The following is a 72089-nucleotide window of genomic DNA, read 5'->3' as shown; positions in this document are numbered from 1 at the left end:
ATTCTCTGTCTCTGTATGATTTTTTTTTTACTTGTTTGCCATTTCCCGCATTAGCAAAGTAGCATTAGGAACAGACGAAGAAATGGCCTCATTCTCTTATATCCACTCCCTGGCTACCCTGTGTGATACACCAAAGTCACATCCCTCATCCTCACTCATGCCTCACAGACCTTTTGTAGTTTACCTCTGTCCACTTCATATACCTTGGTTCAGTCCATATACAGCAGATCACCCTCTATATACCACATAGCTCCAATGCTCTTTATCCCATACACTCATTACACTCTCCTGCATGGTCAGGCCCTGAGTATTCAGAACCTTCTTTTTACTCCATCCTTCCATCTCCAGGTCTGTCATCTCCCCTTCTCTGTGTCCATAGTTTTCCGTGGCCATTTTATATACCATTGTTCAGTCATTAAAAGCTCGTTGGCCCTTCTATACCACATTGATGCAGTGCAATCTATCCTAGGCACACCTCTCACCCCTCTGCATGTTCAAGTCCCCCTCAAAACCTTTTTTACCGTATCCTGCCATCTCCAATTCAGTTTCCCTCTTCTTGTCTTATACACTTCTGAGACATGTATCTCTCTCTTTCTCTCTCTCTCTCTCTCTCTCTCTCTCTCTCTCTCTCTCTCTCTCTCTCTCTCTCTCTCTCAAAACCTTTTCACCTTATCCTGCCATCTCCAATTCAGTTTCCCTCTTCTTGTCTCATACACTTCTGAGACATTTATCTCTCTCTCTCTCTCTCTCTCTCTCTCTCTCAAAACCTTTTCACGGTATCCTGCCATCTCCAATTTAGTTTCCCTCTTCTTGTCTCATACACTTCTGAGACATGTATCATTCTCTCTCTCTCTCTCTCTCTCTCTCTCTCTCTCTCTCTCTCTCTCTCTCTCTCTCTCTCTCTCTCTCTCTCTTTTGGAGGATATTGTGAATGTGAATTTTTTTTTTTTTTATCTTCACTTTTGCATACCTGATCACCATTTCCCACATTAGTGAGGTGGTGCCAGGAAGAGATAAAGAAAGGCTACATCTACTCACATCCATTCTCTAGTAGTCATGTTTAATGCAGTGAAACCATAGCTTCCTATCCAAAACCAGTCCCCACACACCTTTCCATGGTTTACCTTGGACACTTCACTTGTCCTGTTTCTGTCCATTGACAGCACGTCGATCCCAGTATACCACATCCTTCCAGTACACTCTATCCTGTGTATCCCTTTTACTCTCCTGCATGTTCAGGCCCCATTTGCTCAAAATCTTTTTCACTCCATCCATCCAGCTCCAGTTTGGTCTCCCTGCTTTCCTTGTTCCCTCCACTTCTGACATGTGTATCTTCTTTGTCAATCTTTCCTCACTCTTTCTCTCCATGTGTCCAAACCATTTCAGCACACCTTCTGCTTTTTCAGATACACTTTTTTTTTATTAGCACACACATCTCTTACCCTTTCATTACTTACTAAATCATACCACCTCACACCACATATTGTCCTCAGACTTTTCATTTTCAACACATCCACCATCTTCTGTACAGCCTTATCTCTAGTCCATGCCTTTCACCCATCTATTATTGTTGGGACTACTATTTCTTTAAAACTTATCTTTTAACCTATTTCCTTCAATTGTATGTAAGAAACATTTTTTTATTAAAATTCCTTAGAAAGATATGGTTTTTGGTTAAAGTTTCACAGCAGAAAAGACAAAAAGCTAAGAGCTGTTTTAGATTTACAGCAATGTAGTCTGTGTGGTGATACAAGCTATCTGTTCTATCTGTCTACATCTCTGAAGCCTGTTCCCACTTGGAACTCTCTCAAGGGGGTGGCCATGGCAAAAGAGTCTTCATAACTAGTGAACTCCTTTGCTACTTCTTATCCTTTAGTGCCTCACCCTTAACAGGCCACTGGTAGAGGACAACACTAGCACATTGTTTGTAGAGACTCCTACCTTATGTTCTTACTTTCTACTTCTTCCTAATGCTCCTGCCTAATGTTCATACCTACTACTTCTAACTAATGTTTTTAGCTAATGCTCCTACCTGAATGTTTCTACTGAATGCACCTACCTAAACATTTCTACTTACTGCTTCTGTCTGTTGCTCCTACCATTTTACTAAAAGGCAGGGCAAGTGCATATTGCTCTCCACAGGAAACTCTATTGTTAAGATAAAGTAAGCCATGTGAGTTAAGTGTTGTCAGGTATTATGTACGACAAAGAGAGATTGTATGTCTGTGGACATAATGTCAGTAGTCCATGTTCAGGTGAGGCAAAGAAAAAGGACAGCTGTCTGGATCAGAGGAGTGCAACATGACAACCACTAAAGTGTTGGCTCACTGTGTGGGTAGTTCTGTTAGTGTACCTCCCTGGTCGTTGGCTACCTACAAACTACTACTAGGTGAAACAAGCAGCATACAATAAGCTTCAGAATTCTGTGTGTGAGGACTTGTGTATTTATATCATCCTTAACCTTTCACCAGAGTCCCACATTAGGAACATAGTGACAAATTGTTGGATTTGCACCTAAAAAAGGCACAGAAGAGGGCAACAGAGATAGTACCAGAGTTAAGAGAGGGGAGTTACAAGGAAAGGCTAGAGGCATTAAATTTGCCCTCATTTAAAGAGAGAAGCTAAGGGGTGCCTGATTTTAACCCGTGAGTTTTCAAAATCAATAGCATGTACTGTGAAAAGTTTTTTGGGAGATGTAGGGATAGGGCAATGAAAGGACTGATATTAAGCAAGATACTTGTTGAAAAAGGATGAAAAAAAAAAAAATTTGGTATAAGAATGTTGTGGATGAATTGAGTAAAATAACTGGTGACACAGTTGATGCAGATAACATATATAAGTTTAAGAATTTGTATGATAGTAAAGAATGTTCAAGAAATGCGGTTTCACAAGTGTAAGATCTCTTCTTCATACACTACCAGTTGTCATATACAAATAGTTATTTTCAAACTGCTATGTATTCACCCTGCCAGGTGGTACGCTCACATTTTAGTTGCTTGTAGGTTGGTTGGTACTCTGCTTCTCTCACTTCCTCTTGTAGGTAGTAGGCACCCACTGACCCAGGGAGCACTAAAGTCTGGGCATCAGGGTGGATGTGATGGCAGTGCAGTAAACCAAGATGTCATAGCTGTCAGTTTCCCATATGTTGCCCAGGTTGCTGTCTTTTCTTTGCCCATTTTTCCACATATGGGTTCGTGACGTTCATTCTACAAACAGACACTCTCTTCTGCCGAATAACTTTTGACAACTCATAACTCACTCATATGTTTATTCTTATCCATAAATTTTCCCTCAGTGAGTGCTGTGTGTTAGCCCTGCTTTTTGGCAAAATCTCATTATAAGTCCATTTAAGTACTTTTTCATGTTCTTGGTCAGATATCTTCACTGTATGTCTTGACTCGTCAATAGCTTAGCCTGCACAAATTCCATTAATTCTTTGTTCTTAGCTTGCAATGTGGTTCTTGAAAAAGGTTTTAGATTTGGTGATTTATTTCAGGAGAGAGATCAAAGTGGCCGGGAGGCTGCAGAGAAGATTGCCAGTGATCTGAGTGGTCGATTGCAAGATGCTAAAGCAGAATACCAGACCTTGGCTCTCACTAACCTTCGCTTGGTCAAGAAAATTAAGAAGCTTCGCCAGTCCATGAATTTACAAGAGGGTAGTACTGTACGTATGATAACTAGTGTAATTTGGAGTACATATCTTCATTTGGATGTATGTTTAGTGTGTTCACTGGAAGTTTCACATCTTCACACACTATTCAGACTACAGATACATAAGGTGTTTTTAATGCTGTTCAGTCACTAATCATGCCAAATGTCCAACTGGGAAAAAAATGCTTAAAGTGGCATTTTAAGTTATTGGCACCACTTTTATACATTTCCCATCAGAACATCTTACGTGGCATTCAAACTAATGATTAGGAAAATGATTATGACATGAAATGCATGGTCATTGCCCACTTTTACTCCGATTTTAATACTTGTGGTACTGATGTTTTTTCTAGTTACATAGATTTTTTTTCATTTAATTTTGTATACTTCTTTTCAGAAATGTCGTACCTAACTCATAAGTTAATAATGTAGGGAATAATCACAGTATGTGTAGGAAGAGAGGAAAGTGATTGGTTCTCAGTGAATGTAGGTTTGCAGCAGGGGTGTGTGATGTCTCCATGGTTGTTTAATTTGTTTATGGATGGGGTTGTTAGGGAGGTAAATGCAAGAGTTTTGGAAAGAGGGGCAAGTATGAAGTCTGTTGGGGATGAGAGAGCTTGGGAAGTGAGTCAGTTGTTGTTCGCTGATGATACAGTGCTGGTGGCTGATTCATGTGAGAAACTGCAGAAGCTGGTGACTGAGTTTGGTAAAGTGTGTGGAAGAAGAAAGTTAAGAGTAAATGTGAATAAGAGCAAGGTTATTAGGTACAGTAGGGTTGAGGGTCAAGTCAATTGGGAGGTGAGTTTGAATGGAGAAAAACTGGAGGAAGTGAAGTGTTTTAGATATCTGGGAGTGGATCTGGCAGCGGATGGAACCATGGAAGCGGAAGTGGATCATAGGGTGGGGGAGGGGGCAAAAATTCTGGGGGCCTTGAAGAATGTGTGGAAGTCGAGAACATTATCTCGGAAAGCAAAAATGGGTATGTATGAAGGAATAGTGGTTCCAACAATGTTGTATGGTTGCGAGGCGTGGGCTATGGATAGAGTTGTGCGCAGGAGGATGGATGTGCTGGAAATGAGATGTTTGAGGACAATGTGTGGTGTGAGGTGGTTTGATCGAGTGAGTAACGTAAGGGTAAGAGAGATGTGTGGAAATAAAAAGAGCGTGGTTGAGAGAGCAGAAGAGGGTGTTTTGAAGTGGTTTGGGCACATGGAGAGGATGAGTGAGGAAAGATTGACCAAGAGGATATATGTGTCGGAGGTGGAGGGAACAAGGAGAAGAGGGAGACCAAATTGGAGGTGGAAAGATGGAGTGAAAAAGATTTTGTGTGATCGGGGCCTGAACATGCAGGAGGGTGAAAGGAGGGCAAGGAATAGAGTGAATTGGAGCGATTTGGTATACCGGGGTTGACGTGCTGTCAGTGGATTGAATCAAGGCATGTGAAGCGTCTGGGGTAAGCCATGGAAAGCTGTGTAGGTATGTATATTTGCGTGTGTGGACGTATGTATATACATGTGTATGGGGGGGGTTGGGCCATTTCTTTCGTCTGTTTCCTTGCGCTACCTCGCAAACGCGGGAGACAGCGACAAAGTATAATAAAATAAATAAAAAATGTATGATTATTGTTTATGATTATACTGCCTATGTATATTTAATTGGCATACTTACCATTTATTATCTTTTCATCAAAATATGTAGTACAGTAATGTTGTGATATATCACAAGATAGGTACCGAAAAAATTGTGCAGCATTGAATTGTCCTATATCATCCACTTCTCTATATATAAGGGATCAGGGACTGTGGGGAGAAAAAATCAAAGTATACTTTAATATACTATATGATTTTTTTTTTTTTTTTTATACTTGATCTCCATTTTCCACATCAGTAGCACCAGGTACAGATGAAGAAAGACCATATCTGTTCACATCCATTCTCCATCTGTCATATGTAGTGAACCAAAACTGCAGCTCCTCATCCACATCCAGGCTGCTCAGACCTTTCCATGGTTTACCCTGATTGCTTCTCATGCCATTGCTCAATCCATTGACCCCTTTATACCACATCATTCCCGTTCCCTCTATTCCATGCACACCTTTCATTCTCCTGCATGTTCAGGCTCCAGTCACTCAGAATATTTTTCCTTTCTCCTTCAGTCTCCAATTTGGTCTTCTCATTCTCCTTGTTCTCTCAATTTCTGACACATATCAACCTTTCCTCACTTGTTTTCTCCATAAGCAGACTATTTCTGCACATCCTCTTCTGCTTTCTCAACCACACTTTTTTGTTACTGCACATCTTTCTTACCCTTACATTACTTACTCAGTCCAACCACTTCACACCATATATTGTCCTCAAACATTTCATTTCCAACACATTCACCCTCCCTTGCACAGTCTTATCTATAGCCCATGCCTTGCTTCCATATAATATCGATGGGACCACTATTCCTTCATGCATACCCATGTTTGCCCTCTCTGATGACGTTCTTTCTTTCATAGAACCTTTGCTCCCTCCCCCACCCTATGACTCACTCCTGCTTCTATGGTTCCATTCGCTTCCATGTTCACTCCCAGGCATCTAAAACACTCACTTCCTCCAGTTTCTCTTCAGTCAAACTAACCTAATAATTTTGCTTTTATTCACATTTACTCTCAACTTTTTCCTTTCACACTTTTCCATACTCAGTCTTTAGCTTCTTTAGTTTCTCACAAGTCTGGTAACACCTGTGGAAAATATATATACAGTAAAATATACCGATATACTTGAACAGCACTCAAATTTTGAACTATGTACTCCTATGTTTTCTCAGTCTTTTGTGTGGGACTCTACTCTGTTACAGCAGAATGAGCATGATTTATTTTGATAATTTGCACTCTAAATAATGTGCACTATCAAAGTTACATTTTACTTTTATATTATTTAGTAAAACGCTAAATATTTTATTAACTGAGTAATGCACCTGACTGTATAGGACCTGGCTCCATTTGATCTGGATAACTGGAACTTTACTTAGGTAGATAGACACAGATGAGTAAATATATATAAATGAAACTTTTTTCCCATTTCAGAAAACATCGGTTATGACATCTTCAGTATCATCACAAGCTAGCATGTGGCTTCATGTTGATAATTTGGAAGAGGATGGTACTGATGATTTGGAGGTGACAGCAGATGGGGATGAAATGGAGGAAGTTTCTAAAGCCATGATACAGTCCTGTACCTCAGCCCTGACTCAAGCAACATGCTCCACTTGTTCTCACACTACCCAACAGTTAAGTGAGGTTGTTCACCAGAAGATGGAAGATATAGTGCGGGAACTTTCCCTTCAGATTGACTCCCTCAAGATGCAGTTACAGGCACGTCAGGTGGAAGCAGAGCCTCATGCTGAGACTGATAGTGATGACAGCAGACGGTCACAAGAGCTAGGGAAACAGCCAGTGGTGCAACAACTACAACAGTGTCAGCAGCAACAGGAAGAACTTCCACAGCAAAAGGAACCAGAACAAGAGCAGGAGCAGAATGGTAGGAATAAAGTAGTTCTTGAGGAAAGAACAGCAGCAGCAGAATCTGTGGGGAATGACGATGACCAGCAGGTTTTGTACAGCAATAGTTTTTTACGAGCTGCACGCACTGCTCCAGTCTTTTTGCCTGAAGGTGAAACAGAGACTTCCAGCACATTCCAGGAAGCTAGCAGTTCTGCTCCTCAGCCATCAGCACCCCCTTCAGTTCCTCCCCCATATATTTACATGCCTTGTAGCCAGGTGAGAGGCAGTGTTACTCCTTCATTGATAATGAACAACACTGTCAGTGGTGCCACACTGTCTGCACCTAAAGCACATATTCCCACCACACAGCCAATATCTGGCACCAGTCTCCCTCCACCACTGCAGCCAGAAACAACACCAACAGCAATTCAGGCAGCTGTGATGAGCCAGTTCACAAGTCAACCTCTTCCTGGTAGTCAGGGTCATGATTCTGATGATGATGACTTCCACAGCACAAGTGACAATGATGATTCAGAGACCCTTACCACCCCACAGAACCACAGGTGAAGTGTTCTTGAACTAATTTAGTATTCATTTACCAGATTGATAAGTCAACCTCTGCATTTTGCTCTTGAATTAATGGTATATATAGTAACATGATTTCATGAAAATTACATAATACTACATTATTATTATTTTTTAACAACGAAAAGAAAATTACTTTGTCAGTATGAAGCATTTGATATTAAGATGTGATATTTCATCCTAACTTTATCCATGTTTTTTCTTACAACAGTATGATTCAGTGCCCAATGTGCAGCCTTTCATTTCAACCTGGGGCTCTTCGCCTTGTGCAGGAACACATGAATAGTCACCTCGAGCATGTGTGTCCAGTATGCTCAATGGCTTTCCAGAAGAATGAAGAAAAACGGTCAGTTTGATGATAATGATTATCATTATTTTTCTTCGTACTTGTTCTCACATACATTACCTTATTTGTGCAATTTTGTTAAACAAAAGGCTCACTTAGCATGATTTCTGGTGGAAAGACATTTCTTTTAAACTTGATTTTTCTTAGGGTCAAGGGTGTTAAGAGCAACAAATGAGTGAAGATCAACCCCTTAATTATTTGTAGGTGGGTTTGAATCATTAGCCTGTGTAGTCTGGTAGTTCAGCAGTTCAACCATTGCATTGCCATGAGACAATGGGGGATTAGGGCTACCCCAACAACAGGAATCCAGGTCACCCCTTGAAGGGCTGAGCTTCTTACGAAAAGAAAAACCAGTGATTTACAAAGAAGAGCTTGTTTTTTAAGGAATCTTTGGTTCAGTTTTATATGTATCTCTATGCTGTTGTGTTATTAAAAATTTTCTCATTTCCATGTAGACTGATTATGGGTTTTGGAGATATTAATCATCTCATTTCTCTCAGAATTAACCTCTTTCCAAAACACTTTCGTGTTCTCCCTGAAGTTTGCTGATTCTATAGCGCTCTTTTTCAGCCCTTCTACCTTCATCTTGACCTCCTGCTGCTTTCATGTACATCTGTTCACTTCTCTCTAAGTAATGTCCATACACCAATCTTTTCTCTTTTACTAGCAATTTAACTTTATCCCTACCCAATCTTTTCTCTTTCACTAGCAATTTAACTTTATCCTGCCACTCATTACCCTTTTTCATATGCCCACCTCCCCCTTTTTTGTACCACAAACTTCTTTTGCACATGACAGCACTGCATCCCTAAATACCTCCCATTTTTTCCTTTCCCCTAGCTTCATTTACTCACACCCTTTGCCATTCTCCATGCAATCCCTCTGCGTACTCTTCACATAAGCCTCTTTTCCAAGCTTATATACCCTCACCACCCTCTTCTAACCCATGTCTGTCTATCTTTCTATATCTCTGATGTTCGTTGCCTCCAGTAATATCCTTTGGGGGGGGCACAGCAAGTCTCTACAACTGGTGGACTCGGCTCTGCTTCTCAGCCTTTAGTGCCTCACCCTTAACAGGCCACTGGCTGAGGGCAACTCTATCACAGTGTTTCCAGAAGCTCCTACCTAATATCCCTACTTACTGATACTACCTAAGTTCCTGTTTGTCTATTGCTCTTACCATTTTGCCAAAAGGCAAGGCTAGTGCATGGCTCTCACTGAAGGAAAATCTGGTGGCTGATTCATGTGAGAAACTGCAGAAGCTGGTGACTGAGTTTTGTAGAGTGTGTGGAAGAAGAAAGTTAAGAGTAAATGTGAATAAGAGCAAGGTTATTAGGTACAGTAGGGTTGAGGGTCAAGTCAATTGGGAGGTGAGTTTGAATGGAGAAAAACTGGAGGAAGTGAAGTGTTTTAGATATCTGGGAGTGGATCTGGCAGCGGATGGAACCATGGAAGCGGAAGTGGATCATAGGGTGGGGGAGGGGGCGAAAATTCTGGGGGCCTTGAAGAATGTGTGGAAGTCGAAAACATTATCTCGGAAAGCAAAAATGGGTATGTTTGAAGGAATAGTGGTTCCAACAATGTTGTATGGTTGCGAGGCGTGGGCTATGGATAGAGTTGTGCGCAGGAGGATGGATGTGCTGGAAATGAGATGTTTGAGGACAATGTGTGGTGTGAGGTGGTTTGATCGAGTGAGTAACGTAAGGGTAAGAGAGATGTGTGGAAATAAAAAGAGCGTGGTTGAGAGAGCAGAAGAGGGTGTTTTGAAGTGGTTTGGGCACATGGAGAGAATGAGTGAGGAAAGATTGACCAAGAGGATATAGGTGTCGGAGGTGGAGGGAGCAAGGAGAAGAGGGAGACCAAATTGGAGGTGGAAAGATGGAGTGAAAAAGATTTTGTGTGATCGGGGCCTGAACATGCAGGAGGGTGAAAGGAGGGCAAGGAATAGAGTGAATTGGAGCGATATGGTATACCGGGGTTGACGTGCTGTCAGTGGATTGAATCAAGGCATGTGAAGCGTCTGGGGTAAACCATGGAAAGCTGTGTAGGTATGTATATTTGCGTGTGTGGACGTATGTATATACATGTGTATGGGGGGGGGTTGGGCCATTTCTTTCGTCTGTTTCCTTGCGCTACCTCGCAAACGCGGGAGACAGCGACAAAGTATAAAAAAAAAAAAAAAAAATAAAGAATGAGTTGTGTGAGTTAAGTGTTGTCAAGTGTATGTGTAACAAGGAGAAATTGTATGTTTGTGGACAGAATGCCAGCAGTCCACATGTGGTTGAGGTAGAAAGACAAAAGAGCTACCTGGGTTAGAGGGGTGAGACATGACAACCACTGGAGTGCTGGTTCATTTTGCAGCTGTCACTAACCCTCCTAATACCCAAGCGGATAGTAACAGTAATGTAATTTCCTGGTCAGTGGCGGCCTACAAACTGCTACCAACTCTCACCCATGTCATTTCCTCTTTTCCCAAAGCCTTTACAAATTTACACCTGTGCCTTCACGAAGTAATGCCCCTTTCAGCAGAGTCACATCCAGGGATCCTGTTTTGCATGTCTGTCAGTTAATACTAAATCCATTAATGCCTGCTCTGTACCATCTCTACTTATCCATGTATTCTTACTTCTTGTGTGTCCATTTTCTTAGACCAGCTATTCCTAGTCACCACAACTTTTTCAGCATGCAACCCCACAAGCTGTCCACCATTTCTTTCCACTTTACTGTATACCACATACCCAAATAGGTTCTAGGGCTAAAGAAGATAACAAAAGAGAGTTAGGTGAACAATTATCAGCACACTTCTTGGAGAATTAGAAGTTGTTTTAGAATGGAATTAATTGTATGAGAAAAAATGAGAACAAAATGGGAATGTCTTTGAAGGGGACTAAAGGGGAAGTGGTAATAGGCAGATGAAGAAGTAAGATTATTAGTCAAAGAGAAGAGAGGCATTTGGACGATTTTTACAGGGAAACAGTGCAAATGACTGGGAGATGTGTAAAAGAAAGAGGCAAGAGGTCAAGAGGAAGGTGCAAGAGCTGAAAAAGAGGGCAGATGAGAGTTGGAGTGAGAGAGTATCATTAGATTTTAGGGAGAATAAAAAATGTTTTGGAAGGAGGTAAATAAAGTGCATAAGACGAGAACAAATGGGAACATCAGTGAAGGGGGCAAATGGGGAGGTAATAACAAGTAGTGGTGATGTGAGAAGGAGATGGAATGAGTATTTTGCAGGTTTGTTGAATGTGTTAGATGATAAGAGTGGCAGATATAGGGCGTTTTGGTCGAGGTGGTGTGCAAAGTGAGAGGGTTAGGGAGAATGGTTTGGTAAACAGGGAAGAGTTAGTGAAAGCTTTGTGGAAGATGAAAGCCGGCAAGACAGTGGGGTTGGATGGTATTGCAGTGGAATTTATGATAAAAGGGGGTGACTGTGTAGTTGACTGGTTGGTGAGGATATTCAGTGTATGTATGGCTCATGGTGAAGTGCCTGAGGATTGGTGGATTGCATGCATAGTGCCATTTTACAAAGGTGAAGGGGATAAAGGTGAGTGTTCAAATTACAGAAGTATAAGATTGTTGAGTACTTCTTGGAAATTATGTGGGAGGATATTGATTTGAGAGGGTGAACGCATGTACAGAGCATCAGATTGGGGAAGAGCAATGTGATTTCAGAAGTGGTAGAGGATGTGTGGATCAGGTGTTTGCTGTGAAGGATGTATGTTAGAAATACTTAGAAAAACAAATGGATTTGTATATAGCATTTATGGGTCTGGAGAAGGCATATGATGAGTTGATAGAGATGCTATGTGGAAGGTATTAAGAATATATGGTGTGGGAGGCAAGTTGCTAGAAGCAGTGAAAAGTTTTTATTGAGGATGTAAGGCATGTGTACGAGTAGGAAGAGAGGAATGTGATTGGTTCCCAAAGAATGTCGTTTGCTGCAGGGGTGATGTCTCCATGGTTGTTTAAGTTGTTTATGGATGGGGTTGTTAGGGAGGTGAATGCAAGAGTTGTGGAGAGTGGGGCTAGTATGCAGTCTGTTGTGGATGGGAGGGCTTGGGAAGTGAGTCAGTTGTTGTTCGCTGATGATACAGTGCTGGTGGCTGATTCGGATAAGAGACTGCAGAAGCTGGTGACTGAGTTTGGCAAAGTGTGTGAAAGAAGAAAAATGAGAGTAAATGTGAATAAGAGCAAGGTTATTAGGTTCAGTAGGGTTGGGGGACAAGTCAATTGGGAGGTAAGTATGAATGGAGAAAAACTGGAGGAAGTGAAGTGTTTGAGATATCTGGGAGTGGATTTGGCAGCAGATGGAACCCTAGAAGTGGAAGTGAGTTACAGGGTAGGGGAGGGGGCGAATGTTCTGGGAGCGATTAAGAATGTGTGGAAGGCGAGAACATTATCTCAGAAAGCAAAAATGGGCATGTTTGATGGAATAGTGGTTCCAACAGTGTTATATGGTTGCGAGGCGTGGGCTGTAGATAGGGTTGTGCGGAGAAGGGTGGATGTGTTGGAAATGAGATGTTTAAGGACAATATGTGGTATGAGGTGGTTTGATCGAGTAAGTAATAATAGGGTAAGAGAGATGTGTGGTAATAAAAAATGTGTGGTTGAGAGAGCAGAAGAGGGTGTATGGAAATGGTTTGGTCACATGGAGAGAATGAGTAAGGAAAGAGTGACAAAGAGGATATATGTGTCAGAGATGGAGGGAACGAGGAGAAGTGGGAGACCAAATTGGAGGTGGAAGGATGGTGTGAAAAAGATTTTGAGCAATCAAAGCCTGAACATGCAGGAAGGTGAAAGGTGTGCAACAAATAGAGTGAATTGGAACGATGTGGTATACTGGGGTCGACAAGCTGTCATTGGATTGAACCAGGGCATGTGAAGTGTCTGGGGTAAACCATAGAAAGTTTTGTGGGGCCTGGATGTGGAAAGGGAGCTGTGGTTTCTGTGCAGTATACATGACAGCTAGAGATTGTGTGTGAACAAATGTGGCCTTTGTTGTCTTTTCCTAGTGCTACCTCGCGTGAATGCGGTGGGAGAGTGGGTGTCATTTCATGTGCGGCAGGATGGCAACGGGAATGAATAAAGGCAGCAAGTATGAATTATGTACACGTGTATATATGTGATGTCTGTGTATGTGTATATATATGTATACGTTGAATTGTATAGGTAGGTATATACAAGTGTATGTGGGTGGGTTGGGCTATTCTTTCGTCTGTTTCCTTGCTCTACCTTGCAAATGCAGGAGACAGTGACATAGTATAATAAAAAAAATGTGTATGAGTGGATTTGTCTTTGGCTGTTTCCCGGCACCACCTCGCTAACAAGGGAAATGGCGATCAAGTACAATGAATGAATATGTAAACAATAGAATTGATTTAGCTTTATGAATATCTTGGTACTTTTTCCAGGTTTCAAGATCACGTCCATGACCACTTTAAAGAAGAGGATGAAGATGACCAAAATTCATTGGATGATCCTTCAGGTCCCTGGGGTCCAGCATTCAGTGCTTTTCCCCGTTTGGAGTTTGATTAAAGAACTGGCTGGTCATTAAGCACTTTTAATTGTGACCTTTGAAATGTGGGTCAAAGACTGAGACAGCATTTTATTATTATACTGTATTGTTCATGCCAGTCTCCTGAGGTTAGTTGGGCTAAACATTAGAGTAGTATCTCCAGTTATTTTAACAAAATTAAGATTTGGCATGTGCCAAGACTTTTGTTTTATAATATGTACTTGTTGCTTATCTCTGGATATACAAGTATGAAAGTATACTTACAATTGAAAGTCATTGTAGGCTGTTATGTTGTCCATAAAGAAGGGTTGTATATGATTCAGCTAAATATAGTGGAGAAAAAGTAGCCAAAATGATCAAAGGAGACATTGATAAGCTTGATTTTTTTAGAATTTTGATTTATGTTATTAGACCAAAACTTAGGTATGCAGTCATACTTTCATCATGCAGAAGATATTTATGTAATTTTTCCTGTTAAGTATATTTTGGAATATATGCCATTGATGAATAATGTCATTCAGTGAGAGAGAGAGTGACATTACAAAATAGTTATTACTTCTTTTTTAGAAATTACCTTTTACCCACCAAAACTCATTGTCATTGCCTGTTTTTTGTGTGTATATACATACATACATATATATTGATGTACACTCATCTTGAGTATTCCAATTTGACACATACATTTTGAACAATATTTTGAATACATTTACTTCGGTGTCTTTGGAAATTATTTATTTTTTTTATATATTTATTATACTTAACTGCTGTCTCCCGCATTAGCGAGGTAGCACAAGGAAACAGATGAGGAATGTCCCAGCCCACCCACATGTACATATGTAAACGCCCACACACGCACATATACATACATATACATTTCAATGTATACATACATATACATACACAGACATATACATATATACACATGTACATATCCATACTTCCTGCCTTCATCCATTCCCATCACCACCCTGCCAAAGTGGAGAAGAATACTTCCCATGTATTCCCTGCGTGTCGTAGAAGGCGATAAAGGGGGGGGCTAGAAATCATCCCCTTCAGGTTTTACTTTTCCAAAAGAGGGAATAGAGATGGGGGCCAAGTGAGGATTTTCTCTCTGAGGCTTAGTCCTCTGTTCTTAACTTAACCTTGCTAACGTGGGAAATGGCAAATATGTATGAAAAAATATATTTTTTATTATACTTAGCCACTGTCTCCTGCGTTAGCGAGGTAGCGCAAAGAAACAGACGAAAGAATGGCCCAACCCACCCAAATACACATGTATATACATAAATACCCACACGCACACATATACATACCTCTACATTTCAATGTATACGTACATATACATACATAGACATCTACATATATACACATGTACATGTTCATACTTGCTGCCTTTATCCGTTCCCTTATGTGGGTGGGTTGGGCCATTCTTTCGTCTGTGCCCTTGTGCTACCTTGCTAACACAGGAGACAGTGACTAAGTATAATAAGAAAATTCATATATTTTCTTGTACATATTTGCCATTTCCCGCATTAGTGAAGTAATGTTAAAAATGGACAGTTGAGCCTGAGAGGGAAAATCTTTATTTGGCCCTCTTCTCTGTTCCTTCTTTTGGAAAAGTAAAACCTGGAGGGTTGGATTTCTAGCCCCCTGCACCCTCCCCTTTTAGTCCTCTTTCATGACATACAGGGATTACTTGGGAAGTATTCTTTGTCCCCTATCCCCAGGGCATTTATGTATATATATGTGTATGTGGGTGGGATGGGCCATTCCTTGCCTCTTTCCTTGTGCTACCTCGCTGATGTGGGAGATGGCGATTAAGTATATTTAAAAAAAAAGAATTATATAATATATACATATATTTTTTTATCATTATGCTTAATTGCTGTTTCTCGCATCAGCAAGGTAGTGCAAGGAAACAGACGAAGAATGGTCCAACCACTCATGTACACACATTCATAAATGCCCATATATGCACATATACATGCATATGCATTTCATTGTATACATACATTTACGTATATACACACGTACATATTCATACTTGCTGCCTTCATCCATTCCCAATGCCACCCTGCCACACATGAAATAGCACCCTCCCAGCAAGGTAGTGCCACGTAAAGACAAAAAGGCCACATTCATTCACACTCAGTCTTTAACTGTCATGTATAATGCACCGAAACCACAGCTCCCTTTCCACATCCAGGCCCCACAAACCCTGCCCTGGTTCAGTCCATTGACAGCACGTCTACCCCAGTATACCACATTGTACCAATTCACTCTGTTTCTTGCAAGCCTTTCACCCTCCTGTATTTTCAGGCCCTAATCGCTCAAAATCTTTTTCACTCCATCCTTCCACCTCCAGTTTGGTCTTCCTCTTCTCCTAGTTCCCTCCACCTCTGACACATATATCCTCTTTGTCAATCTTTCCTCACTCATTCTCTCCATGTGTCCAAACCATTTCAACACACCCTCCTCTGCTCTCTCAACCATGCTCATTTTATTACCACACATTTCTCTTACCCTTTTTTTTTTTCTCAAACTATTAACTTCCTTCCAAAACATCTTATTCTCCCAAAAGTTTACCGATACTTATTCACACCAATTCTCATTTGCCATCTTTTTCAACCCTTGCTTCCTCATCTTGACTTCCTATTGCTATTTCCTGTATGTCTTTCATTCATTTGCACTCCTTCACTGTAAGTACCACCCATACATACCTCGTCTTTCGCTATCAGATTTGCCTTGTCAGTTCACCACTCACATACCCACCTAATGCATGCATACACTTCTCTTGCACATGTCAGCACTACTTCCTTACATATCTCTCATTATTTGTCCAGCTCTATTTTGCTGTTCTGGACACTACATTGCTCAGAAAGGAAATAGCAAACAAGTCTGAAAGAAAGAAAATAATAGATGACTAACTGATGAAAATGATTGTGGATTGCATACAAAAGAGATGGGGCCAGATGGGTGTAGATACACCCAGTACAATGCAGATTGATAATTTATCTCTCTCTCTCTCTCTCTCATTAACTTTTATGACACCAGATTCCTGTATCGTCTGAATAGCGACAGAAAAAAAATTGGTAATTAGGGATAAAGGTGATATATATATATATATATATATCCCTTGGGATAGGGGAGAAAGAATACTTGCCACGTATTCCCTGCGTGTCATGGAAGGCAACTAAAAGTGGTGGGAGTGGGGGGCTGGAAATCCTCCCCTCCTGTTTTTAATTTTTCAAAAAGAAGGAACAGAGAAGGGGGCCAAGTGAGGATACTCCCTCGAAGGCTCAGTCCTTTGTTCTTAACACTGCCTCGCTTATCCAGGAAATGGGGAATAGTATGAAAGAAAAGAAAAAAAAAAAAAAATATATATATATATATATATATATATATATATATATATATATATATATATATATAGATAAGAGTTTTATGGTGCATGCTTCATAGTTACTTTATGAATATTATCACTGTTTTAGTTGAGTAAAGATATGTTATGTTATTCAAAAGTGGAAGTATACCAAGATGTACATAAGAGATGAAAGTTTAGTGTTGAATAGACATTCCTACATGTTTAAGGGATCCTTAATCTGCAAACCAAAGTATACCAGGATATAATTTCCAATTATTGTTGTAAAGCATAATTTGAGTCTCCAATAAAGTCAGTCATAATTATGCCAGCTTAAAAGTTCTATCACTTGAACCTAGTTCTGTATTTGTTACTACATAAGGTTTAAGGCTTCAAATGATGCCTGTCAAACTTATGTTTTGTACTCTGCTATGTACTGTGGCTGGTAAAAAAAATTTGAAAAGTCATGGTAGATCAGACAAGAGCATGGTGCACAAAGATTTAGTTACAGTATTTGAGCAAAAAGCATCTTTTCTAAATGTTCTCCTATCTTTTTAATTCCTTTTTACAGGCTTCGTTAGAAATTTTATTCAGTTATGATTGTGTGCAAATTTTATAGGAGACTCATTGTGGAATGATTTATTAAGGTTTTTGTTGTGGCATTGTTAGTGGAACTTGCCTCAGTACCATGTCCAGACAGTGTCAGCAGCCTCTTAACTCTCTGAGAATTTGAAATAAAGTTATTTCTAAATCCTTTACCCATGGTATAGGGGAGTATGAAAAGTACCAAATTTAATTCCTGCATGTGCTCAAGAAGCAGCTGATAGGTGGGAGCAGGGTACCGGAAACCTTTCCTATCCTTATATTGTTACTTTCTAAAAGTGGGAACAAGGAGCCAAGCAAGAAGCACTTATCCTACTCAGAGGCTCAGGTTGGAGTGTCTAAAAGTGTGTGGGTGTATCTGAGAAGAGATGAAGGGCAAGATAAGTGATACAATGGGAGAGAAACCTGGATGTTCTGGCTTACAGTAATACCAGACTAAAGGGGAAAGGGAAGAATGGTTAGTTAATGTCCAAAAAGCAAAGTCTGGTGCTTATGCCAGGGTTAAAGCAGAGATGGGTGTGGCAATTCTGAAACAAAAGTTATGGGAATGTGTTAAAGAAATATATGGAAATTTGTTTTAGACACATGTGGTTAAATGTGAAAGTAAATTATGAGAAGTGGTTGACTGTCAGGGGTTACATACCTGGTGTTGAAAAAAGTAAAGATGAGTCTTTTAGGAGGGGCTGAGTGAGTGCATCAGCATTTATTGTGTAAGGGATCAAGTTTTACTGTTGGGAGATTTGGATGTTAGAATGGTTTATATATATGGCAGTTGAAGATATAACTGAGGGGGCATAGGATATCCAATGTACATAGAAATGGTGAACAGTTTGTTTAATTTTCCGTCCAAAAAGGATTGGTGATTGGGAGTCTCAGGTTTAAAAAAAGTGCATATATAATTATTCATAGGTGAATGGGGTAAGATGTCGACAGGTGCTATTATTATCCAATTGATAGGCACGCAAATGAGAATTTTGTATATGAATGTGATGAGAATGGCAGCTGGTTGGTTGTCTCATAATATGGTAGAGGCAAGTTTAAAAATTTGAATGGCTTAGGGGAAAGAGGACGTGAGGTGGATTATTAGAAGTTGGTGCAAGTGATTGAGCTAGGTAAAGAGGCTTATGTACACAGATTTCAGGAGACTGAGTGAAGAATGAAATAAGGGGAATGGGCAAGGAGAGGAAGTTACTTGGGAAAACAGTGTTTAAATATGTTTGTTAAGTGAGTGGTATGTAGATGGTACTGGGGATATGTGAAAGGGTAGTGTATGGTTGGATAAGGGGGCCAAGTTGCTTGTAGAAGAGAAAAGTTTGGTATATGGATATGTGCAGGTGAGAAGTAAAGTGATTTGGTAGGTGTTTGAGAGAAAGTGACTGAAGATGCAGGGGCTTAAAAATAAAATAGCAAACCATAGATGGGGTGAAAAAGTATTGATACTTCAGGGAAAAAAGAAAATATTTTGGAAGAAAATAAATTGGGTGAGCAGTATAAGGGAACAAATGGAAGCATTAGTAAGAGAACAGGTGGGGAAGTAGTAACAGGTAAAGAAGGGATTGAGTATTTAGAAGGACTTTTTAAATGTCAGATGACTGCAAAGATGAGGTAAGGCAGTGCAGCTGGGGTAGATGTGCTTGCAGATGTGTCTTAGGAAAAGGGGTGATGTTATTGTTGGTTGGTTAGTCAGGATTTTCAGTCTGTATGGCCTTAGGAAAGGTGCCCGAGTGCTAGCAGAATACCTGTCTAGTGCCATTATATAAAGGCATGGGGTGTAAAAGTGAATGCTAAAATTATAGAGGCATAAGTCTCATGAGAGTGGTGGGATACACAGAACATCAGACTGAGGAGAAGCAGTGTTGTTTCAGGAGTGGTAGAGGAAGTGTGGAGCAGGTGTCTGCTTTGTAGACATATGAGAAATAGTTGGAGAAAAGGAATTGCATGGGGCATTTATGGACCTGGAATAATTTTATAATAGGATTGACAAAGTTGCATTTTAGAAGCTGATATGAATATGTGGTGTGAGAGGAAATGCATTGGCTGCAGTGAAGAATTTTTATCAGGAGAGTGAGGCATATATGCAAGTAGAAAAGGGGAAAAGGTAAGTGGTTTGAAGTGAAGTTGGATCTGCTTCAAGCATGTGTCATGTCACCATGGCTGTCTAATCTGTTAATGGTTGGGGCAGCAGGTCATGGAAAGAAGGATGGATCACATTATGCTGTGGGTAGGTGGACTTTGGAGGTAAGTTATTAGCTGTTTGCAGATGATATGGCTCTGATGACAGATTTGAGAGAGAAGTTGCAGAAACAGTTGTCCATGTTTGGAGAGTGTTTGAAAAGAGGGAGTTTAGTGAATGGGAAGGAGGCATGGCAGTTTGAATAGGGAGAACCAGGTCTTCATGCTTGGGGCAAGGGAGGCCCTCGGGACAAGTTATTTGTCATGTGCAGTGACATGGCTTTGATGGTGGTTTCAAGCTACAGATACTGTTGTCTGTGTGTATAAAAAGAGGAAGTTGAAACTTTAATGTAATTATAAGGAAGGTATTGATGTTTGGCTGAGGGATGAGACACATTGTTTGCTTGAATGAACGGAAGAGAGCATGGATGATGGGGAGTGCTTTAGATACCTGAGAGTGCATATGGCAGGTAATGGAACAAATGGGAGCTGAAGTGAACCAGGTGGGAGAGAGGATAAAGGTTATGGTTGCATTGAAGAGAATGTATAAGGGAAGGTCATTATCTGTAAGGGTTAAGATTGGTGTGCTTGATGGTATAGTAGTCCCACTGGTGTTGTGTGGATGCAAGCCTTGGGGCCTATTTACAAAAGAAAGGAAGAGGGTTAACATGATGGAAATGAAATCCTGAGGTAGGTCTTTTTGTGGGGTGACTAGAGTTGATGGTATAACCCTTAAAAGGGGGTTGGTCTCTATGAGAATCTGGCATACATTGAGGCAAAATATATGGCCTTTTTTTTTTTTTATTATTATACTTTGTCGCTGTCTCCGCATTTGGGAGTTACCACAAGGAAACAGAAGAAAGAATGGCCCAACCCACCCACATACACATGTATATACATACATGCCCACACATGCACATATACATACCTATACATTTCAACATATACATACATATAAATACACAGACATATACATATACACACATGTACATATTCATACTTGCTGCCTTCATCCATTCCCATCGCCACCCCGCCACGCATGAAATGGCACCCCCCTGCGTGGGCGCAAGGTAGTGCTAGGAAAGGACAGCAAAGCCCACATTCGTTCACGCTCAGTCTCTAGCTATCATGTGTAATGCACTGAAACCTTGTTCCCTCCACCTCTGACACATATATCCTCTTGGTCAATCTTTCCTCATTCATTCTCTCCATGTGACCAAACCATTTCAATACACCCTTGTCTGCTTTCTCAACCACACTCTTTTTATTACCACACATCTCTCTTACCCTTTCATTACTTACTCCATCAAACCACCTCACACCACACATTGTCCTCAAACATCTCATTTCCAACACATCCACCCTCCTCTGCACAACCCTATCTATAGCCCATGCCTCACAACCATATAATATTGTTGGAACTACTATTCCTTCAAACATAGCCATTTTTGCTCCTAGATAATGTTCTCGCCTTCCACATTTTCTTCAACGCTCCCAGAACCTTTGCCCCCTCCCCCACCCTGTGACTCACTTCCACTTCCATGGTTCCATCTGCTGCTAAATCCACTCTCAGATATCCAAAACACTTCACTTCCTCCAGTTTTTCTCCGGTCAAACTTACCTCCCAATTGACTTTTCCCTACACCCTACTGAACCTATTAACCTTGCTCTTATTCACATTTACTCTCAGCTTTCTTCTTTCTCACACTGTACCAAACTGCAGTTTCTCACCTGATTCAGCCACCAGTGCTGTATCATCAGCGAACAACAACTGACTGACTCCCCAAGCCCCCTCATCCGAAATGGACTGCATACTTGCCCCTCTCTCCAAAACTTGCATTCACCTTCATAACAACCCCATCCATCAACAAATTAAACATCCATGGAGACATCACGCACCCCTACCGCAAACCGACGTTCACTGGGAACCAATCACTTTCCTCTCTTCCTACTCATAAACATGCCTTACATCCTCGATAAAAACTTTTCACTGCTTCTAGCAACTTACCTCCCACACCATATACTCTTAATACCTTCCACGGAGCATCTCTATCGTCTCTTATTGTCATATTCCTTCTCCAGATCCATAAATGTTACATACAAATCCATCTGTTTTTCTAAGTATTTCTCACACATTCGTCTAAGCAAACACCTGATCCACACGTCCTCTACCACTTCTGAAACCACACTGCTCTTCCCCAATCTGATGCTCTGTACATGCCTTCACCCTCTCAATCAATACCTTCTCATATCATTTCCTAGGAATACCCAACAAACTTATACCTTTGTAATTTGAACACTCACCTTTATCCCCTTTGCCTTTGTACAGTGTCACTATGCATGCATTCCGCCAGTCCTCAGGTACTTCACTTCTGGTACATTGAATGTCCTCACCAACCAGTAAACAACACAGTCACCCCCTTTTTTAATACATTCTACAGCAGTAACATCTAAACCTGCTGCCTTGCCAGCTTTCATCTTCCTCAAAGATTTTACTACCTCTTCTCTGTTTACCATACCATTCTCCCTGACCCTCTCAATTTGCACACCACCTCAACCAAAACATATTATATTTGCCACCCTATCATCAAACACATTCAACAAACCTTCAAAATACTCACTTCATCTTCTCACTTCACCACTACTTGTTGTTACCTCCCCATTAGCCCCTTTTACCGATGTTCCCATTTGTTCTCGTCTTGTGCACTTTATTTACCTCCTTCGAAAACATCTTTTTATTCTCCCTAAAATTTAACGATACTCTCTCAACCCAACTCTCGTTTGCCCTATTTTTCACCTCTTGCACCTTTCTCTTGACTTCCTGCCTCTTTCTTTTATACATTTCCCACTCATCTGCACTATTTCCCTGCAAAAATCATCCAAATGCCTCTCTCTTCTCTTTCACCAACAATCTTCCTTCTTCATCCCACCACTCACTACCCTTTCTGATCTGCCCACCTCCCACCTTTCTCATATTTATATATTTATTTTATACTTTGTTGCTGTCTCCCACATTAGTGAGGTAGCGCAAGGAAACAGATGAAAGAATGGCCCAACCCACCCACATACACATATATATATACATACAAGTCCATGCACACATATACATACCTATACATTTCAACATATACATACACAGACATATACATATATACACATGTACATAATTCATACTTGCTGCCTTTATTCATTCCCGTTGCCACCCTTCCACACATGAAATAACACCCTCCCCCTCCCTCCACATGCACGTAAGATATACTTAGTCGCAGTTTCCTAATGAGCAATCTCCCACATGCCTCTTCTCTTTCCACAGCATTTCTAATCTATTCTGTCCACCATGCATTGCCCTTTTTATTCTTGTAACTCATTATCTTGTATCCAACTACTGATTCTACAACATTTAATAGTACTGTATTTCTCTATACATTTTAAACACCTCATTAACTCTTCTGAAGTTTTTGTTTTTTGTTAGCTGTGTGAGTTTGGTGAAGTGTAATCAGAATGGGTAGATGGTCACTGTTTATGTGGTATGTGCAGAATTTCCTTATAAGCTTATCAGTTTCTTCTAAAGTTTTGTTCCCTTCTCCACCCATTTAGATGGTTTAGTGTGACAGGCTAATAAATAACCCATTTACAATTAACACATCACAGAGACTACGTCTTTTTCTAGGACTTTCACTTTATTTTTAGTGGATGTAAGAAAATAAAACAGCAATATTCGATAAAATTTATTACTTACATCATAGGGCTAAACCATTCCCTGGAACTTTCACTTTATTCTCTTTAGATATACAGTCAACACAAAAGTATCGTTATCCATAGGTCTGATGGAATTTCAAATGAGCAATGTTACTCTAGCTGTTTTGGTATGGTAGGCTCTTATGATTATTATTTTCTCATAAATTATGAAATTCCTTCCTCTTGCCATGTTTTTTTACTTAAATCTTTGAAAACAATACTTAAAATGATCTCTACTCTTAGAAAAAACTTTGCAAAGAGAAAAGGATTGTGGGCATTTACGAAACATTTGTAATTCATGATTTTTGACCACAGACATTTAAATGAGACAAACATATCTTCATTATCAGGATATCATCAATTTGCTCACCAAGATACATAATTGATCATTATCAAACCAATATTTGCTAATTTCCTTTAATTATAGGACATCAGAACACGAATGACCATAAATATTCACAATATATGAATTTAAATTTGAAACACAGTCAATCAGACTTGAAGTTATACAAACCAATATTTAATGTGCATTTGTCTTGCCTCTGGGCTTGATTAGTCATTATGAAAACAGTCTAGCTTTCTCAAATTAATATTGGTAAGAATTTTATTAGATGTGTTTTTGATCACTAACATTATCTGAATATTATTTCTTTATTGTATATCTCATTTTAATTTATACATGTTTTCTTTGTTTCCCAAGTACTAAATATTCCATGCATATTGTACAAACACATGAGAGCTTTCACTACAAAAGACGAAGAAGACAACAGGAATTTAAAAGCAAGGGTGATTCCAATATGAAAGATCCCTCACCTCTCCAACTGTATTTGACAGGTTTTCTGAATATGTCACTGTCAAAAAAGGAGAGAAGGCATGCTAATGCATGGCAAGCCCCCGTTACAAATCTAGATAGCCTTCATCCTTTGGTATTAAAAAACCAGTGTAATGACACTATTCTGATGACTGTACACAAGGAAAATGGTACAATATTAAAGAAAATGTATTATTTACAGTGAAAAGCAATTATATTTAGGTATTAATCACAATAAGATTAACATTACAATCCTGTAAAACCTGATTCAGAACTGTCCATTGTCTGCTGAAGGTTGTGGTATGCGCTGTGATGCCATCTCCATTTCCAGGTCAAAATAGCTCATCTTATTGTAGCAGTAGTACTCTGTGTTCTGATAATTTCCACTTTTCAAGGCTCCTGGGCCTACAGCTGAAAAAATCTTTAATAAATCATTCACATTCTCTCCAAAATGTACCATGAATCTCCATCCTCTACTGCTGAATGGTACATACATAACTATAGAATTCTAGTCTAAATATTCTACCATATCTGGATTTTTTAATGATATAAAGCTCATTTATATGCAATAAACCATCTTTTTAACTATTCATATTTTATAGGGAGGTAAATGCAAGAGTTTTGGAAAGAGGGGCAAGTATGAAGTCTGTTGGGGATGAGAGAGCTTGGGAAGTGAGTCAGTTGTTGTTCGCTGATGATACAGCGCTGGTGGCGGATTCATGTGAGAAACTGCAGAAGCTGGTGACGGAGTTTGGTAAAGTGTGTGGAAGAAGAAAGTTAAGAGTAAATGTCAATAAGAGCAAGGTTATTAGGTACAGTAGGGTTGAGGGTCAAGTCAACTGGGAGGTGAGTTTGAATGGTGAGAGGCTGGAGGAAGTGAAGTGTTTTAGATATCTGGGAGTGGATCTGTCAGCGGATGGAACCATGGAAGCGGAAGTGGATCATAGGGTGGGGGAGGGGGCGAAAATTTTGGGAGCCTTGAAAAATGTGTGGAAGTCGAGAACATTATCCCGGAAAGCAAAAATGGGTATGTTTGAAGGAATAGTAGTTCCAACAATGTTGTATGGTTGCGAGGCGTGGGCTGTGGATAGAGTTGTGCGCAGGAGGATGGATGTGCTGGAAATGAGATGTTTGAGGACAATGTGTGGTGTGAGGTGGTTTGATCGAGTAAGTAACGTAAGGGTAAGAGAGATGTGTGGAAATAAAAAGAGCGTGGTTGAGAGAGCAGAAGAGGGTGTTTTGAAATGGTTTGGGCACATGGAGAGAATGAGTGAGGAAAGATTGACCAAGAGGATATATGTGTCGGAGGTGGAGGGAACGAGGAGAAGAGGGAGACCAAATTGGAGGTGGAAAGATGGAGTGAAAAGGATTTTGTGTGATCGGGGCCTGAACATGCAGGAGGGTGAAAGGAGGGCAAGGAATAGAGTGAATTGGAGCGATGTGGTATACAGGGGTTGACGTGCTGTCAGTGGATTGAATCAAGGCATGTGAAGCGTCTGGGGTAAACCATGGAAAGCTGTGTAGGTATGTATATTTGCGTGTGTGGACGTGTGTATGTACATGTGTATGGAGGGGGTTGGGCCATTTCTTTCGTCTGTTTCCTTGCGCTACCTCGCAAACGCGGGAGACAGCGACAAAGTATAAAAAAAAAAAAAAAAAAAAAAAAAATATTTTATAACCACTGTGCTTTATAAAACCATCAATAACCACCACCAAGCCTGATCAAAATTCCATCCTGATCACATTGTCTAACTTGACCTTTGTTTCACTTAAATATATATCTAAATTACTCTCAAAACTAATAATCCCCACATCACTCAGTTTTCAGTCTTCACTCAATCCTCTTATTTTCTGCAGTGCCATATGAATGTAAGAAAATTCAATTTTCTGATGTAAACAGTTGCAAATAAGCTGCCTATAGCTGATGCCATAATTAATGGGTGTATACCTAAAAGTATAGGCATTCCTATTACCTAAAGCAAACCAAAGAAGATAACATGGCCACATTACTTACGATCAGCAGGATCAGTAGGAGTGGCTGCAGAAATGTACTCTGGGATACTAGGAGCTACTTCTGCTGAGGCTTCCAGTGATTCTGCTTCCCCAGAAGTTTCAGCTGCTTCTGTTGCTGCTGGAGGTTTAGGAGCTTCAGATGAAAGTCCTCGAAGGCTCACACGAAGAACAGGTGCCTCCAACTTTCGGGAATTGAATGATTGCCAACATTAAATCTTCTATATCTACAAACAATTATTTAACAAACTACATCCAATGTTTATTCATAGGCTTAAAAAAACAACTTGCATACAGAGTTTATCCAACAACTTTTAACTTATAACAGTCTCATTAATATATATATATATCAACTGCCTTTTTTGTCTTTTTCTTTCATTCTTTTCTATCATACCTGCCTAACATTCCTGCCCTAAAGGTACCATCAGCAGTAGAAGGATGAGTTTTGTGGACAAACCTTCTTTGCCTCCTATTCTGATTGACAGCACGTTGACCCCGGTATACTACATCGTTCCAATTCACTCTATTCCTTGCATGCCTTTCACCCTCCTGTATGTTCAGGCCCCGATCGATCAAAATCTTTTTCACTCCATCCTTCCACCTCCAATTTGGTCTCCTGCTTCTCCTTCTTCCCTCTACCTCTGGCACATATATCCTCTTTGTCAATCTTTCCTCGCTCATTCTCTCCATGTGACCATACCATTTCAACACACCCTCCTCTGCTCTCTCAAATACACTCTTTTTATTACCGCAAATCTCTTTTACTTACTTATGGATCTGGAGAAGGCATATGATAGAGTTAATAGAGATGCTCTGTGGAAGGTATTAAGAATATATGGTGTGGGAGGTAAGTTGTTAGAAGCAGTGAAAAGTTTTTATCGAGGATGTAAGGCATAAGTACGAGTAGGAAGAGAGGAAAGTGATTGGTTCTCAGTGAATGTTGGTTTGCACCAGGGGTGCGTGATGTCTCCACGGTTGTTTAATTTGTTTATGGATGGGGTTGTTAGGGAGGTGAATCCAAGAGGTTTGGAGAGAGGGGCAAGTATGCAGTCTGTTGTTGATGAGAGAGCTTGGGAAGTGAGTCAGTTGTTGTTCGCTGATGATACAGTGCTGGTGGCTGATTCCGGTGAGAAACTGCAGAAGCTGGTGACTGAGTTTGGTACAGTGTGTGAAAGAAAACTGAGAGTAAATGTGACTAAGAGCAAGGTTATTAGGTACAGTAGGGTTGAGGAACAAATCAATTGGGAGGTAAGTTTGAATGGAGATAAACTGGAGGAAGTGAAGTGTTTTACATATCTGGGAGTGGATTTGGCAGCTGATGGAACCATGGAAGCAGAAGTGAATCACAGGGTGGGGGAGGGGCTGAAAGTTCTGGGAGCGTTGTGGGGCACTGAAAAATGTGTGGAAGACAAGGACATTATCTCGGAAAGCAAAAATGGGTGTTTGAAGGAATAGTGGTTCCAACAATGTTATATGGTTGCGAGGCGTGGGCTATAGATAGAATTGTGCAGAGGGTGGATGTGTTGGAAATGAGATGTTTGAGGACAATGTGTGGTGTTAGGTGGTTTGATCGAGTAAGTAATGAAAGGGTAAGAGAAATGTGTGGTAATGAAAAGTGTGGTTGAGAGAGCAGAAGAGGGTGTTTTGAAATGGTTTGTTCACATGGAGAGAATGAGTGAGGAAAGATTGACAAAGAGGATATATGTGTCAGAGGTGGAGGGAATAAGGAGAAGTGGGAGACCAAACTGGAGGTGGAAAGATGGAGTGAAAAAGATTTTGAACGATCGGGGCCTGAACATGCAGGAGGATGAAAGGCGTGCAAGGAATTGAATTGGAACAATGTGGTATACCGGGGTCGACGTGCTGTCAACGGATTGAACCAGGGCATGTGAAGCTTCTGGGGTAAACCATGGAAAGTTTTGTGGGGCCTGGATGTGTAAAGGGAGCTGTAGTTTTGGTGCATTATACATGACAGCTACAGACTGAGTGTGAACGAATGTGGCCTTTGTTCTTTTCCTAGCGCTACCTCGCACACATGCGGGGGGAGGGGGTTGTCATTTCATGTGTGTCGGGGTCGCGACAGGAATGAATAAAGGCAGCAAGTATGAATTATGTACATGTGTATATCGATAGGAATGGATGAAGGCAAGTATGAATATGTACATGTGTATGATGAAGACATCGTGGCAAATCAACAATCCATGTGTATATGTATATATATGTATATGGGTGTTTACGTATGTATACCTGTACATGAGTGGATGGGCCATTCTTCATCTGTTTCCTGGCGCTACCTTGCTGATGCGAGGTGTGAGCTTATAGCTTTATTATACAGTATGAATACGTAAATATATGTAATAGTACATGTATATAAATAGTAGAACATATTTCACTGGTAAGAGAAAAATTTTCTCGTATCTGAATAGTAAAATGTGTATAAATTTTAGCATAAGAAGGGATACACTGTACTGCTGGTTTGGTTGCTTTGGGAATACTTATTCATTAGAAAAGTTCACAACACATTAATTAAAGTGTTGCAACTGGTATAATGCTGTAAATTTGTTTCAAGAAAAGGACATTCAAATCATTAGGAAACCTACTTCATCTGCCAGGACAAAGGTATTCCTTTGCCCACACAATATATTTCAGGCTGTACTATACACATAGACACTACTGAAAACATGTTTATGAAAATGATATAAATATGTAAATCTATGCTCTCATACATAGGACATTTATCGTATGAAAATTGGAAATTATAAGAATTGGATAAAGGAATTTGTATATATTCTAGCTTATGAGGGTTACATTGCATAGCTAACCGAGTCTCATTGAGAATATTTATATCATTTGGTAATGTAAAATGAGATTAGCACATCTATTTCAAGTAATGTTGAAAATTACATAAATTTCAGCTGCCAGGAAAAGTTAGGTGAGGATTCCACAGATTCAACTAACTCATACATATCTCTTGCTATACCTCCACATTTTCCTGGATTGGTTATGTTTCAATTTAGTCTACAATACCTTTTCAAGAATTGCATCATACTGGTTTTCCTACAGAATAGTTGTAGTTCATGTGCATGATTAAAACTTGGGTAGCACAACTGAGATGAATTTACTAGTGTATTACCTAGTTTTCCGTTACTCCACTGTGTATTTTCCCTAATGTACGTAACCACTAAAATCTTATCTAACCTTGCTCTGTAAAATATAAAATCATATTTCTGGTCCACAAGTGTCACTGTTATCACAACAAACTATATAAATCAAGTTAGTTTCCATGCAAAGCTTAACTGTGACCAACATTGCTACCATTACGGAACAAAAGTACACATCCACAGCTGGTTTCCAAATGTGCAATGTATAACTAAACAGCTAAATCCCCATTCGTTTCACTAAGTTTTACCCAGTGTTCACAGTATAGTAATTGTTTTGTCTTTAGGTTGATATGGGAGGGTCAACCTTCCCTTGCAACACCTCTGGGTTAGACACTAGGGTATAAACTGTTTTATTCCATCACTTTCCCTATGAAAGCAATGGGTATGAGCTCTCCTCAGCACCCAGAGTACTTTGTGCACGTGACACCGATAATTTGATATTCTTATGAATCTTGATATAGATCTTAGACATGACCCACCAGTGCCGATCAGTCGGCAAAATAACCTGATACCGCACATTTCCCCTAACCTTTGAGCCATCCCTATTCCTCAAACCACAGGGTTACCTCATGATTTATCTCCCGACTCTTATTCTAAATTACTTCTTTTGTTGAAAATCCACTGATATTGTTTGCCGTCCGGCAACTTTCTTATTTACCGTGAACTTCTTGGTAAGAGTGATGTATGCATATTCATACATGTCGCCATTCTTCAAACTCGTACCTTGAAACTATGGAAAAGCCTGGTTAAGAGCGCCATAACCAGTAATTTGTGAGGGAGGTGATAATCCAAAAGGTAGTAAGGACGTGGTTCGATCACTCCTCGAACCGATTACGATGAGCAGCTGTTTCACTACTGCTTCGGACTCGGAGTTCCCGACTCCCGACCCGGAATTCGAACCTCTGATCCAATTTTTCCCCCCTAGTACACTCGATGGATAGCAGTACAAGCTACACTAGGTAGGTCAGCTGGAAAAAAAAATATAAAATGTTTTTGGTCAAATAATTTGTTAAACCTGGCGAATCTTTCCCCGAGATATGATTGGTATGATCTTTTTTATTTACTTCCTTAGTTACCGGCAGTCTTAAACCATATCAAATGATATACAGTCATGACTCAAAGTTATTATACTATATAATCCTTGGATTCTATTTCCGCATTTCAAAAGTTTCAATGAAGCAGCTTCAAACTATTCGAAATCTGAGTCAGTAAAAGTAATTGGTGTCGCTTTGTTGTGTATGATACTATAATACAAACTCTCTTTCCATTGTTTCTGTAAAATCACCGGAAGTTAACGCCAAATCAAATCAAGTTGTACGAGATATAAGAATCTGTTACACTTGTGAGATTCTCGACCTTCTTTCATGATATGAAACTCCATGAAACCTGAACTACGTCAGACAGCAAATACAAGATACACGCCCCTTGTTTCCATAGTGAAATATTGGATAACACAAGGATGAAACAGACACGAATGTGCGATAAATGGGGACCCTTGTGTAACAGATTAGTTTATTTGGTGAAAGCGTATAACTGATAATACAGACTCGTCAAAGAACTTCCCAGTTCAAAGGAGTTCACACGTCGCCCCCTGCATACAAATTGCTCCAGTTCACTGTATCCCATGCATGCCCCACACCCTCCTGCGTGTTCATTCCCGAACACTTTCAGTATCTTTTACTCCATCTTTCCACCTCCTCCATGTTTTTTTTTTTTTAAATTCCTTGTTCTTCCACTTCCTATATGTATACCCTCTTGGTAAATCTCTCTTCACTCGAACTCTCCATATTTACTATCATTTCAGTACACCTTATTCATCTCTCTCATGCAGACTCCTCTTACAACCACATGTCTCTCTTACCCTAACATTTCTTATTCGATCGATTCTCTTCACACTACATATTGTCCTACAACATTTTATTTCCAGCACATTCACCCTATGTACATTGCCAACTAGGGCCCACGCCTAGCATCCATTCAACACATCCATAACACAGAACTTTGCTATATTTCCCCTTAGAGACCTTTCTCAGTTCACTCTTGCTTCCTCAATGCGCCCTTAACCATTGCTATCCATGATTGCCCCAAGACTCATTTCTAGATAAGGATACAGGTGTTGAGGACGAATGCTTATTTAAGATAAATTAGCTTTGTGTTGGTATTATCATTATTTCTTTTCTCTTAACATGCTTTGTATCATCAGATAAAGTGTAAAGTGTAGTATATTTATTTTCACTTTATTCTCTTTTCTATGAAAGAAACCAATATGTCAGAGAAAGGTTTAGCCATGTTTTAACAATACAACATAAGAACTCTTAGTATTCTCATTTTGTCCTTGCCAATTTGATCAAAGGTCTAAATTATCACTTAAACATTAAAAGACCTAAAAACAATCTCACGTTAACATTACTACTCACTATTGAAAGATTTTTTCAAGTACAGGTGGGCTGTTTAGAAAGGGTAGTGAGTGGTGGGATGAAGAAGTAAGAGTATTAGTGAAAGAGAAGAGAGAGGCATTTGGACGATTTTTGCAGGGAAAAAATGCAATTGAGTGGGAGAAGTATAAAAGAAAGAGACAGGAGGTCAAGAGAAAGGTGCAAGAGGTGAAAAAAAGGGCAAATGAGAGTTGGGGTGAGAGACTATCAGTAAATTTTAGGGAGAATAAAAAGATGTTCTGGAAGGAGGTAAATAGGGTGCGTAAGACAAGGGAGCAAATGGGAACTTCAGTGAAGGGCGTAAATGGGGAGGTGATAACAAGTAGTGGTGATGTGAGAAGGAGATGGAATGAGTATTTTGAAGGTTTGTTGAATGTGTCTGATGACAGAGTGGCAGATATAGGGTGTTTTGGTCGAGGTGGTGTGCAAAGTGAGAGGGTTAGGGAAAATGATTTGGTAAACAGAGAAGAGGTAGTAAAAGCTTTGCGGAAGATGAAAGCCGGCAAGGCAGCGGGTTTGGATGGTATTGCAGTGGAATTTATTAAAAAAGGGGGTGACTGTATTGTTGACTGGTTGGTAAGGTTATTTAATGTATGTATGACTCATGGTGAGGTGCCTGAGGATTGGCGGAATGCGTGCATAGTGCCATTGTACAAAGGCAAAGGGGATAAGAGTGAGTGCTCAAATTACAGAGGTATAAGTTTGTTGAGTATTCCTGGTAAACTATATGGGAGGGTATTGATTGAGAGGGTGAAGGCATGTACAGAGCATCAGATTGGGGAAGAGCAGTGCGGTTTCAGAAGTGGTAGAGGATGTGTGGATCAGGTGTTTGCTTTGAAGAATGTATGTGAGAAATACTTAGAAAAGCAAATGGATTTGTATGTAGCATTTATGGATCTGGAGAAGGCATATGATAGAGTTGATAGAGATGCTCTGTGGAAGGTATTAAGAATATATGGTGTGGGAGGCAAGTTGTTAGAAGCAGTGAAAAGTTTTTATCGAGGATGTAAGGCATGTGTACGTGTAGGAAGAGAGGAAAGTGATTGGTTCTCAGTGAATGTAGGTTTGCGGCAGGGGTGTGTGATGTCTCCATGGTTGTTTAATTTGTTTATGGATGGGGTTGTTAGGGAGGTAAATGCAAGAGTCCTGGAAAGAGGGGCAAGTATGAAGTCTGTTGGGGATGAGAGAGCTTGGGAAGTGAGTCAGTTGTTGTTCGCTGATGATACAGCGCTGGTGGCTGATTCATGTGAGAAACTGCAGAAGCTGGTGACTGAGTTTGGTAAAGTGTGTGGAAGAAGAAAGTTAAGAGTAAATGTGAATAAGAGCAAGGTTATTAGGTACAGTAGGGTTGAGGGTCAAGTCAATTGGGAGGTGAGTTTGAATGGAGAAAAACTGGAGGAAGTGAAGTGTTTTAGATATCTGGGAGTGGATCTGTCAGCGGATGGAACCATGGAAGCGGAAGTGGATCATAGGGTGGGGGAGGGGGCGAAAATTTTGGGAGCCTTGAAAAATGTGTGGAAGTCGAGAACATTATCTCGGAAAGCAAAAAATGGGTATGTTTGAAGGAATAGTGGTTCCAACAATGTTGTATGGTTGCGAGGCGTGGGCTATGGATAGAGTTGTGCGCAGGAGGATGGATGTGCTGGAAATGAGATGTTTGAGGACAATGTGTGGTGTGAGGTGGTTTGATCGAGTAAGTAACGTAAGGGTAAGAGAGATGTGTGGAAATAAAAAGAGCGTGGTTGAGAGAGCAGAAGAGGGTGTTTTGAAATGGTTTGGGCACATGGAGAGAATGAGTGAGGAAAGATTGACCAAGAGGATATATGTGTCGGAGGTGGAGGGAACGAGGAGAAGAGGGAGACCAAATTGGAGGTGGAAAGATGGAGTGAAAAAGATTTTGTGTGATCGGGGCCTGAACATGCAGGAGGGTGAAAGGAGGGCAAGGAATAGAGTGAATTGGAGCGATGTGGTATACAGGGGTTGACGTGCTGTCAGTGGATTGAATCAAGGCATGTGAAGCGTCTGGGGTAAACCATGGAAAGCTGTGTAGGTATGTATATTTGCGTGTGTGGACGTGTGTATGTACGTGTGTATGGGGGTTGGGCCATTTCTTTCGTCTGTTTCCTCGCGCTACCTCGCAAACGCGGGAGACAGCGACAAAGTATAAAAAAAAAAAAAAAAAAAAAAAAAAAAATCTTTTTGCCGAAAATTTTGACCAGTGTAATGTGGAAATTTCACACAAACATTTTGTTCCACACAGCACCGCTAATTAGCGTCCAATAGATTACCTTTTCCAAACTCTTTCTGGAAATCAGAATTTTAGAAACTATAAAATAACTAAATGAAAAAAAAAATCAGAATTCTAGATCGAAATGCACCCATAATTTGTATTTACTGCTTATATCACTGTATTTAATTCATATATATTGAAAGAAAATATATAAAATTTAATTTGAAAATAAATAAATACTTATAGATAAGGGTTTTTCTATGCTTAAAAAATAATTTATTTTGAAAATTACAAATAATTGGGATATAAAGTCTCGCCTGTACAATATGGAAGTAAGGCCTCTCGGGTGTAAATAAAGGGAGTTGGAGAGGTAAACTTTCCTCTCCTGACGAGGAATTACTATGGCTGGAAGTGTTCTCCATACCTTGATTGAAGTGTCTGAACTGTTTCAGGAGTTATTGAGGCTGGTAAATAAGAGCTGTAAAATTTTTACCATTTCATTCAATTCTTTACAACTGTAGTACTTAGTATCAAATGTAAGATTTCTCGCAGCGATTATTTTGCCGACTAGTTAGCATCATTAGGTTAGGCATTATGGGGCTAACTAGTTTACTTTAGGTATTTTTTTCCTTGCACCATTTCTTGAGTACATTGAGGTAAGTTGGGGGACGGTGATTTTGGGATGGGTTCAGAGACGGAGCCCCTCGCGTTTTATTCCAACAGGTTGCATAGACATTAAGATGGTACTGGGTAAGCATTCTTCCTTAACTCAAGTGCATCTTATCACTCACCATAGCCTAGAGAGCGAGCACGACAAAAAAGAAAGAATAAAGCATTCAAACAGTTGAAAAAGAATCCCTAGGTATGTTGGAGTTATGCTGAGTCAAATTCCAAGAGTAGTCAATCAAGTTACCATTTTGTTAGATTTATCATATGCCTCTTTAGAATTTGTAGATGCATCATAATTTTTCTATCTAGAAGCTTCTTCACTACCATTGTAAAAATCTGGTCTTCAGACCCTGTTCCTTTCCAAAAGCCACCTGTTTCTCACATATCATTAAAGGGGTTTACCATTTTTGTAACCAAACTTAACTTCACTCAACAACCAGTTGCTGTTCCAACTTATACCTTGCTAACTTATTCACAGTTATTTTTATTGTTATAGTAAATGCCTTTGTTCATTCAAAAGGAACTTGTCATTAATTGTTTTATGATTGATTCTCATTCTGAAATAATTTTTTTTTGACATAGGAGAGAAAGGTTTAGAGTGTGTGGGAATGAGTAATGTATAGATCTAAGATTTAGATTTTGCACAGAGGTTAAAAACATCTACTTTCTTTTGTTATTGAAGAAAAACATTTCGTAAGGTTGCACATGAAATGCTGACTGTAAATGTGTGCAAACTAAACTTTTGTGTGTTTGCTTCTGATGAAATTTGGTAGAGAATATGTTGTTATTATTATTATTGTTAATATTATTATTATTATTATTATTATTATTATTATTATTATTATTATTATTATATTATTATTGTTTGCTTGATTAATATTACTTTGTTTATAATATAAAAAATCCAACTTCCAGGCTTCTTTAATCTTCATAGATATTGAAAATATTTGTAGCTTAGAATTTTTTATATTGTGAATTATTCTCTTTATTCATCTTCAGTTCACAAGTAGAGTATTGTGTGAAATATTATGCATATACATAGTTTAAGAAGGATAGAGTTAGAGAACTGCTTTAGGTAGACCACATATGATTGATGTGATATGGAAGTAGATTTTTAAATGTGTTTTTAAATGCACTGAGAAATTCAGAAGAATATAGAAATCTGGCGGTGTCAAGGTCTGAAGCACTCAAGATTTTTTATTCTATGTGATACTTATGTTTTTGGTGTAACAAATATAGCTGTAGTTTATTGATGGCATGCTATTAGAAATTAGTGAAGAAAACATTGACCGTGTAGATGAAGCAAGTAACAAATGTACAGCAAGATGAATACTTGGATCTTGATTCAGGCTGCAGCAGATGGTGTGGTTGACTCCTGGGGCTTAGAGATGATACTCCAGAATGTGAGCTTGTCTCTTCACGATGATGACAACTTCCATGGGCATCTTCTTTTTGGCCTTCATTCTCTCCTTCTCCTTTTGGCCAGGGTAAGTTGCCATGTATCAATGACTCCTTTGAGTTAAATGTTTCCAGTGCATATTTTTGTACTTATAAAGGGAAGAAGGTAACTCACAGTAATTGGTATCATAATCTTCCAACCATATCTAACATTATCTGATACAGAAGTTGTTAAATTATGGTTGTTTACAATTAAAGTTGCTGACCTTTTAATGATAAGCTGTAAACAGAGTATAGATTTTTTTTTAAGATCTTCAAAAAGTTTTTTCACGTAAGTACTCTTGCCAACTCCTGTCCACTCAAACATTTTTACGTATTATCATGACAGAGTCTGACAAATGTATGGCCCTTAGTCCCTGGCATAATGGGTGCTAAGAATCTCCAGGTTTCTGCCTGACTCTACTGCCAATGAGAGGGAGGGCTTTGGCAGTAGTAGTACTGGCCCCTCCCATGAACTTTCCCTCTCTGTTAGACCTTCCTCTATTTCTATTAACTATACCAATATTCATGGTCTCCTAGTAACCTCTCTTCTGTTGAACACCATCTGTCTAGTACCTCTCCTCATATCTTACTTCTCTGAGACAGCTGTCTAATGATGTTCTCACTAGCCCCTCTTTCATTTCCAAATATAATCTCCACTCATGATTCCAGTTCAAAGGTGGTGTTTGTGCTCTTCCACCATCAACACACCCGTTGCATGCCTCAAGGACCTTGAGTTCCCAAACTTTCATGTTATGTGGATCAAAGTAAGTCTCTCCCAACTACCACACTTTTCCTCTGTTTTGCCTATAGCTCTCCTAATTATACAAATTTCATATCTTTCTTTGACTATATGAACTCCTGCCATGAGACTGTGACATCCCGCAAGCCAAGAACTTCTACCTTGGGGATCTCTCTCTCAAGTTAAGGGTAATTTTTTTTTATGTCTTCTATTTCATTCAAGGACCAATAAAGTACTTGTGTTGCCCCGTTATCAGAGACAGTGTTGAGTAAGGGTACTTAAGGATTGTTGGTCAGAATTTTGTATGTAGAGCTGTGTGGCCCAAAATAAACTTTGATATCAAAAATGTTTTATCAGAATTTTGTTTAAGTGTAAAGGTCACTTTATTTTGTGATCATGTTTCCATATGATGAGAAACTGCTGTCAGAGGTCAGTTTGGTGAGGCACAGGAGTAACACCATCTGTGAGGAAGAATGTAAAGTCAAGACCGTTAGGGGTAATTTGTCAAATTTAACATTATAGACTTTTGGAAGCATCTGAGTATATTGTACTATTGTCCAGCGTAATCTACAAATGTTGCTTTCTGGATTTCTGTGAAGTCAAATTGATCATAGGAATGAAGGTATTGACACCAAAGCAAGGTAATGTGTAAATCAAAATTTAACCCAATGACTGCTGATGTGCCACATTGGGCATGGGATTCCTCTAGCAATTGACTGCAAGTCTGCTGTATATTGTCTGAGGATTTAAAATCTCAGGCATGATAATCATAAGTGTATTGGGACAGGAGCAACTACTGGCAACTCAGACAATATTTCCACATTTGTTTGGTCATTAATTAATGAATGCCAAAGGGGAAAATACAGTACATTGTTTTTTTGCTGCTTAGAGTGCAAAGAAAGTCAATTAGATAATGTATATGAATTTTGGATGTTAATGTGCTGAGAGGTGCAACTGGAGGGATGTCTGATCATTATCTTGTGGAGGCTAAGGTGAAGATTAGTATGGGTTTTCAGAAAAGAGGAGTGAATGTTGGGGTGAAGAAGGTGGTGAGAGTAAGTGAGCTTGGGAAGGAGACCTGTGTGGGGAAGTACCAGGAGAGACTGTGTACAGAATGGAAAAAGGTGAGAACAATGGAAGTAAGGGGAGTGGGGGAGGAATGGGATGTATTTAGGGAATCAGTGATGGATTGCGCAAAAGATGCTTGTGGCATGAGAAGAGTGGGAGGTGGGCTGTTTAGAAAGGGTAGTGAGTGGTGGGATGAAGAAGTAAGAGTATTAGTGAAAGAGAAGAGAGAGGCATTTGGACGATTTTTGCAGGGAAAAAATGCAATTGAGTGGGAGAAGTATGAAAGAAAGAGACAGGAGGTCAAGAGAAAGGTGCAAGAGGTGAAAAAAAGGGCAAATGAGAGTTGGGGTGAGAGACTATCAGTAAATTTTAGGGAGAATAAAAAGATGTTCTGGAAGGAGGTAAATAGGGTGCGTAAGACAAGGGAGCAAATGGGAACTTCAGTGAAGGGCGTAAATGGGGAGGTGATAACAAGTAGCGGTGATGTGAGAAGGAGATGGAATGAGTATTTTGAAGGTTTGTTGAATGTGTCTGATGACAGAGTGGCAGATATAGGGTGTTTTGGTCGAGGTGGTGTGCAAAGTGAGAGGGTTAGGGAAAATGATTTGGTAAACAGAGAAGAGGTAGTGAAAGCTTTGCGGAAGATGAAAGCCGGCAAGGCAGCAGGTTTGGATGGTATTGCAGTGGAATTTATTAAGAAAGGGGGTGACTGTATTGTTGACTGGTTGGTAAGGTTATTTAATGTATGTATGACTCATGGTGAGGTGCCTGAGGATTGGCGGAATGCGTGCATAGTGCCATTGTACAAAGGCAAAGGGGATAAGAGTGAGTGCTCAAATTACAGAGGTATAAGTTTGTTGAGTATTCCTGGTAAATTATATGGGAGGGTATTGGTTGAGAGGGTGAAGGCATGTACAGAGCATCAGATTGGGGAAGAGCAGTGCGGTTTCAGAAGTGGTAGAGGATGTGTGGATCAGGTGTTTGCTTTGAAGAATGTATGTGAGAAATACTTAGAAAAGCAAATGGATTTGTATGTAGCATTTATGGATCTGGAGAAGGCATATGATAGAGTTGATAGAGATGCTCTGTGGAAGGTATTAAGAATATATGGTGTGGGAGGCAAGTTGTTAGAAGCAGTGAAAAGTTTTTATCGAGGATGTAAGGCATGTGTACGTGTAGGAAGAGAGGAAAGTGATTGGTTCTCAGTGAATGTAGGTTTGCGGCAGGGGTGTGTGATGTCTCCATGGTTGTTTAATTTGTTTATGGATGGGGTTGTAAGGGAGGTAAATGCAAGAGTCCTGGAAAGAGGGGCAAGTATGAAGTCTGTTGGGGATGAGAGAGCTTGGGAAGTGAGTCAGTTGTTGTTCGCTGATGATACAGCGCTGGTGGCTGATTCATGTGAGAAACTGCAGAAGCTGGTGACTGAGTTTGGTAAAGTGTGTGGAAGAAGAAAGTTGAGAGTAAATGTGAATAAGAGCAAGGTTATTAGGTACAGTAGGGGTGAGGGTCAAGTCAATTGGGAGGTGAGTTTGAATGGAGAAAAACTGGAGGAAGTGAAGTGTTTTAGATATCTGGGAGTGGATCTGTCAGTGGATGGAACCATGGAAGCGGAAGTGGATCATAGGGTGGGGGAGGGGGCGAAAATTTTGGGTGCCTTGAAAAATGTGTGGAAGTCGAGAACATTATCTCGGAAAGCAAAAATGGGTATGTTTGAGGGAATAGTGGTTCCAACAATGTTGTATGGTTGCGAGGCGTGGGCTATGGATAGAGATGTGCGCAGGAGGATGGATGTGCTGGAAATGAGATGTTTGAGGACAATGTGTGGTGTGAGGTGGTTTGATCGAGTAAGTAACGTAAGGGTAAGAGAGATGTGTGGAAATAAAAAGAGCGTGGTTGAGAGAGCAGAGGAGGGTGTTTTGAAATGGTTTGGGCACATGGAGAGAATGAGTGAGGATAGATTGACCAAGAGGATATATGTGTCGGAGGTGGAGGGAACGAGGAGAAGAGGGAGACCAAATTGGAGGTGGAAAGTTGGAGTGAAAAAGATTTTGTGTGATCGGGGCCTGAACATGCAGGAGGGTGAAAGGAGGGCAAGAAATAGAGTGAATTGGAGTCATGTGGTATACAGGGGTTGACGTGCTGTCAGTGGATTGAAGCAAGGCATGTGAAGCGTCTGGGGTAAACCATGGAAAGCTGTGTAGGTATGTATATTTGCGTGTGTGGACGTGTGTATGTACATGTGTATGGGGGGGGGTTGGGCCATTTCTTTCGTCTGTTTCCTTGCGCTACCTCGCAAACGCGGGAGACAGCGACAAAGTATAAAAAAAAAAAAAAAAAAAAAAAAAATATGAATTTATGTGAATAATGTGTGTACGTAATAGCTAAGTGATGAAAATGAGAACGCAGACTGTATTCAGAAGCTTAGAATGTTTTATCATAAAAAAGAAAGTTTAAATGTTGGGGGCCCTTTACAGGTGTAAAACTCCCTCCCTGTACTGTAAAAATAGGTTTATTATCTTTCTAATTTTTTTCTTTTTTCTTTTCTTCCTGTTACTTTTGCTCTTTGTTTCATCTGCTTTCCCCCACATGTATTCATGCATAGAAAACCCTGAGTCCTGAAGGTTATACCCCAATTTTGTACCCTGCAAACTTTGGAAGCTTGATTCTTTTATATGACAGGCAAACAATCATTCAAGATTCTTTTGCAAATGGGTTAATTAGTAAGGGTTTGACTTATGGTATGGAAATAATTTTGACCAAAATGTGTAGGCAGGCATATGCATTACCCACCCAACTTTGAAGGCATGAAGTAACACATGTTGTAGATATAGTTTATAAGAATGGTGAAGAATAGTGCAGTGTATAATGCTTTATTGTTAGTGTGGTAAAGGACAAGTGCATTGCAGACGATCTATGGAAAGTATTGAGGCAAAAAATATGAGTCATCAGTTGTTGTCAAGTTTGTTGAAAGGAGTTTTGCTCTTTGTATAGTACTCACATATTAGAAGACCTTGTATAAATTGGTAAAGTGGTTGGCAGAATGAAGGCTTTTGAGAAGGATTTTGATGTGGCATAGTGGATAATTAGTTTAACAAGAAAGTCTCCAGTACTGTAAAGAGGATGCCTAAAAACGTAAAAGATGGAGTTGTGAGAAATTGTTTATGGTGAAGGAATAGGCACAGTGCAGACTATGAAAAAAGTAGGAAAGTTTAAATGAGCAAATTTATGTTAGAGAGGTTTTGGTATGAAGGAATATGTATGGGTATGCAAGATTATGCTGCTAGGAAGAAATTATGCTATATTCATCCTTCTGTACAGTGGGACAAGATAGGTCGGACTGGATTGGATTTATCCATCTTCTCTAAAACATGTTTGTAATGAATATGGTGATAGAAGTTTTTGTCTGTATACTGCTGTTTTGTAATGAATGTGGTGATAGAAGTTTTTGTCTGTATAATGTGATGATCTCCCAAATGTTCAGTTGATCGATAGTTACCCAAAACTTAGCTTTTATGGACTATTTTCTGCTCTTTTTCAGAAACTAGAAGACTTAGGTCATGAGATCTACACAGATGTGTGTAGATGTGGTTGGGATACCTCTCAGCTGCCGGAATCTCAGCACACTGACATCAACAGGTACACATCTGGTACTGTTGTGCGATGGGTGCAGGGGGAATGTTATGTGCTTCTTGCTTCCACTGAGGCAGAGGCACAGATATACCATGATGGAGAACAGGAAGATCAAACTGAAGACGGTGAAAAGGGGAAGCTTGGGAGAAGTGCAGAGGAACAGCATAAAGAAAGCTTTCTGGAAGAACTTATCAGTGAGGAACCTTATGTAAAGGACAGTTACCATCAAGGACAAGAAGAATGTGAAGGTAGCCATATGAGAGACAGTGGGGAGGAGCTAGACCCATTACAAGCAATCCCATCAAATTATGAGGCCTCAAGTGATGATTTAGAGCACAGAGATGATGCCCAGTGTTGCCAGGAAAATGATGAAACTGATTGTTGCCACAGCTCTGGATCAGCTACACATAAGACAGCAGATCTTGTGCAAGTAGATGATAATGATTGTAATACATCCCATGCAAGGCTTCAGTGTGACTCAAAGAAGTTACCAAGTGTCTGGTCTGGTTGTCAGATTCATTCATGTTCAACAGAGGGTGGAAAGTACGAACATAAGTGGAAAAAATCACAGAGAAGATTCTCGAAGTCTCTAGATACAGTGACAACAAAAGATAGTCATACAAAAAAGTTTAATGAAAGTTTCTTGTGTAATCATAATTATAGCCAAGAATGTGTGGATGGTGATTGTGAGCCAGAGGATCAAGTTGAATCTTGTGCTGTTAAACAAGAAGAGGAAAATAGTGAAAGTGTTGGGGAAGGTGTTTGTAATGGCTTTAAGAAGTATTTAGTAAAGAGAGAAGTAGATCTCGATGAAAACTGTGAAAACAGGAAGAGTGCTCGATTATCCAGTGAGACAGATTTGTTTACTCTTAGGAACCAGAGCAACCAAATAGATTTAGGTATTACTTGTGATAGTGAGGAAAGTGACTCAGAGGACAATGGGGACCAAGATAATAATGAAATCACAAATGAATATCAGAGTAGTGAGGAGGAGGCAGTTAGTGAAAATGAAAAAAGTGATGGGGAGGAAAGAAGTGAAATTGGGAGTGGTGGGGATGCAATGAGTGAAAGTGGAGGAAATGATAAAGTTATGAGTGAAAATGATGAGGAAGAAGGGAAAAACAGGTTAAGGATGCAAGTAGTGAGTCCCATGAAACCACCAAACCCTGATAGTCTGTGTGCAGATGGCAGTGCATCAGCTGGAGGATCTATTATGAGTGAAGATAGCATTGATGGAGACAACAGCTGCACTCTTATCATTCATGAGGAGGATACCAGGGAGGGTGAGATCTCCAGAGAAAAGATGAGTGATGGAATATCCAGCCCTCATATGATGGAAGATGTAGAGCCTTGTAAGCAGGATACAGATAAGGAGGAAAGGATGACTCAGGAAAAAAGTTGTACAGACAAAGTTAACAGAACCTTGAAGGAAGAAGAACATAGAAATATAGAGACACTGGATCTTCCTTATAATTATTGTTCATTACTGAAAGAGAAGATCTGTAATCCCGAGCCATTTGGGTTTCAGGATCAAAGCAATTTATCGAGTAATACTGTTGGTATGGAGAAGATTTCTGGTGAACAAAGTTTTGATGATGAACAACATAATGACTATGATGACGATGATGATGATGATGACGACGATGAGAGTGACGATGATGACTCTAGTTCTGTCACCACAAGCAGTTCTTCATCTTCTTCCTCCTCTTCTAGCAGTGATGATGATGACAGAATAAGTTTTAAACAGAGAGGTGAGATAAGACTGTTTGTGTTATCTTATAGCAGGAAATGATTATTGTACTGTGTACTGTCTGAAATCACTTGTAATTACTGATTAAATGAACACATGTAGGAAGAGAGGAAAGTGATTGGTTCTCAGTGAATGTAGGTTTGTGGCAGGGGTGTGTGATGTCTCCATGGTTGTTTAATTTGTTTATGGATAGGGTTGTTAGGGAGGTAAATGCAAGAGTTTTGGTAAGAGGGGCAAGTATGCAGTCTGTTGTGGATGAGAGAGCTTGGGAAGTGAGTCAAGTTGTTGTTCGCTGATGATAAAGCGCTGGTGGCTGATTCATGTGAGAAACTGCAGAAGCTGGTGACTGAGTTTGGTAAAGTGTGTGAAAGAAGAAAGTTGAGAGTAAATGTGAATAAGAGCAAGGTGATTAGGTACAGTAGGGTTGAGGGTCAAGTCAATTGGGAGGTAAGTTTGAATGGAGAAAAACTGGAGGAAGTAAAGTGTTTTAGATATCTGGGAGTGGATCTGGCAGCGGATGGAACCATGGAAGCGGAAGTGAGTCATAGGGTGGGGGAGGGGGTGAAAATTTTGGGAGCCTTGAAGAATGTTTGGAAGTCGAGAACATTATCTCGGAAAGCAAAAATGGGTATGTTTGAAGGAATAGTGGTTCCAACAATGTTGTATGGTTGCGAGGCGTGGGCTATGGATAGAGTTGTGCGCAGGAGGGTGGATGTGCTGGAAATGAGATGTTTGAGGACAATATGTGGTGTGAGGTGGTTTGATCGAGTGAGTAATGTAAGGGTAAGAGAGACGTGTGGTAATAAAAAGAGTGTGGTTGAGAGAGCAGAAGATGGTGTTTTGAAATGGTTTGGTCACATGGAGAGAATGAGTGAGGAAAGATTGACCAAGAGGATATATGTGTCAGAGGTGGAGGGAACGAGGAGAAGTGGGAGACCAAATTGGAGGTGGAAAAATGGAGTGAAAAAGATTTTGAGTGATTGGGGCCTGAACATGCAGGAGGGTGAGAGGCGTGCAAGGAATAGAGTGAATTGGAACGATGTGGTATACTGGGGTCAATGTGCTGTCAATGGATTGAACCAGGGCATGTGAAGCGTCTGGGGTAAACCATGGAAAGTTGTGTGGGGCCTGGATGTGGAAAGGGAGCGGTGGTTTCGGTGCCTTATTACATGACAGCAAGAGACTGAGTGTGAACGAATGGGGCCTTTGTTGTCTTTTCCTAGCACTACCTTGCACACATGAGGGGGGAGGGGGTTGTTATTCCATGTGTGGCGAGGTGGCGGTGGGAATAAATAAAGGCAGACAGTGTGAATTATGTACATGTGTATATATGTATATGTCTGTGTGTGTATATATATGTATACATTGAGATGTATAGGTATGTATATTTGCGTGTATGGACGTGTATGTATATACATGTGCATGTGGGTGGGTTGGGCCAATCTTTCATCTGTTTCCTTGTGCTACCTCGCTAACGCGGGAGACAGCATCAAAGCAAAATAAAAAAATAATATATGTAGATATTTTTTTTTTTTTTTTTTTTCCCAAAAGAAGGAACAGAGAAGGGGGCCATGTGAGGATATTCCCTCAAAGGCCCAGTCCTCTGTTCTTAACGCTACCTTGCTAATGCGGGAAATGGCAAATAGTATGAAAGGAAAGGATTTACCTAGATAGCTCACGTGAACCAGTTATTGACAGTTTTATTATAACATTCCTGAGCTGTTATTAATCCATCACTGCTTGTTTAGTGCAGTTTCAGTTTTTGCATCTCAAGGCCATTTCAATGTAGTATTCAAATATTTTGTCTTGAAAACTTAGCTTAATAGCTTATTAAATGAGCTTGTAGATATATACATTTTTTGTAAGTTGGTGTCACTTGTTCATTTACAACTTTTATTTGTTAATTTAGATTCAGCATGTACTCCCATTTGCATTCTATTCAGATCATGCTGGATCACAGTCTGCAGGATTGTTTTTTTACTAGTTGATTGTGTTCCCAATGTGCAGAAGACCCTTGAATTAATTTAGTTTGGCATCAGTACTGTAGATTAATGCCAGTAACCTGTGTTCTAGAAGGCTCCAGAGCTTGGATTTTGTAATCCACTTTTTTTCATGTAGGAGGCTCCAGTCATAGACAAAAGTCCATATCAAGGCCAGGCCTTACTTGAAATGTAAGTGGTTAATGAAAAGGAAAATGAAGAGACAAGGTAAAGTATTTATGAATGCTTGAGGAAGTGAAAAACCTTTGCTTTAAAAAGCGCCAGATCATAGTTATTGGGGAAGGCATGAGAGGGTAGAGAGTTCCAAGGTGGTCATAGTTATTAGGAAAGACATGAGAGGGTAGAGAGTTCCAAGGTGGTCATAGTTATTAGGAAAGACATGAGAGGGTAGAGAGTTCCAAGGTGGTCATAGTTATTAGGAAAGACATGAGAGGGTAGAGAGTTGCAAGGCTTCAAGATGTAGGGAAAGAAAGTTATCAAAACTTGAGTTGTCAACAGTCATACAGTAATCATGTGATGCAGCATCTTGCTGAGTATTGTATGATCCAGCTAGTGATTGGGGGCACTCAGGCAGCCAGCTTTTAGAAGCAAAAACCAAACTAATATCATAGAAGAGGGATAGTGAATCAACATTGTGTCATAGAGCAGTTGGGTCAAGTTTTGAAGTTAGCCTGGGAAAGTTGAAAAGATGGACCACTTTTGATGCAGTTCTGTCAAAAAGGATGAGAGCTAGAACCACCCAGGATCAGTCCTTTGTATAAACTGAGCAACTGTTCAGAAGAAAAGAAATCTTGACATCTAAATAGGAAATAGGACTCCCTGTTTCTTAGAGACACACTGAGCTATTTCCACAAAGTAGGGTTTCCAAGAAAGAGTGAATGTTACAGGAATACCAAGTATATTCATTGACTCAAGAGACAGAAGTATTGAACTATTAAAGGAGAGTGGAAAGTTTTGAGGAATTTTTGATAGAGAGAAAGGTAGAAACTAGGTTTAGGAGGCATTAAACTTAACCAGATTTCGTCTACCCACTGAGATATTCTCTTGAAGTCTGAGTTCATTGAGAAAGCTTTGTTGAGATGGGATGCAGATTGGGTGAGAGAAGTAGAACTGAAGGATTTGGGGGAATGCAATGCATTGTTGAGTCATCAGTTTATGAATGCATTTGGTTTCAAAGATAGAATGAAGGAAAAGTGTGGGAGAGAAGACAGAACCTTAAGGTACACTGCTGTCAGTGGAGAAATGGAGAGAGGCTGAACCATCAACAACCATGGAGACGGATCACCCAGAGAGGAAGCTAGGTATGAGGGAGCAAAGTGAGGGAGGGAAACCAAAGGGGAGGAGCTTAGTGATTAGACCCTGATGCCACACCCTGTCAAAAGCTTTAGATATATCAAGGGCAACCACAGAGGATTCCTCGAAATCTTTTAGGGATGATGACTAGACATTAGTAAGATCTTAAAGATAGGTAGTAATAGATTAGTGAGATAGGAAAGAATATCACCAGTGGATCTTGCATTATGCAAGGCATGCTGGTGCTCAGAGAGGAGACTATGAGATTCAAGATGTCTGAGGATATGGATGTTGAGGAGGGATTCAAAGACTTTGGAAATGGTAGATGTTAAAGCAAGTGTATGATAGTTAAAGGGGTTAGGATGGTCACCTTACTTACGGATGGGATGTACCAATGCATGCTTCCAAGAAAATGGAAAAGTTATGGTTTTTATAAACAGATACAGAATAGATGAGCAAGAATATGTGCAAGTTTGGAGGTATGTGGGGATGTATACCATTAGGACCACAAGCCTTCCATGTGTCCACGTGAAGAAGTGCTCTTTGGACAGTGTAAAAAGAAATTACAGGGAGATGCATAGGATTAGTAAGAGGAGCAGCATGGGGTGAAGAAACATTAGAGCCATCCAAGTTTTTTTTTAATGATGAAGGCACCACTCATGGACAAAAGTCCACCCTTGATTGAAATAAAGAGAGAATTATGAAGCAGAAAAAGAAAAGACAAGGGAAAGTATTTATGAATTTTTGAGGACATGAAGGACCTGTCTTTTGATGTGTGCCAGGTCATAGGTATTGGGAGAGACATGAGAAGGTAAAGAGTTCCAAAGCTTTGGCATGTAGGGAAAGAAGTAGGTATCGAACGGCCCGCCTTTGAGTTGCAAAGGCACACAGTAATCATGTGATGCAGCAGCATGCTAAGTATTGCATGGTCTAGCTAGTGGTGGGGGCACACAAGCAGCCAAGTCTTGGAAATGATAACCACAGTATTACCAACAGAAGAGGGAAAGTGAACCAACATTGTGGCATAGGGCAAGGGAGTCATGTTTGGAAGTTAGCCTGGGACAGTTCATAAGTCACACTGGTTTCGACGACTCTGAAATGTGAAAGCAGTACTCCATACAAGGAAGAATCATTCCCTTGCATAAACAGAGCAACTGTTCAGAAGAGAAGTTTCGACATTTAAACAGGACACTTACTTTCTTAGTGGCAGACTTAGTTATTCTTGTAGAGTTGGAGGAGAAATTAGAACCAAAAGAGTTACTGTGCCTATGGGAGAGACTGCTATGGTATTGTCAGAACAGAATAGTGAAGGAAAGGTAGAGCAACAAAAGGTATTTTTGATACCCTTAGCTAAAGACCAGAAAGACCTATTATTGGATAAAGGGGAGAGGGTATCGCACTTCCCATGAATAAAGGAATGCTATACCTCATGGATAACATATTTGTAATGATTACAGGCATTGTTGAATGGTAAATGGTAGTCAGAGGAAATGGTTTGGAAGAAGAGATTGACTTGAAGGAAGAGGGGATATGTGCTTCCATTCCCACAGCAGTAACCTCTGCTATGCATTTGGCAGAGATAGAAGCATCACCACATAAGAAACAGTAGTTTACCCAAGGAAAGTCAGAAAAGACTTTTTATAAGTTATTCCAGTCTGCTTTGTTGAGATGCCAGTATTTATGTTTAGAAGGGGTTGCTGAAGGGAGAGTTGCCATTAAAATAGATACATTTATGAAAGTGTAATTAAATGAACCAATTGGGGGAGAGATTTTGTAGCTATAGCTCAAAGAATTAGAGGGGCTAAACAGATCCAGAACATTAGGAGAGTGGTTACAGCAGTCAGGAATATGTGTGGGATGAGCTAGAACCACCCCAAATTTAAGAGCAGTACTCAATACAAAGATGAATCAATCCTTCGTATAAACGGAGCAACTGTTCAGAAGAGAAGAAGGTTCGACATTTAAATAGAACACCCAGTTTCTTAGAGGCAGACTTAGCTGTTTCTATAATCTGGGGTTTCATAGAAAGAGTGGATGTTACAGTAATACCAGATATGTTCATTGAGCCAAGAGGTGGAATTACAGAAGCGTCAAAGGAAAGATGAGAGTTGTAAGGAGTTTTCGAGAGAGATGGGTAGAAACTAGGTCTTGGAGGCATTAAACTACAAGATTTTTGTACCCCACTGAGATATCCTGTCCAAGTCTGAGTTTATCGAGGAAGCTGTGTTAAGACAAGATGCAGATTGAGTGAGAGAAGAGGGAGCAGAATTGAAGGATGTGAATGAATGCAGTGTTGAGTCATCAGCATATGAGTGCATTGGATTATTTGTGGAGGGAAGGAAGTCATTAAAAAAAAGATAAAGAGTGTAGGGAAATGGACAGTTCCCTGAGGAACACCGCTGTCGATGTAGTAAAGGGGGGAGACTGATCTATCAAGAACTACAGTGATAGATTGGCTGGAGAGGAAGCTAGATATGAAGGAGCAAAGTGATGGAGAGAGCCTAAAGAGGGGAGCTTAGAGATGAGACCCCAATGTCACACCCTGTCAGAAGCCTTAGATATGTCAAGGGCAGCTAGACATGGCTCCACAAAATCTTTCAGGGATATCTGTCCTTTAATCTCACTTGTAAGCATCAGCTCAAACACAGTTTCACTGCATCTTTGACACCACAGGGCTTTGACCTCACCTTATAGGATCAGGTCAAATGCATCTGCACTACATCCTTGACACCATTTCCCTTTGACTTATCCTTTATGGATCAAGTTTGAAGCATCCTTACTAAACCAGGTTTAACATGCTAATTGTTGGAAAGGAAATATAAGAAAAGAAGTAACTGAACAAAGCATATTTTTCTCTAACAAAGATTGAAATAGATTTTTTTCATACATTTGTCATTTCTTGCGTGAGCGAGTAGCATGATGAACGGATGACTGAGCCTGAGAGGAAAATATCCTTGCTCGGCTTTTTACCCTGTTCCATCTTTTGGAAAGTGTATTAACATTGGATTTCCAGCCTAATGCTCCCTCCCCTTTTAGTTTTGTTGCCTTCTGTGACACACTGGGAATGCATGAACAGTATTCTTTCTCCCCTATCCCTAGTGATAATGAGAAATAGATATGTAGGCTAAAAGTCTGTTTACCCAGTGACATACTTTGGAATGTTCATGACAGTGAAAAACAGATCATTTGAGAAGTATTATCTTTTTGTAGCAAGACTTCCATTAGGAAGTTGTCAGGAACCTTTAGTTATGAATTAAAAAGAAGCTTCAAAGAGCAAGTTTGACTCAATCTATTGCAGAATGTCACCATAACTTTTGAATGAAATGTCTTTGAACATTTATGTTTTTTATTTTTGTTTTGCTCTTTATTTGCAGAACTGACTCCCACGAGTAAGTTACAACCAGGAGCAGTACTCATTTATCATGATATGTTGATAGACCACAAGTCATTTTGGTATGAAATTGGTCAAGAAATGTAAATTTCAGTTTGTCATAAAGGACTGCATTACCATGCCTATACATTTCTTTAAGATTCAGTGTGTACATTGATATTTTATACCGATGTTCACTACATAGGCATAGTTTTGTATCACTGATATCAGTTAAGTGGCTGCATCAGGAAAAAAAGATCATGATTGTAAGAAATTAGATGTTTCATTACAAAGTATTGTTTGAGAGACTTTTCTTGTGGGGTTTTTATTATTTAATATACAGATATCTGTGGATGATATGAGCATCTGATCCAGTACTGAAAGACTTTCAAAGCAACACAGTTTTCATGTTCTAGAAGACTTTCAAAGCAACATATTTTTTTCCATTCTAAAAGACTTTCAAAGTAACATATTGTTTTCAAGTTGTAAATACTTTCAGAGTTATGTATTGTTTTCACATTCTAAAAGACTTTCATAGTAACATATTGTTTTCACCTTCTGAAAGACTTTTAAAGGAACATATTGATTTCATGTTCTAAGAGACTTCAAAATAACATATTGTTTTCACTTCATGTCACTTCTGGTATTTGAGAAACTGATTTTATGGTTAAGGAAAACTCCTGATACTTATACATTATTTTTCTGCATGGACCTTTCAGTCTTTTCATTTTCTCTTGTATGATTCCATGGATTTTGGCAAGTAATACAGTTCTGATTAGTTGTATTGATTTGCCTCTTATGGCTGTTATGTATAGAGGACAGTGGTGATGATTCATCTTCTGGTCATGCAGTGTGTGCATACAGGAAAATTTGTTAAGTGTACGTATTATACGGTCTGGCCACTCCCAAGGAGCCTTACTCCAGCCCCATCGACTATTGAGTCGTCCTTCACAAAGTGAGGCACTTTCATAATTTGTCCATCAAAATATGATTTTGACATGGCAGGCAAGCAGGAATAAGGTTTGAATGTTACTCATGCATATGCATTTTAGAGGCTTTGAACATAATGATTTCTTTTATGGTACTCTTTGGACATTTCTTGGTGTGACCACCCTGTTAACTAAAGATTGACTTTTATTACATCATAACTATTTTTTCGTCTCTGTTCCCTCATGGAACTGAGAAATCTTCCCTTCCAACCACTGTTTCTTTCAGCTGACTGTCATGTAGATTCCACATGAGTAAGCACTAAGAGCCCTGTGGAATACCAGTTGACTATGACAAATGCAATATGCCTGTGCCATTCTGAGTTGATTCCAACCCTTTCATTTGGTTCCCTTGCTTGTTAAGGAGCATAGCTTCCCAGCTTGGTTTGAATGGAGCTACAGTGGAGTGCATGTTTAAAAAGTGTGTATAGTGAGGCAAAAAACAGCTTCCTGTGTCAAAGTAGACTTTTCCTTGATGTTAAGAAGGGAAAATTATCAGTCTTTGGAGGTGTAAGTAATATCATCAAAAAATGATCCTGAGCTATTTCAGATTGCTTTACCAATAATGCATATGGTCATGCTTTTTTGATGATTTAAAAGAGTATTTATTAGTGAAAAGGATATAGATATCATTGCTGGTTTTCATTGTTTGATATGATGTGCTGATTATTTTTTTTCACAGTGGAGAGGGCAGCTCAGGCTGCTCGAGAAGCTGAAGCATCAGCTGCAGCTCTGCTGTCTGCCTCTGCAATAAACCAGGAGACATCAAGAGGTAGTGATGGTCACAACACACAACTGCCAAACCAAGTTATGCTTCACCAAAAACTAGGTCACTGTCAGCTAGATTCCCATACGGATGATCAAATAGGATCAAATTCTTTAATGTCATCCTCTGAAGAGATTGCACCACATGAGGATGAAAATGCTTCTGCAGTATCAAGAGCCACTGCCCCTGTTTACGTTGAGCCTCCATCTGGTTCTCTCAGTCAAACTCCACACCTAGAATGTCCAGAGCCTATTGAAGTTGCACATAGTGGCCGTGACCCAGCAGATCTGCAGGCAGCCCAAGGATTGGCTGACTTACAGAGGGGCCAGAGTCTGAGCCTTAGCAGTAACCCAGCAGTTTCCACACCCAACCCTATGACCTTCATGGTGAATGAACTTCAGGAGGTAAATTATTTAAAAAGTATAAAGTTTAGAATAGTAAGAAACAACACCACTGATTGACAGGGATTAGAAATTTTGGTAATGGTTTGCAGAAGTGAGATAGCAAGGCTTACTTAGGGAATTATACCCTTTGCCACCCTTTGGCTATGAATATGGGAATCTTAGGTCTGCATGATTAAGTTTAATATCATATTCTTGGTTGCATGCTCTTGGGGTACTGTATGTGAATGGGAATGTAGTTGATGGAATAGGATGAGTTTACAATTGCTTAGCATTATGAAAAAAGTTTTAAATTGTCCATCTTTTTGTCTGCACCTTGTTTTAGGTGTAAAGTGCAGTAGGCTTTGCAGACTCTCCAAACATCATTAATTGTATGCATCTTCAGTAAGATATCAGTTTATCTTTGCTACTCTGTTTATGGAACTAGACAAAACTGAGATCATTACATTCCTTACATTTAGTAGAGGTGATTTAGACAGTGCTCCATGATTTAGAGTATTTTTGTTGACCAATGATACATGAATGACAGTAGGAAGGAATGTGAAGTGTTAATTTAAAATAAAAGTGAAACACCTGTAGAAATCAACAAAACCTGTAAAAACCATGCCCAGCTTCCCCCCCTAGCAACTGAGATTTGTAATATTTGTATATCAACATTAATGTGACCTTCAACTGGAGATTGTGAGGAGGTATTGCTCATAATAAGGGTGAAAAGGAACAATATTATTTGCCTGGTGTGTCATCTGTTTGTGTAAATTTTTTGCATGTTAGTGTGATGCTCAGTTGTGTATTTATTTGGTATATTTCAACTATGTCTTTGAAATTTAAGGTAGATCTTGGCAGAAAGGGGAAGTTATAGATTTCCATAAGTTCTGTTGATTTCTGTACAAGATTTTTACTTATTTTTAGGCTGTCTAACCTGCATTTTCCCAGGTCTTACATTATTCAATATCTTAGGATAATAGAAAATGCTCCATATCACTATAAGCACCAGTCTTAATTTTGCTAAGTGTAAGAAATGGAAGGATACCACTTGTCTAGTTCCATAAAGAAACAGAAAGGCATGGCTAAGCTGATACTGCACCATATCTTTGTGTTTATCTGCATTTGTGCATCTGTTGATCACCTACAACCTCTTGCACCATATCTTTGTGTTTATCTGCATTGGTGCATCTGTTGATCACCTACAACCTCTTGCTCTATTTCCACTGTACATTTGGGCTTCCTTTCTTCCTATACTTGTTCAGCTCTTCTTTTATATTGAATATGTTTTCATTATTCTTTCCATATTCATTCTTTCAAAATAACTACTGAGCACATGAACTGTCATGAAATACCAAATATGTATAAATATTTGAGTAGCAGAGATGATCAACGGGCATTATTAGATTACATATTAATTGATAGGTGTGTAAAAGAGAGACTTTTGGATGTAAATGTGCTGAGAGGAGAAGGTGGGCTGTCTGATCACTGTCTTGTGAAGGCAAGGGTAAAGATTAGTAGGGGTTTTTGAAAAAGAGGAAACAGTGTTGGGGAGAAGAGAGTGGTGAGAGTAAGTGAGCTTGGAAAGGAGACCTGTGTGAAGAAATACCAGAAGAGATGGAGTTTAGAATGACAAAAGGTGAGAGTAAATGAAAAGGGGAGTGGGTAAGGAATAGGAGGAATTTAGGAAAGCAGTGTTGGTATGTGCAAGAGATGCTTGTGGCACATGAAAGATGAGAGGTGGGCAGATTAGAAAGGGTGATGAGTGGTGGGATGAAGAAGTAAAGTTGCTAGTGGGTGGTACTTACAAGGAAGGAGTGCAAATTATCAGGGAATGTATAAGAAGAAGCCACAGGAGGGCAAGAGGAAGGTGCAGGAGTTGAAAAAGAGGCAAATGCGAGTTGGGTTGAGTGAGTATTGGTAAACTTTTGGGAGAATAAGAATATGCTTTGGAAGGAGATAAATAATGTGTGAAAGATAAGAGAACAAATGGAAACATCAGTGAAAGCGGCAAAAAGGAAAGAAATAACAGGTAACAACAAAGTGAGCATTTTGAAGGACTCCTAAATGTATTTGATGACAGGGCAGCAGAAGGAAGTTTTACTCAGGGTGGTATGCGAAGTGAGAGAGTAATGGAGAGTGGTTTGGTGAAAAGAGAAGAGGTGGTGAAAGCTTTGTGTAAGATGAAGTGTGGTGAGGCAGCTGGAGTGGATGGTATTGCAGGTGAATGTATTAAGAAAGGGAATGACTGTGTTGTTGATTGGTTGATAAAGATTTTCATTGTACATATGGATCATGGTGAGGTGCCTGAGGATTGGCAGAATGCATATGTAATGCCATTGTTTAAAGGCAAAGAGGATGAAGGTGAGTGTTCAAACCACAAAAGTATAAGTTTGTTGAGTATGCCTGGTAAGTTGTATGGGAGGGTATTGATTGAAAGGGTGAAGGCATGTAGACAGCATCAGATTGGGGAGAAGCAGTGTGGTTTGAGAAGTGGTAGAGGAAGTGTAGATAATTTGTTTACTTTGAAGAATGTGTGTGTGTGTAATGCAAAGAAACACAGATGGATTTGTAAGTGGCATTTATGGGTCTGGAGAAGGCTTATGATAGGGTTGATAGATGTGCTTGCTTTGTGGAAGATCTTAAGAATCTATGGTGTGGCAAGAAAGTTGTCAGAAGCATGAAGTTTTTTTTTTTATATCAAGGGTAAAGCTCGTATACGAGTAGGAAGAGAGGAGACTGAATGATTCCAAGTGAAGGTTAGTCTGTGTTGGGGGTGTATGATATCTCCATGGTTGTTCAGTTTGTTAATGGTTGGAGTGGTGGGGGAGGTAAATGCAAGTCTTGGAGAGAGGAGTGAGTATGCAGTGTGTGGGGGATGATAGGGCCTGGGAAGTGAGTCAGTTGTTTTTTGCTAATGATACAGCATTGGTGGCTGCAGAAGTTGGTGACTGAATTTGGAGTGTGTGAAAGGAGAAAGTTGACAGTAAATGTAAATAAAGCAAGGACATTAGGTTCAGTAGGGTTGAGGGACAAGTTAATTGAGATGTAAAATAGAATGGAGGAAGTGAAGTGTTTTAGATATATGGGAGTGGACATGGCTGCAAATGGAACCTTGGAAGTGGAAGTGAGTGGAGGAGGGGATGAAGATTCTGGGAACATTGAAGAAAGTGAGGGTATAAAGAACATTATTTGAGAGGGCAAAAATGGTTATGTTTGAAGGAATAGTACTCCCAATAATATTATATGGTCACGAGGCATGGACTGTAGATAAGGCTGTGCAGAGAAGCTGGTAAGAAAGGAAAAATTGAGGTGAATAAGATGATTGGGAGTTTTATGGGAATTCATGAAATATGTAATAAATGCAAGTGCATAGGTTTTGGGAGCAAGAGAAGTGTGTGATTTAGAGTACAGTTTTGGAAAACAAGAAATTGCAGTAGAAGGAAGATATAAGAAAATTTAAGGAGAGGAAGAGAAGAGCTAGGAAACTAATTTTGTCTAAAACAAAAATTTAGGTGATTTAGTGTACTGCTGTTCAGTTTATGATTTGCAGCATAGTTTTTTATGTAGTCATTAGCATCTCACAAATCTTTGATTTCTTTAATTTACTGCTCACTAGTTATAGAATATCTTTCATCGTAGTGTGGTTTTGTTCATATCCTTTTACAGATACCCTCAAGAGGAAGGTGGGATTCACTTTTCAGATATCCCATATCAAAATCCATATTCTTGGTTGGACTATACCCTGAAACCTCTGGTACATTGGTTGGCTGTGTTATATTCATTTGCAGACAAGTTGAAGAAATTGAAGCATTGCAGATGTTTTGAACAGTTGAATTTGCTTCCTCTAGCAGAGAATCAAGATTGCTGGAAGGTATTACCTGTGTTTGATGCCAGACTGATGAGGATCACTAGGTAGGAGGAATATTTTTTTTTTATCAATCATCATACTTAGTCATCGTCTCCCGTGTCAGCAAGGTAGCGTAAGGAGACAGATGAAAGAATGGCCCATCCCACCCACATACACGTGTATATAAATAAACATCCCCACACACAAATATACATACCTATACATTTCGATGTAAAAGGGGAAACAAGAAGGAGTCACGCAGGGAGTGCTCATCTTCCCCAAAGGCTCAGATTGGGGTGTCTAAATGTGTGTGGATGTAACCAAGATGAGAAAAAAGGAGAGATAGGTAGTATGTTTGAGGAAAGGAACCTGGATGTTTTGGCTCTGAGTGAAAGGAAGCTCAAGGGTTAAGGGGAAGAGTGGTTTGGGAATGTTTTGGGAGTAAAGTCAGGGGTTGGTGAGAGGACAGGAGCAAAGGAAGGAGTAGCACTACTTCTGAAACAGGAGTTGTGGGAGTATGTGATAGAATGTAAGAAAGTAAACTCTTGATTGATATGGGTAAAACTGAAAGGTTGAGAGAGCAGAAGAGGGTGTATTGAAATGGTTTGGTCACATGGAGAGAATGAGTGAGGAAAGATTGACAAAGAGGATATATGTGTCAGAGGTGGAGGAAAAGAGAAGTGGGAGACCAAATTGGAGGTGGAAGGATGGAGTGAAAAAGATTTTGGGCAATCAGGACCTGAACATGCAGGAGGGTGAAAGGCGTGCGAGGAATAGAGTGAATTGGAACGATGTGGTATACCGGGGTTGATGTGCTGTCAGTGAATTGAACCAGGGCATGTGAAGCATCTGGGGTAAACCATGGAAAGTTTTGTGGGGCCTGGATGTGGAAAGGGAGCTGTGGTTTCAGTGCATTATATATAACATCTAGAGACTAAGTGTGAACGAATGTGGCCTTTGTTGTTTTTTCTTAGCGCTACCATGCACGCGTGTGGGAGGAGGGGCGTGTCATTTCATGTGTGGCGGAGTGGCGAAGGGAATGAATAAAGGCGGCAAGTATTGATTATGTATATGTGTATGTATGTATATCTGCGTATGTATATATATGTATACGTTGAAATGTATAGGTATGTATATGTGCGTGTGTGGAAGTGTATGTATATATATGTGTATGTGGGTGGGCTAGGCCAATCTTTCATCTATTTACTTGCGCTACCTCGCTAACGCGGGAGACAGCGACAAAGTTTAATAAAATAAAATAAACATTTCAACGTATACATACATATACATACACAGACATATACGTATATACACATGTGCATATTCACACTTGCTGCCTTCATCCATTCCCGTTGCCACTGTAAAATACGAGAACTTTAGCTCCAGGTATATGTATAGTGCAGTACTGTATTTGGTGCTTGTTTACTAATATTCCATTAACCATTACATGGTGGACACAGATTGGAAATCCCATCATGGAGTGTGGAAACATTGGAAATAGAAGATATTGTTTCCTTTATGAAATGATAGATTAGGAGATCCACCTTCTGACCCTATGGATATACTTGGTATTCCAGTAAGATGGACCCTGTCTTGGAAACCCCACATTATGGAAATAATTAAGTGTGCCTTTAAGAAAACAGGAATCCTGTTTAGATATTGAAATATTATCTTGTTAACAGTTTCTCCGTTTATTCAAAGGATTGATCTGTCTTTGTATGGCGGACTGCCCTCACTTCTGGGATGTTTCTAGCTCTGCATCCTTACTTGACAGAGTTGAATCAAAAGTGGTCTGACTGAATGACTCTCCCAGACTTACTTCAAAACTTGACCTACTTTCCCTGTGCTGCAATGTTGGTTCACTTTCCCTTTTCTTTAGGTATTTCTTTTGTTTGTGCTCCTGAGAGCTGGCTGCTTGTTTACCTTCAGCACTAGCTAGACCATGCAATACTTGGCAAGCTGCTGTGTCATATGACTTTTGTGTGGCCGCTCACATCTTAAAGGTGGACCATTTTGATAATGTTTCTTTCCCTACACCTCAAAGCTTGGAGCCCCTGATCCTTTCATGTCTTTCCCAATAACTCTGACATGGCACTTTTTACAAGACAGGTTTATCACTTCCTCCAAAATTTTTCAATACTTTTCCTTGTCTCTTCTTTTTCCCTTTCATTAAACTCTTTGTATTTCAGTCAAGGTCTGGCCTTGATATGAACTTTTGTCCTTAACTGAAGCTTTAAGAAAAATTGAAAAGACTAAAAAGCATTCAAAAGTAACAAAAAATCTACAGAAGGGTATATTGTTACCTTTGTGTTGGCCTAGAAGGGGTGTGAATGATGCATTTGACATAACAGAGGAAGACATGGAAATGATGTCTCCTTTATGTTGAGTTTTTCTTACTGTACTTCTATTTGATACATGGGCATAGCGATAGTAATAAATACCATGACTTCACTAATAAATATTACATGTCTCGCATAAAAATTAAGGGTGAGAGAGATTGAGTGGCAAGTGTATGGAGTATATTGAAAGATATGTTTCTTTCTTTGTATTGTAACCTTTACTTACTCTTCATACTCACTCTTATTTCAAACATACTCTTAATTCATACAGAGGCACAGCATTTACACTTACCAGTGCATCCCTATCTGGAATATGGTGTTCAGTTTTGGTCACCCTATTGAGACAAAGTGGATAGAGTACAGAGGCGAGCTACCTAGATGATTCCTGACTCGAGAAACAAATCCTATAAGAGTTTAATAAAAGGTCTGAATCCATTAAGTTTAGTAAAAAAAAGATTAAGAGGTGGTCTGATACAAGTATTCAAAATCACAAAAGAATTAGATAATCTCAATTTTGAGGTACTTAAGGATAGATTTTTGTGAACAATAAGGCCTATTGTTTATTCCTTGCACTGCCTTGGACATGTGGGAAGTAACAAACAATTATGATAAAAGTAGACATATTTCACCTTTCACATCTTATGTTTAAAGAAATAGTGGTTCCATTATTTTCTGTTTGCAAGGCATAGGCTATAGATAGAGTTTGGAGGGTGGATGTGTTGGAAGTGAAATGTTTTAGGACTATGTGGTGTGGTGTTTGATCAAGTAAGTTATGAAAAGGTAATAAAAAGAATGTGGTTGAGAAATTAGAAGGGATATGTGCAAATGGTTTGGACATATGGAGAGAATCAGTAAGGAAAGGTTGACAAAGAGGGTATGTGTTTCAGAAATGGAGGGAACAAGGAGAACCAGGAGGTTTAATTGGAGATGGAAGGATGGAGATTTTGAGCAATTGGGGCCTGGACATGCAGGAGGATAAAGGGCATACACAGAATAGAATGAATTGGATCAATGTGGTATACTGGGGTCAACATGCTGTCAGTGGACTGAATCAAGGCAGTTGAAAAGTCCGGGGTAAACTATGGAAAGATTTGTGAGGCCTGGATATGGATAGGAAACTGTGGTTTCAGTGCATTACTCATGACAGATCATGTATGGATATGAGCGTATGTGGCTTTTTTTGCCTGTTTCCTTATACTACCTCACTGACATGGGAGCGGCGATCGGGTGTGAGGGAGAAGAGAATGTATATGTTATTTTTTCTTTTCCTTAATACATTTGCTGTTTCCTGTGAGGTCGGGTGGTGTTGGGAATGGATGAAGGTGAGCAAGGTATGAATATGTACATGTATATATATGTATGTATGTATTTGTATGTATGTATAGGTGTGTACGTGAGTGAGTATTTTTCTTCATCTTTTTCTTGGCGCTACATGCAAGTGGGAGGAGGTTGATTGGCTTGGATGTCTGGGGATGATATTTGAGATGATTTTTCCAGGAAATATTTTAGCTTTTTTCCTATCACATGCTACCAAAGTCCTCCATTACCTGAGAATCACATTGATGAAATTAGGCGCGATTGCTGTGTAATTTCTTCCCAAAGCTCAAGTACACGAGGGACACCTTCTTCTCCTTTCACAATCTCACTGAAATCACTTTCTTTACATTTCTCCTGTTATTCCTCTTCTTTTTCTTTATCAAATGATACATAAGTGTTCTTCCTAATGCCTTATATCATCCACAAACTACTTATTTTCTATGGGGTCTCCTTTTATGCACAATCTTCAGGTGAATTACTGTGCACTTTATGATTGTAGGGTTACTGCAGATAGCAGATTTTTTTGTGTCCTTCTCTGCAGTAAAAGAGACAGAGACCTCTATAGGCTGTTTAAGGTATGATACATCAACTGAATTTGTAAACAGAGGTGGGAAAATGTAACACATCAACTGTTGTTGGCCACCAATATCTAAGAACACAGCAATTATTGTTGGCTGCTATTTCAGGGTAAATCCAATATTTTTTGTTAGTATGTATTTTTAGATGAAAAATGATATGTAGGTGTAAAAGATGGGGAAGGGTGGGTGAGTGGATAATGATGCCATGTAGTTGCTTTCAGCCTGGCAGGCAAGAGGTATTGGCAGAAGGGGGTTGCTGGAGGCATGGTATAGTTAGGTAATGGAATTGTGCACACAGTCTAGTGGGCAGGAAGTGGAGCTGATCTTGTAAAGTAGAATTAATCTCTGGGCATGAGCTTAAACCTCTTCATAAGTTATTATTTGTGAATTAAAAGGCTTTTGCTAATTCTATATATATTTTAAATGAGTAAGATACTTCAAACATAATTACCTATTTGTGCGGCATGAAGAAGGAAGTCAGCACTCTCAGGGCCTCATCTCTTGTATGTTTCTGTGGTTGATTCTGGCACTCTCACCAATATGGGAACCTGCAAACAAGTATGAAAAAAGATTATTGAAATATAACTGCAAGCATAGAAATGTAACACAGAATACACAAAAATAGGATTTAGGATTAGATATCACAATTGAGCATTTTATTTCATGAACTGAGCTTAGAAGTTTATAATTGACTTTTTTAACTTTTTCTTGATAGGGTTTGGAAAACTGGGACTACAGTGTATTGAAAGGATTGATCAGTAAAATGATATGTGAGTAAGGTGATTATGAGTTAAGTCAAAAAGAAGTACTACATGATTGAGGTAGCTTTTTAATTGAAAATGTTTGCAAATTGATCAGAAATACTCATATGGTGCACAACTATATCTCCCACACACAGAATTATTCCTATACCTAACTTTTTCGCATACCATCTAGTCCTTGTTTGGGAGGTATATTGATTATATATGGCTTTCCTTCAGCGGGCAGTTTCTGTTTCCATTTGTCTATAATCCTTCTTCCTACCCAGACTGCTGTGTCCATTATCGTTTACCATCATATCTTTGACATATCTTTATTGAAATGAAATTGACTTTTCAATGGTAAATACATATTGATATAAATTTTCAGATTCCTCTTGAAATTCGTCGCTCTGTTGGAGGAAAGGGTTTGGAGTGTGTGGTTTGTGGAAAAGTATTCAACCGCCTCCTTAAGTTGAAACAGCATCATCGGACTCACACTGGGGAGAGACCGTGGGGTTGCAACAATTGTGGGAAGACTTTCAGTACTGCATCCTACCTCCAAAAACATCGCCTTACATGTCTCATACCTGCACATCAACGGCAGTTCTCTTGCTGTAAGAATTAAGAATGCTCAGATTTAATAGATAAGGGTTTTGTGGTAAAATCAAATATGGACAAGCGTAACTGTAGTAGTTTATTCATCATTTCAGGTAATTTTTCAATAAAGTTTCTGTAATATATTCTTATCAAAAAATACATAATCAAAACTTCTGCACTATTGTCGCAAGTCTCAGGAAACCAGCTACATTTACTATGCAGGACTATGGTACTAATTCTAAAACCATCAGATCCATCCAGCTACCCTTCCTTTTACTACCTAGTATCACTTTCTTCAATAATCATACTTACTGAAAAACTGGTCCGCAGTAGAATCAAACAAATTATCCCACTTACATTTATGCAACATGTCTTTAAAACCAATCACTCCAATACCTTACTTGGACCTTAAACAATGTACATCCTAGATGGCTTCAAGTACCCACAACCCCCTTCATGCACAGTATTGATAGCAGAATACATCAACAAGGCATTTGACATCTGTCCTGTAACATATCTTCACACAAAAGATACCAGACACAACTCTCCACAGTAATCACAAAAAGTGGTTGGCCACCTTCACAACTGGCAGCCAAGCCAGAGTCACTAATGAAGGCTTTACGTCTAAAACCCTTAAGCTCTACAGAGAAGTTTCCAAGGAAAAAGGCAGGGTTATTAGGTTCAGCAGGGTTGAGGGACAAGTTAGTTGGGATGTGTTTGAATGGAGAAAAATTGTAGGAAGTGAAGTGTTTTAGATATCTGAGAGTGGACTTAGCAGCGAATGGAAGTGGAAGCGAGTCACAGGGTGGGAGAGGGGTTGAAGGTTCTAAGAGCTTTAAGTTATTGGGGCCTGAACGCGCAGGAGGATGAGAGGCATGCATGCAGTAAAGGAAATTAGAGTGATAAGGTATACAAGGGGCAACATGCTTTCAGTTTGCAGAACCAAGGGGTTGGCTGTGGTTTAGTTGCATCATTCAAAACAGCTAGAAAGGAGAATTGAACAAAATGAGGTTGTTCTTATACTTCTTTCTACCTCTTTATATGGGAAATGCAAACCAGAATGAAAAAGATGTAGATATATAGCAAAGCACATTAAAGAGAATGGATCCCAGAACTGTTGAACTCCATCCCTGTACTCTACAAATAGGTACAATAATTACACACTTCCTTACTTAACTTACATTGAGTGGCTAAATGCTATCTACCATCCAGAAGTACCCATGACATTTTTCCTGTGTGTTATGGTTTTCACATAACCCTGCATACTGCATTTTTATTGCTACCCCTCATACTTGCATACCATCAATCTTATTACCTTACTTTTCCTCTTCCTTGTAGCTAAGTTGAATATTGGGTTATATTTACATTACGCTTCATTATTTGTAGCATCATGAATACAAAATTATTTACCCTAATATAGCAAAAAAAGGTGCTAGTATTCAGTTTCATCTCAAAGATGTGTGTCACCGAGGGTTTGGGCTCCGAAGTTCCTTGCAGACGCACCTAGCTACTCATGCCACAAACAAGCCCTTCACCTGTGATATATGTGGCCAGTCCTTTGCCCTCAAGTTTACGCGAGACACACACAAGGCACAACATACAGGTAAGTTAATTCAACAAATGTATGAATATAACTTACAAATGTGCAGTAAGGGCAGTTATAGGATTTTGATAAAAAGCAGAGTGAGACTGTATTTTAAGCTTCCTTTTTCAATGCCAGGAAGTCGTCCTTGGGTATGCAGTGTGTGTGGCCGCTCTTACGTGACAAAATATAAGTTACGTGCTCACATGAAGGCTCATACTGGGGAATTAGTCTGCTCTGTATGTGGCCGCCAGTTTACCTCACAGGTATTTCATGTATTACTGTTCATTTTAAAATCTCTGTCAGTATACCAGAACACGTGTGAGTATTGCATGCAGAATATATACAAAACTACTTCACTCTTGTTAGGAGCATTAATGCTAAGAGGACTTACCAAAGAAGTCTTCATAAGAGTTCAATTGACAAGCGACCCTGGCAGGAAGAGTGAGTACTAAGTAAAATATGATTGAAGGAATAAAAAGCTTGTAAGAGGCAGACCATATTAAAATTCATTTACATATTCTTTTGTTTATTATACGTTGTTGCTGTTTTCTGCGTTAGCGAGGTAACACAAGGAAACAGACAAAAGAATGGCCCAACTCACCCACATACACATGTATATATGTAAACGCCCACACACGCACATACACATACCTATACATTTCACTGTGTACATACATATACATATATACACGTACTTATTCGCACATGCTGCCTTCATCCATTCCCGTCTACATCCTGCCACACATGAAAGGGCACCCCCCCCTCCCCCTGCGCGGGCATGAGGTAGTGCTAGGAAAAGACGATGAAGGCCACATTCATTCACACTCACTCTCTATCTATCATGTGTAATGCACCGAAACCACAGCTCCCTTTCCACATCCAGGCCCCACAAAACTTTCCATGGTTTACCAAAGATGCTTCACATGCCTTGGTTCAATCCATTGACAGCACGTCGACCCCAGTATACCACATCGTTCCAATTCACTCAATTCCTTGCACGCCTTTCACTTCTTGTATGTTCAGGCCCCGATCGCTCAAAATCTTTTTCACGCCATCCTTCCTCCTCCAGTATGGTCTCCCATTTCTCCTCGTTCCCTCCACCTCTGACACATATATCCTCTTTGTCAGTCTTTCCTCACTCATTCTCTCCATGTGACCAGACCACAACTCTCTCACAACCACACTCTTTTTATTACCACACATCTCTCTCACCCTTTCATTACTTACTCGATCAAACCACCTCACACCATTTATTACCACACATCTCTCTCACCCTTTCATTACTTACTCGATCAAACCACCTCACACCACACACTGTTCTCAAACATTTCACTTCCAACACATCCACTCTCCTCCGCACAACCCTATCTATAGCCCATGCCTTGCCACCATATAACATTGTTGGAACCACTATTCCCCCAAACATACCCATTTTTGCTTTCCGAGATAATGTTTTCGCCTTCCACACATTCTTCAACGCTCCCAGAACCCTCGTCCCCTCCCCCACCCTGTGACTTACTTCCACTTCCATGGTTCCATCCGCTGCTAAATCCACTCCCAGATATCTAAAACACTTCACTTCTTCCAGTTTTACTCCATTCAAACTTACCTCCCAATCAACTTGTCCCTCCATGCTACTGAACCTAATAACCTTGCTCTTATTCACATTTTCCATATTGATATGACTTAATTTAGCCCCAAGGTTTGTTTTTAAAAATGCACAGCTTCTTTTCCTGCCATAGTGAAGTATCTTCAGGAACAGAAAAAGAACAGCTTCATTTGTCCTATGTCCATAATATACCAAGAGTAGAGCCTACCGCTCACATTCAAGTGCCACAGACTGTTCCATAGTTTTCCTTGACTGCTTCATATACCATGGTTCACCACTTCACAGCACATTTCACCCCCATACACCACATTGATTTAATACATTGTCTCATGCATGCCTATAACACTCCAGAATGCTCAAGCCCTGTCTCCTTTTGTCCATCTGACTCATAACTTCTGTAAGTTATTCTTTCTTTGTTTATCACCTAGTTGTCTGAACCATTTCAGCACACCCTGATCAGCTCTCGCAATTAGACTAAACCTTTCCTTAATATGATTAATAAGATTAGTCCACCTCACACTGCATACTGTCGTCACACATTTCAATTCCAACATGTTCTTCCTTTTCATTTCCTTTGCATTCAGGGACCAAGACTCACATCCATACAACATTGTCCATCTTTGCCCTAAAAGACACTGACCTCTTTCTCTCCACAGTCCTCTGCACCTCAAATTGTGTCCCTCACCTCCATTCTTTGACTAAGTTCAGCCCCTGTGGTTCCATCTGTTGCCATCTCCATTCTTAGATGCCTAAGTACTCCTCTTCATATGTCTTCCCCTTTCAAATTTACATTCAAGCTGTCCTGCCTGATAATAGTGCTGCACTTATTTACCTTTTTTCATAATTTGTCACCCCCAGAGCTGTGTCATATGCAAACAACAACTGATTTTCCTCTTATGCTTCCCATCCTCAGTATATCATAGATCTGCCCTTTGCTCTACAACCCCTATATTCACTTCTTCACCATGTCCATAAACAGATTAAAACGACTGTGGTAACATCACACATATTCGATATATACCTACCTTCACCAAGATCCACTCTCCCTCCTCCCTTTCTATCCACACATGCCTTACTCTGCTGATAAAAACTTTCCTTCTGCAAATCCTCTTCATCATACCTGTCATATGCTTTCTCCAGGTCCATAGATGCCTCTGACAATTTACTCTATCTCCAAGTCTTTATCACTTAAAATATAAGCAGACATATGGTCTACATATCCTATATCTTTCCAAAAATCACACTGCTCTGTTCCCAGTCAGATGTTTTGTACATGCCACAACTCTTTCAGCACCAATCTATTACACACCTTACGATGTATACTCAACAAATTCATATCTTTGCAGTTGGAGTATTCTGCCAGTCCAAAGGCACCTCAACAGGGCTATACAAACATTGAATAGCCTGACTGACATTAAATGACTAATCAACAGTGTTATCACCCCTTTTCTTCAGAAACTACATCTCTCTCTTTACTAAACTATGGGTTAGAATTCCCTTTCTCCATACACCATCTCATCACAGTTATGTCTACCACTGTATCATTTAAGACATTCAACAGTCCATTAAAATACTCCTAACTCCTTTTTGGCTGTTCCCACTTTCTTATCTGCCCACTTCACTTACTTTCATATGTTCCCTCACTCTGACATTATGTGCCTCCTTTCAACACATTTTCATACAATCTTTCAAGCTGATCAATGCTCACCCGCCCTACCTCACATTTGCTCTCTTTTCAGCTCTTTACCTCTTGCCACTTTTTCTTGAACACCTCTCAAGCACTTGCACTCCTTACTTGCGGATACCATCCATACACCTCTCCTTGCTCTTCCACTTGCAGATTAAGTTCATCCCATCAGGCACGACCTTTCTCATATCCCAGCATCCTACTTAAACTCCAGGAGTCATTCATATAAAGACTTATGTAACAAGCTCCAGGAATCATCATGAGTGCAAATTTTTGTAAGCTTTGCTTAAATTCCTCCCCAGTATTTTGACATTTGCTTTGGCAGTTATAGGTAATTTTTAAGACTACCACTCTCTAAAATTAAATTCTGGTGTACATAAATATGTAAACATATGTCATTTTATATGCGAATATGTGATTAGTAACTTTAAAGAGTTTGTGGGTAAGTTTGAGAATTTTTTGTAAAGTTCACCTTTTTTTTACTAGTTTGTACATTTTCTTTTACATACATTTTGTTCATTCTATAAAGAATTCAGAATTTGAAAACTTTTTTGTCCAATTGGTAAAAACTTTGTGTCATCTGGACTTTAGGGATTTGATTAAGTATTACAATACTATCACCCCACCTCACTCTTCCATCAAATAATGTACCCTTCATAAAAGCTTTAAATAAACATGGTGACGTCACAGTCTTAATGCTTGATGCACTTCCAGATATATTTCATACCACTCACTCATACCTTCACACATGCAGTACTTCTACTGTAAAACCTTCTAGTTTTCTTATTAACTTTATCATTTCATTTCAAATTGCTAATTTGTAAACCTAAAAACTTTTAAGGTGCCCAAAGATCTCCCAGATAACTCTGTATCTTGGTTAGAGTATTTACTGAAACATTTTGCGATTGTTTGTACAGTTCTATAAAAAATAAGATTGCATGTAAAATCATGAAGTCTCTCATAATAGGAATACATAAAGGCCCTTGTGAGTAAACATGTTTATCTATCTATATCTCTGATGCCTGTTCCCTCGTGAGGGTATAAAATTAGAAGTAGAAAAGCAGGTAAAGGTAAGATTAAAGGAATACAGCAAAATAGGCATGAGAGATAACAGCATTTATGGGATATATGGCTGACAGCCCATGGGAAAATTGATAAGTTTGGCCTTTGAAGATAATCAACAGAAGGAAACCATATGCTTTGCTTTTTTAGTAACTGATATTTCTGGTTGCTTGGTTCATTTGATCACACTATTTATTTTGAGCACTGAAACAATTTCTATTCCAAATCATAATAGAAGAAAAAATCCTAATAATTGTGCATCATCAAGTATTCCACGGGTCATCATAGCCCAAGTAACTTGCTATACTTTTCCTGGCAGGATTCCCTGGGACGTCATCAGCGACTGCACGATGGTTCTGGCAAGAATCCTATGCTTCCAACATGCCATGTTTGCAACAAGAAATTTGCTACACCCAGCTTGCTTAAGAGACATGTTGCTGTATGTACATTGTCCTTGAACACAACTTTGAATAGTAGGATTTTTTCAAATTATTATTCCAATGGGGCCATTTTGTAGTCTGTTCCTGATTCTTCCTCCCTAATGTGGGAAATGGAGAATAAGTATGTTTTTTTCTTGTTCATACTTGATCGCCTTGTCCAACCTTAGTGGGATTGTGCCATGAACAGATGAAGAAAGGCCACATCCACTCTTTAGTTATTATTTGTAAGGTACCGAAACCACAGTTCCCTAATTCAGTCCACTGACCCTAGTATACCACATCATTCTAAAAGTTGTAAAAGAGGGAGCCAAGCAAAGAGTTTGCATCCTCCCTGTAGGCTCAGGGTAGGGTATCTGAAAGTGTGTGGATATAATCAAGATAAGGGAGAGATAGATAGTATGTTTGAGGAAAGAATTCTGGATGTTCTAACTCTGAGTGGAACAAGGCTCAAAGTTAAGGGGGAAGAATGGTTTGGGGATGTCTTTTTATATTTTGTGGGGGTGGGGTAAGATCAGAGATTATAGTGAGGACAAGAGCTAAGGAATGGAAAGCGTTTTTGCTAAAGGAGGAATTGTGGGAATGTATGAAATACTGTAAAGAAGTGGACCATAGACTGATGTAGGTAAAAATGAAAGTGGAATCCGAGAAGTAGGTGATTATTACTGCTTATGCACTTGATGATGAGATGACTGAGGGAGAGAGATATTTTAGGAGGAACTGAGTGAGTGCATCAGTAGTTTTGATGTGAGAGATCAGGTATTAGTGATGGGTGATGTGAATGCAAAAGTGGGTAATGTGGCAGTTGAGGGTATAACTGGGAGGTATGGGGTATTTGATAAGTTGAATGGAAATCTTGAACAGCTTGTAGAGCTGTGTGCTGGTAAAGGACTGGTGATTGGGAATAACTGGTTGAAAAAGTGTTATGTGGAATAGCAGAGATGGTGAGCGGGCATTGTTGGATTACGTACCGATTGACAGGCGTGCAAGAGAGACTCTTAGAGGTGGTGGTGGGGAGAGAGATTTGTAGAGGCTTTCAGAAAGGAAGAATTGATATGGGTAAGAAGAGGCTGGTGAAAAAGGGTGAGTTTAGTCATGTGTGAAGAGCTACTAGGAGAAACTAAATGCAGAATGGCAAAAGGTGAGAAAAAATATAAAGATATATTTTGGTAATACTGTTGTTGAAGGTGCAGCAAGATATAGGCTGCAAAAGAGAGAGAATTGTTGCAGATGACAGGAATGATTTTGATCATGGGGATGCATTAGTCTTGTGCTTGAAAGGGAAGGTGTAAATTTAAATGTTAATTTCCCTTTTCAAAGACACTTAAATGTGGAGAATGAACAATTGTTGTGCTTATATTAACATGTAAGCTGTTTGAATGTGGGTCAAGGATTGTGAAGGTAAGCTGAAAGGCTATATCTGCTCATTTGCTTTACCCCATTTTATTAAAGTTAAAAAGATGTTACAAAGATACAGCATAGACAGCAGTATTAATCAATTTACTTTTTCTACTGTAGTGGAAATGGTTGTAATTTGGGTGAGCAATACATTTCTACTTTTTGTTGTATCATAGAAATAATTGAATGTTGTTGTGTTTTATAACCATCTTCAGAAATTACCATAGAAAATTTCCAAGAATTTAAATGTATTTTTCTTCATTCAGAGTCATGAACGTCAGAATTCCCTGAAATGTACTGTGTGTGGCCAAGACTTTGTGAACCATCAACAAATGACAGCTCATCACAGTCAACACCAGCAGTCAGCTCTATCCAAGTCACACAAGTGTCACATATGCAATAAATTGTTTGTTCAAGAATCCAATCTAAGTCGTCATCTTGCCAGCCATACAAATGCAACATTCCACCAGCAGAACAGCACTCAGTCACTTCCTGCAGTTCAGACTAAAGACTGCAATATGAATGCTACAAGCACCCAGCTGAATCGAGGCCTGGATTCACTTCAGCAGCCAGATGCCACATGCTTTATTGCTGAGAAGAAGCCATCACTCTTCCAACAAGCTCAGAGTGCATCACAAATGAATAGTAACCTTGGTCAGCCAGCATGTGGAGGTGAAAATTACCTTGGTGCTGTATCTCAACAACAGCAACATGCACACCACTTACAGAATGCTCAGCAGCTTCATATTGTTACTGTAGGACAGGCTCAGCAGCAAGAACATTTGATAAGCAATAGAACAAGCAACACTTCTCGTTCATCTGACATGCAAGCCCAAGTTTTCCTCTCAAGTGTTTCCTATGATCCCCAGATTTTGGGTACTAGTTTACAAGATACTGCATATCAGCAGCCACAAGGACAAGAGTAGGTGTTATGAGCTGATACAAACATACAAGAAATTTGAGATGTAAGATTTTCTAGTCATGTGACAAAAACGTGTGGTCATTACAGTAAGGTGTAGTTTCTACAGTTGGATGATGTTTTGTTTATGCACTTGCTCTGCTAAACATTATCAGCATCTGATTTTTGACAGGACATATTCATCATAAACAACATAGGTGCAGGAAACACCATATGCAATAACAGGTTATCCTGGAATTTGTATTATTTTTATATAATATTTATTTATACACAATAGTATTTAGTTTACCAGTCTTCCTTTATCATGCAGATGAAACCTGTTAAATATATGAGATTGAATAAAGAATTAATTTTTCACTAATTACTTTCCCTATATAGTTATTACTGTGAAGGCTTGAACACTGAAAACTTCTTCTGGCATAAGGTGGAGATGTATTCCAGATGGTCTGATGTCAAATCAAATAGTTGGACTGTTTTGTAATTCTAAAGTTTCTTTTGGACAGTAAAACATTTACAAAACTACAAAATTTTGGAGCAGAAATATAAAAAAATGAATGGGAAAAGCACGCAAAAACGAGAAACAAATACAACAGAATAGTACAGTTTTTGAACTCGATGACAAGAAAGGATGAGGTTTCAAGGAATTATCTGATAAGGAAATATAAACACGTAAAACGCGGGAGACAGAAAAAAAAAGAAAAAAAGAAAAAAGATAACTTCTATTGGTAGAGAGGAAATGAGGAAGAGTAATCTTGGGAGATCATGAGGTGGAATTATATGACATAAGTGCTTTTATACTTGAAATAACCATGGGAAATCAAATGCTTCCCTAAGCCAACAGATACCCAATAAAGATGAACTAAAGAATCACAAAGTCATCCAAAAGAATATTCATTAATTACTTATTTACAGGCCTTAATATTTCTTAACAAATATTTCAACCCCAGATTATAATTCAGCATGAAAAATAATATTTGAACTGGTTTTCATGAAAATCTATAACCCTAACAAAAATTGCAGGCAATATTTTCTTTTTTAGCCAAAATCTTTTTTTGTTTTACCACTGAAATATGAGACATGAAACGCTTCTGTACTTGAAATAATCACGCAAAATATCTCATTATGCTTCCCTAACCTGACAGATACCGATTAGTATATTATTATTATTATATATTTTTTTTTATTATACTTTGTCGCTGTCTCCCGTGTTTGCGAGGTAGCGCAAGGAAACAGACGAAAGAAATGGCCCAACCCCCCCCCATACACATGTATATACATACGTCCACACACGCAAATATACATACCTACACAGCTTTCCATGGTTTACCCCAGACGCTTCACATGCCTTGCTTCAATCCACTGACAGCACGTCAACCCCGGTATACCACATCGCTCCAATTCACTCTATTCCTTGCCCTCCTTTCACCCTCCTGCATGTTCAGGCCCCGATCACACAAAATCTTTTTCACTCCATCTTTCCACCTCCAATTTGGTCTCCCTCTTCTCCTTGTTCCCTCCACCTCCGACACATATATCCTCTTGGTCAATCTTTCCTCACTCATCCTCTCCATGTGCCCAAACCACTTCAAAACACCCTCTTCTGCTCTCTCAACCACGCTCTTTTTTATTTCCACACATCTCTCTTACCCTTACGTTACTCACTCGATCAAACCACCTCACACCACACATTGTCCTCAAACATCTCATTTCCAGCACATCCATCCTCCTGCGCACAACTCTATCAATAGCCCACGCCTCGCAACCATACAACATTG

The 72089-nt window shown here is 39.5% G+C and overlaps 3 protein-coding genes across 4 annotated transcripts in view; 2 read left to right on the top strand and 1 right to left on the bottom strand.

The window, feature by feature from the left end:
• The window catches only part of LOC139749604 (uncharacterized), an 89273-nt gene extending 71992 nt beyond the window's left edge, over positions 1-17281 (top strand). The window contains exons 12-15 of the mRNA XM_071663717.1: positions 3497-3664; positions 6722-7701; positions 7935-8069; positions 13478-17281. Coding sequence (XP_071519818.1) covers positions 3497-3664; positions 6722-7701; positions 7935-8069; positions 13478-13601 — 1407 coding nt within the window. The 3' untranslated portion in view covers positions 13602-17281. The remainder of the gene's footprint in view (positions 1-3496; positions 3665-6721; positions 7702-7934; positions 8070-13477) is intronic.
• A 6151-nt stretch (positions 17282-23432) lies between these two features.
• NdufV3 (NADH:ubiquinone oxidoreductase subunit V3) lies at positions 23433-30319 on the bottom strand. 2 transcript variants are annotated; one of them, XM_071663716.1, is made up of 3 exons: positions 30161-30319; positions 26281-26461; positions 23433-24677 (listed from the first exon to the last, which is right to left on the bottom strand). In XM_071663716.1, exons 1-3 carry the CDS (start codon positions 30194-30196, stop codon positions 24535-24537), a joined length of 360 nt encoding a protein of 119 aa, XP_071519817.1. In that variant the 5' UTR covers positions 30197-30319; the 3' UTR covers positions 23433-24534. The 2 variants fall into 2 exon arrangements, with proteins under 2 accessions (XP_071519817.1, XP_071519816.1); XM_071663715.1 differs by having other exon boundaries at positions 30096-30274.
• A 4115-nt stretch (positions 30320-34434) lies between these two features.
• Positions 34435-70671, top strand: LOC139749599 (uncharacterized). The gene is made up of 9 exons (XM_071663709.1): positions 34435-34569; positions 36121-36258; positions 41557-43399; positions 51730-52217; positions 61409-61634; positions 63074-63220; positions 63338-63465; positions 67880-67999; positions 69662-70671. Exons 1-9 carry the CDS (start codon positions 34504-34506, stop codon positions 70319-70321), a joined length of 3816 nt encoding a protein of 1271 aa, XP_071519810.1. The 5' UTR covers positions 34435-34503; the 3' UTR covers positions 70322-70671.
• Positions 70672-72089: the final 1418 nt, after the last annotated feature.

The sequence above is a fragment of the Panulirus ornatus genome, chromosome 7 (genome assembly GCF_036320965.1).
Source record: "Panulirus ornatus isolate Po-2019 chromosome 7, ASM3632096v1, whole genome shotgun sequence".
Classification (NCBI taxonomy): Eukaryota; Metazoa; Arthropoda; class Malacostraca; order Decapoda; family Palinuridae; genus Panulirus; species Panulirus ornatus.
Note: the sequence above shows the minus strand (reverse complement) of the source record. Positions and strands in the feature narration are given on the sequence as shown.

Coding starts and splice junctions, on each gene's coding strand:
- NdufV3 (XM_071663715.1), bottom strand. CDS start 30,137: ATGTATGAATATGCATACATCACTCTTACCAAGAAGTTCACG. Junction 26,462..30,095: donor CTCTTACCAAGAAGTTCACG/GTAAATAAGAAA, acceptor AATTCCCGAAAG/TTGGAGGCACCTGTTCTTCG. Junction 24,678..26,280: donor TCCTACTGATCCTGCTGATC/GTAAGTAATGTG, acceptor AGATTTTTTCAG/CTGTAGGCCCAGGAGCCTTG.
- LOC139749599 (XM_071663709.1), top strand. CDS start 34,504: ATGGCTGGAAGTGTTCTCCATACCTTGATTGAAGTGTCTGAACTGTTT. Junction 36,259..41,556: donor TCCTTCTCCTTTTGGCCAGG/GTAAGTTGCCAT, acceptor GCTCTTTTTCAG/AAACTAGAAGACTTAGGTCA. Junction 43,400..51,729: donor AATAAGTTTTAAACAGAGAG/GTGAGATAAGAC, acceptor TTTTTTTCACAG/TGGAGAGGGCAGCTCAGGCT.